Consider the following 56,987-nt stretch of genomic DNA (forward strand, 5'->3'; position numbering starts at 1 on the left):
GTAACCTCTAATCTGCTCCTGAGTGTTCCTTCTCCACTTCTTCCTTTCTCCTCTCTTTCAGCCAGTCCTAATCCTTTATGTCTCCTCTCTCACAGGTAGGAGTCGGAGTCTAATCTCAGACGACAGGTTGGTAATTAAAGCAAGAGATTATCCTGACCCCATATCAAGAAGGTAAAAAGAGAGGAATAATGCAGGGCCGTACATGATCAAGCCTCCAATGTTCGGTGCGGAACCATCCTCACCTCAGCTTCTCCCTCTGGCTCCCCCACCCTACACGCTCTCCTTTGTCCCCACAGAGAGGGCGGTTCTGATTCTTTGTAAATCCTGCCCATCTCCACTCTTCTGGGCAAGGACTACACTTTTCCAGCACTCATTCAGCACAGAAATGGTCACATTTTCCATTTTTATAGGCCTTGACGAAGCAGAGATGCAGCCAAGAGGCTGTGGCTGGGAAGAATGAGTGGTGGGGAAAGCACAGGCAGATATGGAGGAAGAAGGCCTGCTCAGGGGGGCTGGAGCCACAACACGCTATCAGCCATCCTCAGCTGGGCAATGGTTACCCATACCCAGGGCCTTTCTAGTACAGCAAGATGAATCCACAGCAAGGAGCAGCAGCAGCAGGTCCTCATCTCTACCCAGATGCCCAGAAGTTACCACCCAGTTCTTGATCTACTCAGGAAGGTATACTGTTCCCATCCATGTGTCCAGCCCATGTTATCCACCTTTGGCACAGATCTTGTCTCTTGTCCTGTGTCATCGCTGTTCAGTGAGGACCAAAAAAGCCATCACACAGCCCCAAGACCACAGAGAAAAGGGGAAGTGGGGAGCACTGAGCTTCTTCAGTGTCTCATGCACAAGATGAATGGATGTCACCAGGACGCACCGTAGCTGAGGCTCAGGCAACAGCCTGTAGGCACCAGGAGGTGTCAGGATAGAGATGGCAGTGGAGTGATCGAAACCTGCAGGGGAGAGAGCGAAGGAAGGTCAGGTGACAGTTTTTACACCAGCGCACACATGGAGAACGGAAGACCTCTCTCTCGTGTTCCATCCCACATCAGGCACCCACCGTGCACTACAGAGCTCCAGGACTGGTTGGTCAACTCAAGATGTCTTTTCTCAGCAGAGCTAAGCAGCCTTGGACACCTGAATCCAGCTCTGCCCATGTAGCCCAAGCCCCCGGCTACCCCTGATCCAAGGCAGGGAGATGGGCACAGCACCAGCCCCCACTACATAGTTGTGTTGATGCTCTTTTCGTTGCCCAGCTGCTTCCCACCCTTGCTATCTCCAGCCAGGAGTTTCCTACGTATGCTCTGCAAATAACAACTTTAGGTTTATCCACTCAAAGCAGAGAAAGCAAATCAAAGAACACTTTTGTCTGCAGTCAGCCTGAAGTGAAGCTTTTTTCTTTTTTCCCTTCAGTTTTCTCGGCAAAACAAAAAATGAAAAAGCAAGCAGAATTTCCTTTCCTGAGTTTAAAAGAACAATTCTCTTCCTGTCCCAGAGGAAAAGGCTACCTTGTTCAGCCTCAAAATGTGAAATAAACGGCAATATTTTTGGCCCAGGAATTCTCCAAATAAAACGTTTTGATACTCCTTTTCTTCCCACTTATCCAAAAAGGTTTGCAGAGTTTGTATGTGTTCACAAAGAGCTTAATGCTGGTGTGTTCCTCACGCAATAAGCCATGTGACTGCAAGGTTTCTGTCCCTCACTCTAGACCTCCTGCACCCCATTTAGCTGCCTCCTCCTCCCAGCCTGTTGTCTGAGGGCTCACACCCCAGCAACATCCAGAGCACTCATGCCCCATACCTTGAGGGATCCTCTTTGGGTGAGAAGGGGCCTCTGAGTTCAATAACATTGAGCTTGTTCTCAAAGACACCGTAGCTGAGGGTGACCTGCAAAGACGGGTGGTGAGAAAGGAGCAGGGAGGATGAGGTGAGTTCAGGAGCAAGGCACTTGCTTTGGGCAACAGAAGTTCTCATTCTGGTTCTTTCTCTTCTGGCTTGGCCTCTGCCTTCCACATCTCTCCTGTCTTCCTTCCCATGATGGTCCACCATGCTAGTCCTTTGCCTCTCCAAGCCCCCTACACCCCTTGTTATCTCCTCACACAAGGCAGACATGGTGCCATGACAAAGCCCATTCCCCAGTCAATCATCATTTCTGTTTGTCCTTGTGCCACATTGCCCCAAGGATGCCCCCAATCCTCACATCACTCCCCACCCATGCTCCCCACCACTGACCCCAGGTGCACTGTGACTGGCATCTGTGCTGCAGGCAACATCTGTGCCTTATTTCAAAGAAGCATTTGTCAGAAAAGCCTCCCCAAAAGAGCAAACAATTGACTCAACCCACATTGGTACCACCAATGGAGCAATGTCCTTGTGAGCTCCCCTCCACTTCTCCTTCCTCACACACCTCCCTCTTGCTCCATTTCCCCTCCTCACCTGCTGAGTGAGCCGGGAGGCGGGGATGAGCTGCAGGTTCTCCAGGTGGGAGTGGAAGAGTGAGTTGGGCAGCAGCTGCCCCCCAACTTTGCACTCAATGATGTAACCCACGGTGCAGTCGTCCGGCAGGCGGATGAGCTCTGAAGTGCTCACAAAGTTCTTGCCACTGGAAGAGAGTAGGGCCACATGGGTTAGAAGAAGGGTAGGGGGGATATAGGCATCCACTTGGATGGGAGATAAATGAAGGACTTAACTGAAGACCAGAGTAAATCTTGGAACTAGGTGAGAAATCCCTGAGTTCCATCTGCAAAGATTTGGGAATTTGTTTGCTCTTTGACTGCTCCCAGCCATGCTGTCCCATGAGTTGCGTGGTGCTGTCCCTGATACGTATCCAGCTCCTCAGTGAGTAGATGCCAAGAGCTGGCAGACTTTGCTGAGTCACTTTTTCACCTGTTAGGTGAGCTGCACTGAGCCCCTGAGGTGTCAGACAAGCCAGCTCAAGAGAAAGAGTGAGACAACATGGCCAGGACCAGGAGCAAGAAGAAACAGGACAGTCTCTTGTAGCTTGAATAAGCCATCCCTGGCTCCACTGTGATGTAACACCACACGCTTGGCCATCCTTCAATGACAGGCTAACCCAAATTTTAAGGCTCCTGTAACCGGAAGCAGCCATACAGCATGAATCATGGTCTACTGTAACACCCCTCAGATAGTTCAAATGTGTTTTAAGCATTTTAACAAAGTTAACAAAGTAGGGGCAGACTTTGTGCCAGGTTAGGTGTTATCTATCCATGCCAGCTTCATTTTATACTAGATCATACTCCTATCTGGGTCTACCATAAAATATATATCATGGGCTTCAGCTAAACCAGCCACCTGGCGTGGATCAGACCTGTCTTTCTGGGTATGCACAGATCTGGTTAGGGCTGGTACAGCCATCGCCTGTCGGTGTATGTGCACATAGCCTGTGATATAACCTAGGACATCCTGGAAAACATCATCTTGCTGTAGGCTGGGCTAACACTAGACCTCAGGGACTACCTCTGCTCTCCACACACCAAGCTGAGGAAATCACAGTGGCCACTGTAAGAAGATGAAGATGGTTTGGGGTGGGGGAATGGGAAAATAGCTCAGGAGGGAGGTACAGGAGGTTGGAAAGAGGCAGACTGAGTGGAGAAGAGACAGGCAGACAGGAAAAGCACTTGGGAAAAGAGTCAGAGGAAGCTGAAAAGGATGGGAATGAGTGTGGCGGAATAACGAAGAGCTGAGAGGAGCTGGGGAGAGGGGACTGTATCATCCTATGATCATGTTTGCTGACACGCCTGCTCTTGCCTCTTTTTAATCAAGTTGCACACCCACCCGCTACATCGTTCCTCCAGTTCCATGTGCTTGCAGATATGTAGCATGTGGCACTGAACCCTTGCAACCACCACATACACAAATCCAGATCTGACATTGCCAGGAATTAATGTGTGTCTTTGTTTCTCATCCCCAAAGGCTCCCATACCCACCAGCTGCACAGCTCACCTGGCCCACGGCACCATCTTCCTTGCCAGATTGCGGCTGATGCAGAACCCAGCCCCTCCCGTGGCAAACCAGAAGCGCACAGATTTCTGGAGAGAAACAGCAGAGAAAATCAATGGCAGGAGCTCAGACAATAACGTACTCCCTGAGATGGGAATGCTGGAAACCTAGCTTTGATGCCAGGATAAACACAGCCCTATTGTTACCCCAGAACCCCAACTGCTGCCCAGAAGAAGGACTTGCCAGCAGTACAGCATGGATTTTGACCTCCTCATAGCTGAAGCAGCCAAGTTTCTGCTGGCAGCAGCAGGTGGGCTGCCCAAAGCAGGCTTGTCTCCTTGGCAGACAGGTACCCAAAGGCACAACAGCAACGTGTGACCCTCCCTAGGTAGATCAGATTGAGTCAACTCCTACAACCATGTTCAGACAAGACCAGCGAGTTTTCAGCTGTTGCCTCTTGCTCTTTGGACCCGTCTGTCATTGGGTTACATCTACAGCCAATGAGCCAGAGCACTAAAACCAACCCATTGGCCCCACCACCACCACCACCGGCTGTACCGTCTGGTTGTTTGGCAGCGTTTCGGAGGCCCGGATGGGTCTGTTCAGGCTGGGTTTCCCCAGGTAAACATCCCACGTCGCAGAGTAGGAGGACAAGAGCTTCAGGAGGGCCCGAGGGTTCAGGTAGTTGTCGTCATCCAAATGGCAAAACCAGCTGTGGGGGAGACGGGAACAAAGACACAAGAGGTTTGTGGTAAGGAGGATGCCCCTTGCTCTCAGAGGTCTCCCCACGGCAGCCCTGCCTCACCTCTGGCCGCTGGCCAGGAAGGCATCAAACTCAGTGGCCATCTTGCAGGAGAGGGCCGGGTGGCTGTGCTCGGCCGAGCAGTTGGTGAAGATTGCGTGGTCACCTGCCGGGAGAGAGAAGGTTGTTGTTCATGGCTGGTCCACTTTGCGCAGTCATGGGGAGGACTTCTGGGTGGGAAGGAAGGGGTTTGTTCACAGCCAGCTTCCTCACAGACCCCCAAACAGGCATCCAAGCCCATGGTGACACGAGCTCCACCCTTCCCCCCACCAGGAGATGAAGCCTGGAGAAAGCCAAGCATCTTGGCCAAGACTAAGCCGCCTGCCAACCGCACTTCCATCTGCCCACTGCCAGCCAGGGTGCAGGAGCTGAAGGGATCTCTCTTGGGCTGCTTGTGCCATGTGGCTTCTTCTCACAGATACTTTAGGGCAGGCAGCACCCTGCCTTGAGTCGGCTGCGTGCCCTGGGTTAAGCCAACTAAAACAAATCATCACCTGGGGGTTTCATGGGTGCCAGACTCCCTCCCAAGGCCATGACAATTCAGAAGGTGGGAAGGGGAAGGTGGTGTTATAGGACAGCTCGTTACCCATTCTCCTTTTCAGGGCATCATCTTCTTCATCAGTGAAGACATAGGTCTGGGGAAATGAGGACAGGAGGTTACTCTCAGGGCTGGAGCTGGCGCTGCCCCTGGCCACCCACCCCTTCCTCCCCACAGCTGGACTCGCTTGCTGTGGTCACCCCACTCCATCCCCTGGTGCTGTGCCCATCTCCCAGGCACCAGATGGGCAGAGGGATGGCCGCGCTCCCCCTTCCTGCACGCGCCATCATCAATACTCATGTGGCTTCATTTCTTCCCCCCGCTGCCTTGGGAACAGGCAGAAGGGGACCCGCGACACCAAGTGAGGGGCTGAAAGAGCCCTGTCTTAGGTGTCGGTGTTAGAAAAATGAAAGCACTGTGGTTGAATGACGCTTGGGTTAAAAGGAGAACATCTGTTTGTGTGTTAAGTGTGCACAGCCCCCTGCTGCTTTCCATCTCCTCCTCCTTTTCCTCCACCCCCAGGCCTCTCTAATCCCCCTCGATGCCATTATGTGGCACAGCTCCTCCTCTTCAGGGCCAGGCGGGGATCAGGGCTGGTGGAGAAAAGCTTTCCTCAGGCAGAAAATGAGCTTTCATGAAATCAAAAGGAGTCACGAGCCATAAACAGTCTCTCCACCAGCTGCCACAGGCTGGTTAAACACAGCACCTGGGCAGGGACAAAGGGGACGAGGCAGGCAGACAACAGCTCTGGGAGCCGTCACTGCTCCCAAAGGCTTTGATGGGGAGACGAGAGTCTCCTACCAAGCATTGAGGCTGGGAGACATGCCTCTATCAGGAGAATGTGGCAAGAGAAATGTTCTGCACAGGAAAGGAAAGCGATGAAGGACCCCCAGAGACCACCTGGCTTGAGCAGACACAGCAGAATGGTTTCATGGTCTCAAATGTACGTGCTACAGAGACCTGGTGAATTAGCCTCCAACAGCTGAACTGCAGCACCGTGCTATGCACACATTCCTACTCCACCCCACAGGTAAAGTCTCTTAGTTAAAATCAATTTCAAGGTGATCACGGGACAAGAAGCAATTAGCTAAGTCTTGGGTAAAGCAGTCACTATGGGTCAGGGGACCACATCACAACCTTCAGGCAAGGCAGGGATTGTCAGTGGCACGGGATTTCCCTCGCTAGCATGTCAGAGCCAGAAATTTCCACTATGACAAATATTTCTTCTTCAGAAAAATGTTCTGAAACCGTTGAAACTTTCTGACATTAAAAAAAAAATCAGAAACATTGTTGCTGGAAATGACTTGCTTACAGGTATAAAACCAGCTAATAAACATCATATCGGATTGGCTTGAAAAGGGAATCTGTATATTTTCCCAGATTTTCCACTTGTGAAAATATTCCAAGGTTCCCATTATCCTCTTGATGCAAGGTGGGAAATGCTTTTTTGCAGACACCAGACATGCATTTGTGGAAACCAAGGGATGAAGGAGCATTGTCACCACAGGGAAAACCAGAACCTCCAAAAGAACTGGAAAAAGGGGCTACGAGTGTAGGAGCTTCGCCAATCTAATTTCTCTGGCTCTCCCAAGCTCTGATCCATGGTACACCTGGCTGCAGTACTCCAGAGATGCTGGGGTGCATGTGTCCTGGCCCTGTCCTGAAGGAGATCACGACAGCACAGGCAGCTGCCTGCATCATCTCTCCATCCTGCGTTCCTCCTAGAGCAGGAAATCTGGAACAGCAGCTCCTGCTGGAATCCGAGTGACTGCTGCCATCTGTCCCTCAGCAAAGCCACCCATGATGGCTGGGATGAGAGAGAGAGGAGGGCCCCTGATAAAACCTGACTGGAGAGCATTTGGACCACTACAGAGATCTTTCTCAAGGAGACACCAGCTGCTGTTGTCCATACTAATGGAGCCTGGAAGAAATTCAGAAGGTCTCTCTGGCCACGTCAGAACTACTGTCCCCATTGGGGATATGCAAGCAGAGGAACACCCAGTGTCACTTGTGTCGCTGCACGCAAACAGGGTGGACAGAAGGAGCCTCCTCACTACATCCACCCTCCTGTTCTCCACCAGACCATCTATGGGGCCACGCAGGATCTCCTGTCATGGCGCCTCAGTGCTGGCCCGGCTCCCACCCACCCTGAGAGCAGCCCAGGGTGACTGTCACTGCTGCTGCAGGGCTCGATCCGAGCTTGAGGAGGGATGCAGCACAGAAAGCATCCCTCTGTTCTAGAGCGGAGAAGATGGCTGGATAGGAAAAGGGCATCTGGTGGATGGCAGGGCCAGCAGCGATATGGAGACACTGGTGTCCAACAGCTTTGGCCGGTGGTTCTCCATGAACGTAAGTGTCCAAGCGATGGATAAACACTAGGCTTCGAGGCCCACTCACCCCAGATCAGCAAAGTAGCCTAACAAGGCAAAATTAGGAAAAGGGGATAAAGATGTGGAATCTGACAAGCTATGACCACATTCATCTCCCAGGTTCCCAGGGTATCCCTCCTCCAGGAAGAAAAAGCCTCCAAAATTGGTTATGGGCTATTGGTGTGGTTGGGCAGGAAGCTGTTCCTCCACTCAGAGAGGAGATTCAAAATCTGTGGTATGTTCACAACACTGAGAAATGTGAAAGCCAGCTCACAATGGGTCATTTAAAGGTTTCACTTCAATCGGTTGGATGTTTGGTTTTCTGAAAGGAGGGGAGGTGGTAGAATTAGTTTACACTACCAAAAAAAATTTCAAACCAGAAACCTAGCCTTATCTCTATCAAAACTAGTGGGGCCAAGAATGTCAGCCACACCAAGATGCTGTTCGGCCTGAACAGTCATCAAAATTGACACTTCTGTTTAGATGAAGCCCTTTCTGAGGAAAAGACCTTTCACTGAAATGACTTCCACATCAAACCCCAGTGCAAAGTTTGTCATGGATGAGTTCTCAAGAAGCAGAGCAAGGTCCAACTTTCAGTGAAGGGCATCCACCCCACACTTCCCCAGCTCCCACCAGCTGCATATCTTCTGTTTAAACAGTGCAGTTTCAGGGAAAATCTCTCTCTCTTGTTGTCTACCCTGACAGAGTCCAACACACAGGACTTTTAATTTGGCTCCTGTACAGTCTCTCCTAGCCATAAAAACCACAGCTGTTCCTGCCTTCTGTTACAGTCACCTAAGTCTGGCCTTTCAGGTCTGGGTTGCTTCCTCTGGGAGGATACCATGCAGGTGATCAGCTCTGAAACCAGGCTTGGCATCAACAGCACAGCCAGATGCTAAAATTTCCCTGCTGAACATGTAGAGGAGGACCCACTGAATTGGTCTCCAGCCATGAGTAAGCTGGAGATGGCAAAACAGTGGGTGAGCCCTAGGAGGAGGCAGTCTGCAGGGCCTCCGAGACCTGGATCTCTCCAGGACTGGCTCTTAAAGCCTATGTGTCTCCATAAAGACTCAATAATAGGAGGTCTGATGCTGTATCCCTGGCTCCACAACAATTAAATGTCCTTTGCAAATTGGAAGTTCTCTGGTTTTTTGCTAAGCTAGGTTTCTACATTGTCAACTTTTCAAAACCAACCCTTTCCCTTACCTCCAAAAAACCCCTCCAGCAGCAGTATAATTTAAAAAAAAAAAAAAAGGGATTTGACTTTCATGTACTTCTCTTTGCCTCCCTTCCCACCCCCACTCCCCTGCCCTCAAGGCCATTTAGTAAAAAAAAGTGGAAGAAAAACATGGAAAATTGAGGAGGGGGGAGAAAACCACTGAGCTTGCAACAAAAATTGATATCAATGAAAAAACACTGTGTAAAAATGACTGATGCTCCTGCTCTACCCTTCCTTCCTATTCTGCTGCTCAGTCTGTGAAAATTTCCTAGCGGCTGGCAGCAGCATGGAAAATTCAACAACTCTTTCCAGGTTTGGACATTGTTTGCCTGCCAAACAGAGAGGGTCAGAGGAAGCTGGGGAGCTGGTATCTAATTCCTGTCATTAGCGGAACGGCCAGGTGCCTGTTTGTCAAATGCACGAGGAGGGAAAGGTGAGCTGCTCCTTAAAAACCTGCTCCAAAGGCCCCAGTCACAACATCTTAATGCCAAGTGCAGCCACGCGGTTGGGTTTTGGTTCTCCAAAGAGCTGCTGGGCTGAGGTCAGGCAGAGAGGAGAAGTGCATCTGGAGGAAGAAGCTGGGCATCTCGGATGCCGGGAGGGACGCACAGGCAGGAGAGGAAGCGTGCTCAAAATAGGACACGGCTTCCTGTGACGACCGCAGCAGACCAGACAGTTGCGGTACCATCAAGTGGAAAACCACCCTTACCCAGAAAACCCTGCATTGCTTCAAGCGCTCTCCTACTCAATTCCTCCGCCCCCGTCTGCCTTCCTTGCTGAGGCCTGAATTTGTCTTCTAGGCACCCATCATACATGGGAAGAGGCAAAAAAAAAAACCTCTTTGGGGCAGCCGCAGGATTTCTTCTTTCTTGAGGAGCAGCTCAGCGAGGGAGGTAGAGAAGTACCTGGGCTCTGGGGAGTACTTCTGCCCACCAGTAAGCCAGTCTGCACAGCACCACCAACGTGGTGCCCCACACCAGTTCCTCTAACAGGAAGGAAACTCTCCAAACTCTGCTTTAGCAAAGGGTGAAAACATCAGACCCCGAGCTAAAAAAAAAGTATTTAAAACATCAAATATAGACCCACATCACTTTAAGATTGTCAACATAAGGGCATCTGCCTAAGAAAGCAAGGCATGGATTGTGCTGATGTGCTGGGGAACAAACAGGGCTGCAAACACCCCTCCTGCACCCCTGTCCTCCAGCCTTGCTCTCCTGCCTGCTGCGCCACGTCACCCTGCGGTGAAGGGTGCCCAGCACAACACAGGCATCCCCGTGGAGGGCCGCTCAGCTCGAAACCTAGCAAAGTCACAGCACTGGGAGGTAGAAAACCATCATTTCATACAGACCCAGGACGCTCTGTGCTCTTAGTCTGGTGTGGCCTGGGCAGCCTGCAGCCCCCTGGGTTACTGGTTAAAATAATGAAATTAAGTTCCCTCCACCTTAGGCTAAAAGAGTCAGTCTTAGGTTAGGGGCAGGTGACGCCTGCTAAGAGCACTTGTCCTCCCAGCCTTCATGGGAAGAGCCCACACAAGCTCTTCATCCTGTCTGCCAGCCTTTCCCATGAAGTAGCTACCAGTGAAACATTCTGCTGGGTAGCATCCCCCTTTCAACATGAACAGAAGTGAGAATTAGAGAAAATGAGGCAAAGTACTGTGTGGGACTGCAGTGCCCAGCATCCCCATCCTTTGGCTTTATCTCTCCCTGCTGACATCCCGTCCTTGCCCCATTACCAAATACCCTTTCTCTAGTCCAAACCCACACACTCACCTGCTCTCTGGCCCGGGATATCCACGTGTCCAGGAGCAGCTCCATCCTGCTCTGGTGGAATCTCTTGGTTGTCTTCACTGCTATGAAAATGTCCCCAAGACTCAAGCTTCCCTCAGTCCTGTATCCCTCCGGAGGATGGACTTGCAGGTCCTTCTGCCCCCTGCCACCACCTCCCTCTGGGCTCGTTTTGCTCCGTTGCTCTGGCTTCTCTGACATCCCCTCCCTGAGCCCTGAGTACCGAGCTGTTTCCTGAGCCCCGCGATGCCGCATGGAGAAAAGAGCCGCGCTGACGAGGAAGACCGCTGCTCCAGAGAGACCACGGATGAGCCGACGGCCCATGGCTCCCAAATCGTTCCCGCCGCAGCCAGAATCCTATGGAGCAAGGACAATCTCTGCCTTTATCACCACGTGAAGCTGTTCCACTCTTCTCGAAGCCTCCAAAGGGGCAGGACCAGCAGAGAGCGAGGTCAGAATGGGATGTGGCCAAGGAATAGTGTGGTTGAAGACCAGAAAGCCAAAGAGAAAGCAGCCCTGGAGGGCATCGGTGAAGCGTGAGGCAATTTTCACAGACCAAGAGGGCTGGATGACCCAGTGTGGCAGCGACCTGTGATGGGAAAATATTCTGAGGTGACCGGCAGGTGGCTGGCACAGCCCGCCAGGAGGAAAGCGAGCATCCCCACTCCCAGCGGAGAGGCTGAGGGTCCCAGGCTGGGGGTCGAGGGCGTGGCAAAGGAGATCAGAGTCACTGGTGGGGACTCTGGACCCGAGGCATTGGTTCCCCAGAAGACACCAGCCCACACGTCCAAGCCAGGGGCTGCAGGGCGGACGCGAGCGGCGGGCACAGGGCTGAGGGGAAGGGTCCGGGTGCCATGTGTGCGGCGGGGCTGCCCCTCCGGCACCTGCTCGCTCCGTGCTGCTCGTTGTCGCTCCCGCCAGCCCCGGCCCCGGTCCCGCCTCCGGGCACGGGGCGGGGCGCCAGCCCCGGGGGAGGAAGAGGATGGAGAGGGGGGAGCCCGGGGTCTGACGGTGGGTTTGCCTCACCAGGACACGGCCAGGCTGGGACATCTCTGAGGTGGCAAATAGCTGATCTGGGAGGACATACCTGTTGCTTGACTGCTTTTCTGGCTCCCCTGTGACAGCCCAGCCTGATCTCTGCAGCCCTGTGCTCCTGCGGGAGGAGGGGACCGTGGCACTGATGCAGGCTCCTTCCAACTCAGAACTTTCTACAATTCTATGATTCTACAAAGTTCTATATTCTTGGGAAGAACGATGTTTCCCCAGGAATTCCCCCCGCCCCAGGCTTTCCCTGTGGGCACTGCTCCAAATTACTGCCTTTAACCCCACTTTACCTCCCCAAAGCAGGACAGTGTGTCCCTTGCTGCCCCCACCCCCCCACCCATATGCCCCAGAGTCTCAGACCGGGGCCTGACCCCCACTTCTGACACCCATCTCTCCAAACCACCACCCAGACTCTCTCACTCTTGAAGGTCCCTTTCCCTCTGCCTCCAGCCACTGTTTCCCCGCTGCTCCATCTCACATCCCCACCGAGGATGCCCAAGGACAATCTGCTGCCCAGGTGGCTGCAGAGCCAGGGACACCCACAGGAGCAGGTATGCCAGCATCAGAGAGTGTGGGGGAGGGCCTGCCGCCTCCCTTTCAATGTCCATGGCTCAGCATCACCAGTGAGTTTATATCCCACCCAGGTCCTTCCCCCTGCAGCAGGGCTGAGCTCAGCAACTTGTTCCTTGTGGCACTTGTGCTGTCCAGGATGACGCTTCCTTTCCGCCTTCCCTGGGCAAGGAAGAAAAGGGAGGTCCTCTGTCCTCACCCAGAAAGTCCCACAAGCAAAGAAGGAAACTGGCCCCTCCAGCTCCTTCCCACCTCCCCACCATCGGGCATGGCTGTGCATCTCCTCTGTGCCACCTTAAGTCCAGCCCTCCGGATCCCAACAAGGCCAGCAAAGCCAGGAGGGCAGCCTGGGACCACGACAGAGCATGCTGAGGGTAGCTGAGCAAGTCCTGCACGGAGAAGGCTTTCCCCAGGGACAGGGATATCAGAGACCCTCAAAAGGCATGAGAGCCCCTCCCAAGGCAAAGATCACTGCAGGTGGGAAATCTGAGGGTCAGCACCACAGATTGCTGCATGCTGTTGCTGGTTCAGTTGGATAGGAGGTGGGTGACCACGAAGGTCCACTTCACGCTACCTCTGGGCCACTTTACAGAGCAGCCGGGGGGTACAGAGAGGCAACCAGCCCAAGAGGCGGATGATACCTGCACCCCCACCCCAGCTTCCCTGTGCAGCGATGCAGCAAGTGTGGGGACAGCAGGACGGTAGTGCTCTACATAAGCTGCTGAAATCAGAGCAACTCCTCAGGGAGCTGCAAGCTGTGGGCATCCAGTCTCAGCATCCCAAAAAAATAAAAATAAAATGTAATAAGACAGAGACCTGGGGGAAGTGTGGGGGGGAGGGGGACATGGCTCCATGTGGCAAAGGGCCCCTCCATGCACGTCACATCACAGGACCTTAGAAAAGGAGGTCAGGGCAGGGATCGAGGTTCTTCTGTTCCACACACCCAATGTGTGTCTGGACCCAGGCACTTTCCAGGCACACAGGGAAGACCTCCCTGCAGGGTTAAAACTGTGTGCTCATGCACATACCTTCACCTCAGTCAGGTCCCTGGCTACAATTTTTATCTTTTTTAAGGAAGAAACCACTTAATCCACTTTTCTTCCCTTGTCCCATGTATTTCTCCAAGTCTCCTAGCCTTCCTCTGAAGCAAGAACATCTCCAGAGCATCTTCCATATCCCTTTTCCAGAGTCCCTGCAGGTTTTATTTTTGGAACCCTTTGAACAGCAATACTTTCTTACACTGATTTGGGGCAGAGGGGAGTCATTCACCTCCAGGCCTTACATTACTGCAGGGATGTGAAGCTGGTATGACTGATCCACTGCCTCTGTGGTAAATACTGGGATTGCTCCTGTGGCTAGCCACTGCTCCTGAACCAGAAATTAACCTGAGTGCTTCAGGCACACACCAGCAGCCCCAGGCAGCTGTAAATGCAGCTTCAATGGCTACCAGGCATCCTGCAGCATTTCCCAGCCCTGGCCCGGGAGATTGTCTACGAGAAAAAGGGGGACACGGGCAGAAGATCCTTAGTGGTGTCTCCAGAAAACAAACAAATATGATTCAAAGCTACCACGTACAGAGTGTGGTGCTGGGCACCAGAACATGTCAGACCCAACCATGTACAAACCAGAACATCCCTGATACCAGAGGTGAGCACAGCCCACTTCTTGTGCTGAGATACCTCCTTCTGCTGGGGTACCAGGGGTAGGGGGAGCATCTAGTGCTCAGTCCTTCCCTGGGGCAGGCTGGCTGACCCATCATCGGGGGATGCATGGGACAGAGACCCCAGGCTGCTGCAGCTCTGCTGGGGCAGGGGCAGCATGGAAAGGGCTGGTGACTTCCCACAGGGACACAAATGCTGACTTGCTGATCCTCTCCCTGGAGGGAGAAATCTTGCTCTGGGTGACTCGTTACAGGGGCTTGCACAAGGCTGTTACAGCTGGTAATTGGTGCCCATGGCTGCTAATTGCATTCTGCCTGTTACCTAACCCGTGACTCATTCCTCCGAGCAGGCAGCCACCCCCCCAGAGGTACAAAAGAAGGTGGGCTGAGGTGTGTAGGGCAGTGAGGGGGTCATTTATGTTTGCCTTGGAGCTCTCTGCCCTGCTTCTCACCCGTGTCCAGAACAAGTTGAAGCTGGACTTTGAAAGCCTCAGGGGAGACAAGGATAAAGAGAGGGCCTGGAAGAAGCCTGGGAGCTGGCAAGGCAGTGCTGCCTGCTGCTGTGAGAGCTGGGTACTGACAACCTTCCCCCTTAACCTTCCTTTGCCCCCCTTTCCCTCCTGCTGACAACACTGGTGGCCTAGGGAGGTGCTGGGGGATGTTTATTTAGGGAGGAAAAGCAAGCACCAAGCTGGGATCACAGTCTTGCTACTCAAAATAGGGGGTGCTCGCTCTTACCCACCCTCAGCCTAGGTCATAAGGTCAGGGATGGTTCCCAATGCCAGCTGGGGCAGGAGGAGCTGTCAAGCCCTGAATCAGAGTGCCTCCTGTGGAATGTTTTCCCTGAATACTCGAACACTACTTTTTTTCCTGCAAAGATGCAGGCTCTAATCTCCAAATCCATGCTGGGGTGAATGGGAGCTTGCTTTGGGACTTGTCTTCTTATCAGCTAAACAAGAGTCCCACTTTGCTTGCCTGCAGGGCAAGCACCCTCCCAGGAGGCTGGCTGTGTTGGGATGATCGGGCTGCATCCCCTGGAGTGGATGTCATTTGGGAGCTTTCACCTGGAGCCATGTGTTACACCAGTTCCCCTTCCCTGTGAGCAGAGCTGCATTGCTCCAGGGCAAATCTGGGACTTTGCTCTACATTTGAGTGACTGCAGGTTAAAATATTTTCATTTTCTTTCCTCTCCCCCTTCACTCTCGTCCTCATAAAAGACACAGGCAACTGGTTTAGAGCCTGAAATAACACCTCACAGGGGACCTGTGAAAATCAGCAAGTTAATCTTTGCTCAGAGCTTCAAAAGTGCATGGCACTAGCAATGCCCTAATCATAGAGCCAAGGAGGACACAGAGAGGACTTGGCGCTCTGGGGCTGGTTGCTCATCTTCTCCCATTGACCCCAGGAGCAGTGGGCTCAGCCTTCTGCCTGGTCTCTTGCCCCACAGAGCCTCCCAGAGCCACAGACCCCATTTTCCTCTTGCATGCCCCAGGAAAGACCATCTACCACCACAACCACTACCTCTCCATGACAAGGGTATTCTGGCATCCCTTTCACATAGTAGGGCTAGTAACAGCAACCGGCTAGCAGCCAGGACTGTGCCAGGGTGGGTGAGCCCTCCATCTTCCCTCTGCCAGAGTCTGAACCCCCATTCAGCCCCATGTCAGGGTCAGAACAGCCCCCACTGGAGGGGAAAGGAGGATCCTCACTCTCCTGGCAGTGTGGCTAGGCTCAGTCTCACTGTTGTCTCTCAAGAGGACAAGGTAGCTGGCTTATCACTTTGCAGTAGCCAGGGCATGGAGGGATGCGAAGGTCTAGGGACCTCAGCCAGACACATCAAGTGAGCTTTTACCTGGCTTTCCCAGGGCAACCTGGCCAACAGCAGCACTAGGGAGAGGCAAGGGACTGAAAAACAGAGGGCAAGTAGAAATGGAAGAGAACTGGGTCTGCAGCACACTCAGCCTGTCCTCTCCCCATACCTCTTGCTGCCCTACAACAGCAAGAGCAGTGCTCCCGCGCCTTCCCCTGGAGGGCTGGGCAGTTGGGCCTCAACTAGAGCAGAAAAATACCCCGTCATGCATCACCCAAAACTTCCCAGTAACAAACAAGCCCATAGCCTGCCACCCATTTCCATTATGAATGGCATTTAATTCTCCTTTATATGCAGTTTGCCAATAAAAGGCTCCATTAATAATTTACAAGCAATAAAGAGTACAGCTCCTATAAAATGAGGGTTTGTTGCAAGCTTAGTGTCACTCCAGCCGTGGAGGGGTGTTGGCACACGAACTGTGCTCCCTGCGCCGTGGGGCCAGAGACGAGGTAGACAGGAGAAGTGGGGACCCCGAGCACACAGTGCCACAGGGGAGACAGAGGTGATGGGTGAAGGGTTTCAGATGTGTGCGAGATATGCTCCTACACAGTCTGATGCTGCACAGTTCGCCTACATTCCCCATCTGGCAATCTGACCATGTACCAGAGACAAGAGCAGCCCAAGGTGATGGGGAACAGCCCACAAGGGTGGTTTCCACAATGACAGTGGAAGATGTCTCTCCAATAAAATACAGGAAGCTCAGACTGGGGAGGCAGCACGTGTTACTCCCCAGATCTTGGTGGCCTCGAGGGGACCAGAAAGGCTACCCCTGGGGGCCTTTGCTGCCAGAATCCCCTCAGGGAGGAAGGACATGCTACCTGGAGGAACTTGGGGGAGGCAGGGACCTCTGAAAACATCCCTTGAGGTGGTAGCTGGTAGTGCCCGCTCTGCTACTCCCAGCTCAGTCATCGCCCTCCTCAATCCACAGTGGGCGGGTTTGCTCCTGGAAGATGCATCCCCGAACCACCTTGGGCAGCTCCTCGACACGGCTCCAGGCGTGGGGCTCCACGCGGGCCCAGGAGCATGGCAGAGCGTGGAGAGCCTGCTCCACACCGCGGCAGACCTTCAGCACCTCCGAGTCCCGCTGGCCCACCTTCCCCAGCAAGCTCCTGGGGAAAATACAGGGTTGAGTGTTACCCTTGGCATAGAGAGACAGGGTGGCAGAAACACCCAGGGAATCCCTCCCATGCACACAAAGCCAATTTTCCTGCCCTTTTTGCCTTCACAGCAGCCAAGCCCAACATACACAGAGCAAGTGCTCCCACCCCAGTCCTTGTTCCTCCCTCTGAACAGAAAAAAGGGTTTCTCTCCCCTTCCGTGATACCCTTCATCCAGGCCACTCCATCTTTTCTTACCTGAGTCCTCTAACATTCTTCTCAGTGACCTCGACATGGATAACGATGGGGTATATTTCACTTTTAATTAGATCCCTCACACTCTGAACTCCCAGCTCTAGCAGGCAGTGTTTATTCTGGAAAGGAAATTGAACAGATTTACTGATTTAAATGGAGAAAAAAATAACCCCAGCCCCTGACAGTTACATTAAATCAAACCACATACTGTGAAATATCATTGCTTTTCCAATAGTAATTCCATTAAATGTGGGATTTACAGACAGGGCCAAGAGGGAAGGGGAGATTTAAAGAGCAGGGTCACCCACTCTATCATCTCCAACTCAACCCAAGAGTCCAACGGTCCCCTCACTTGGCCACAGCTCATCTTCACATCCCCTTTGTCATCATTATCACCCACAGCCCCACATTTCTCCATCTGCCCTGAGCAGAGGTGTTGCTGCTTTGGTGAAGATGAGTAATGTGAGAGCAGGGAGGTCACTTCGGTGTATGGTATTTCCCACTGCTTCCTTCGCAAATCCCCAGTTGCCGTTTCTTTCACCTAAGCTCAACTGAGTATCAGGGAAAAGTCCATATCTCTTGCTCCATAACCCCACAGCACCTGGACCTCAAACACCCTCCAAATTACACAGCCCCCAAGCAAACAGCTCCTTCTCTGTCACCACATCACCTTCTCTACCCACTAGCTCAGCTGTCCCCTCCTCTCCCCCAGTCTGAGCAGGGTGCCCCATCCTGGCCCTCTATCCCCACACCAAACAGCTCAGCACCTTTTCCATTGCCTCCCGGATCATGCGGATTCGCCCGCTCTCCCTCCAGTCCTGGGGGGCACTTCTAGACACAGGGTGCTCCTGAGCGTGGGTAGCATTGGGATCCCCATCTGCCAGCTTCTCTGCAAGCCAAGAGGAGATATGAAAAGGGAGATGTCAGCCCCTTCTCCCTTTTGCACACACTTCCTACCTCTGATCCTGCATGTCTGCTGCCACGCCAATGCTTATTGAGTTCCCTGTTTATGGATTCTGGAGAGTGAGTCTAATTATACAACATTACACATTGGCATGGATCTCCTGCAGCTTTCTGCATACAGAACAAGTAAGATATCACAGCTGAAGACACCTTGCAGGGCAAGACCAGCATTTGTGTTGCAGTATCACAGCAACCTAAGACAGCTCACAGCCTCGATCCCCCTTCCCTACTGCCACACTGTCCCACCCCCTCCATAACAGAATGTGACAGAAAAGTAATCACTTCATTTTGCCAGGTAGGTTTTCTGCAAGGTTCGTGAGCTGCATGGGCTCGTAGATGGCTCCAGTGAGCAGCAGGGCTGAGGAAGCGAGGGGAGCAAATATTTGGCAAGGGAGAGTGGGAAGACGATAGGGGGCAAGCTGCCCAAAGAGGCTGTGGAGTCTCCTTCTCTGGAGACATTCAAAAGCTGCCTGCACACAATCCCAAGTAACCTGCTCTAGGTGAACCTGCTTTAGCATGGTGCATGGACTAGATGATCTCCAGAGGTCCCTTCCAACCCCAACCATTCTGATTCTGTGATTCTGAACCTCTCAGCGATAGCCCGAGTCACCTCCCTCTGCTTGGAGATAGAAGGACAGAACCCAGCAGCTGAGCAATGCCAAGCAGGAGAACAGCAGAGAGGTGATGCCGAGGCGATGCCCCAGGCTGGCTGGGCATCCTCTGCTACCCCTGCTTGGTGGCACAGGTACTTCCCAGGTAGAGCTGGATCCTTCAAAGGCACCTGTTCCCTTTGAGGGCAGGAGGCTCCTGGGGAGGCTGGGCTGGCTCATACTAACTAGGCACTGCCTGGGGAGCTCTCCAAGGTAAAATAAAGGCAGCAAAGATAAATGGCTTGAGGCTCCTCGATCACCTTCTTTCCCTCGCAACAAGCAAAACCGGCAGGGGTGAAGGGAGTTTTTGCCCTCAGTGTCAAGTCCCCGGCCGCAGTAATGACTTTGGAGCATGTCCCCATGCAATGTGTGGAGGACCCTGCAGAGGGCTCAGTAAGACAGGATATATGGCCAAGTCATTCAGATAAGGAGCCCAGTGGCCAAAATTTGCAGAGCCACTCTTCTTCAGCAAACCTAAGACTTTTCACTACCTCCATCACCACTCCCCTCTCAAAAAATATACTGACTCATTTTTCAGTCCTGCAGTTGGCAAAGGGAGAACTCTAAACATGGGGAAAGGAGAGAGATGGAGAAGGGAGGAGGAAGGAGGAAATGAGATGTCCTATGTAAAAATTCCCTATGGGAAAAAAGCCCTTTCCCCAGCAGCCTCTGCAGAGGTGTGTCAGCCTCACACTGCTGGCAGAAGGGAGAGGACGATAGCACTATGGCTGGATCCTCTTGTCCCAGAGGAGGAAAAGCTGGTATGAGGTCAACATGCAGATCCCACCTCAGCCAGGGGCTTCATCTCTGGCAAGAGCCACCCAGAGCAGCAAGGCAACGCCAGTGCCACCAACTCGAGGGAAGAGAGAGAGGATTCCCATGCACCATGAGACCAGAAGGAAGGGCTGGTTTCCCTGTCAGCCAAAGGGACAGGACACAGGTAAAAATAGGAGGGAATGCCTTGAAGACTCTGCCCAAAAAGGTGACCTGTCAATGGGTGTTGTTTGAGACGAGTGAGAGACCTCCACACTTAGCCACTGAAGAGACACCTCATATGCTCTCCAGTAGTCCCATGAGACCACGTCTCATACTTCCAGCACTAAGAGCACCTCTTTCCTGAGTTGGACTGACCAAGGCCTCCTTGAGCAACATCTGAGCTTCCTACCAGGTGGCTAAGAAGTGGCAGAAGGTAAAAGTAGCCTTGGGAAGTAAGAGACTTGCATACTTTACCTCACTCAGCCATAGGCTCCTAAAATGGCCTTGGACATGTCAACCACTCATTGCTGCCTACCTGCTGGGCACACGTGGAAGTCCAGCCGAGAAGTGGGCAAGTCCAGCAGGTTCCTGATGAGCCGTGGTGCAATGCAGTTAGGTGACAGCACCACAGGACGGGGCGTCTTCACCACCACAGGGCGCACCAGACTGTAAGGCTTCAGGCTCATGTCTGGGTTTGGAAGACAAGAATAAAAAAGAGAAAGCCAAAGGTGAGAACATGGGAGACGAGGCTGCGCCACTAGCCCACAGACCACTCGGTTCTTCCTGTACTGTCCCCTCATCCTAACTCATGGAGGCACCTACCAACCATCCTATGTCCCAGGTGAGATCCTGCTCTGGTTACAACACTCACTCACCTCTGGTTGTAGCCCCCCTTGCCCACCTCCTGAGACTCCCTTGAATTACAAACCAGTTTATTCTCCACAAAAAAACAGGTGACCCCAAAAGCCACAAAAGCAATGGAAAGCCCCATTAAGCCTAGGGAAAGGAGCATGGGCTTCCCAAAATCCCATTAGCACAGTTTTAAGAGGGACCTTGAGGAAAGAGCCTGAGGCATCCCAGATGCCAGTGTCCCTTCAGTGACTGGGTCTCCAAGGGCAATAGGGCAGGTGCAGGGGTCACAGCTCACCTGAGCAGGGGTCCAGCCACAGCTGCTGAGGGGGCTGTTCTGGGCTCCTCTGCTGTTTAGATTTCACCAGGCGCAGTTGGTCCAAGGCCCGTTTCTTTAACTGAGGAGAAAGTGAGGCCAATAAGGCTGACAGCAGTGAGCATTTCACACACACATGTACACACACACACAGGCCTGGCTGCAGAAAACCTGCCAGCAAAGGGGATGGAGTGCACATACAAAAAGCATGGGACTGGGTCTGCAGCCCATCAGGTTCTGTCTGGGAAGTGGGAAAGAGGTAGGAAAGCAGCCACAGAGCAGTAACATTGCCTGGGCTATAAGTCGCTGCTCTGCTTTCTAACCCGGCTGTCACATCTATACGACCAACAGAATGGGGCGGATTGCATGCCAAGGTGGTGGGGCGGCCAGAGGCACACACACGCAGCTCTCACTGCTGGCTTCTTTGGCTTACGTTATTTTTGTGGCTCCTCTGCTGCCCAGGCATGTGGCCCTTCTCCTGGATCTTCAAAAGCTGATGAGCCCTGAAAAGACAGTGAGGTTGTATTCAAACAACTCTAGAGCCCCCAGGAACCATAACCTGCTATGACCCTCTTTGCCAAACCCCACAGAGACCTGCTGAAGCATATCAAAGCCCTCACCCAAACAATACCACATTGATCCCCCATACAAGGCTTGGGCATTCCACACATTCAAGAGGCCAATCCTGAACCCTCAGGACTCCTAGGGGATGCTCACCACAAAAAAATAGGATTCAGGTATCCCAGGTACTGCCTGCCTTCCTCCTCACCCTGGTTACCTGCTGTAGTTTGGCACTGTCCCCTTGTCCAGGTCCCGCATGGTCAAGGGATCAACGCGGGAACAGTACCACTCCAGCCGCCCTTTGTGCATGGTGTCCGTGACATGCAGGATCTCGCGACACTTGACGCACAGTGCATAAGGGTCTGATGGCTCCAGGAGGGACAGGTTGGTGCGTACATAGAACGAGTCTCCAGAAAACTTCTTCCCTTCTTCTAGGGCTTCCCGCAGAGGCTCGTATCCTGAAGCAGGAGATATAGGTCACCGGTGGGAGCACAAGAGACAACAGTCACCGACAAGATAGGCAAGTCCTCAGCACAACTTTATACTATGGATTGGGGTGAGGGGTGCAGAGGAGGCAAACAGACAGAAGGTCTGTACCTCCATCCTGTAACTCAGAGGATGTACATGTCACACCAGACAGGGAAAGCTACCGGAGCTATGGCCAACCCGTGTCACACATGGTGGCCTAGGACCAAACAGGAGAGGAGAGAATAACTGAGATTTACCTCCAGGGCTGGGTGGAGGGTCTGGAAAGGAAGGCAGGGAGCTCAGGCTCAAAGGAGACCCAGCTCCCAGGGTCTTACCTTCCAGGTCCAGCTGAAAGACAAGACTGGAGGGCTTGTCCCAATGCAGCAGGCTCAGGTAGGCGACCTCCCGTGTGCAATTCTCCAGGGAAAGCACCTCTTCCTTCAGCAACGGCACCCTCAGCTAGCAAGGACCCGATGCCATTAGACCTAGGGGCTGGAAGAGCATGTTTCCCCCCAGCTCCCTCACCCACCAGGATTACACAAGAGATGCTACAGAGCAATGTAGGCCTGGGGAAAGCTCTACTTGAGAAAAAGGCAACCTCAACCTGCATCTGGTTCCCTCCTCTGCTTCTAAATACCTGCTGCCAGCCACCACCCAGTCTGGGCTGCTGTGAAAGCAAATGTGTGTGCACAAATGCATGTGGGAGTGGGGGTGGGAGAGCTGGTTTATTTTCAGTTACAGGTGGGATATTGATTCAAGAAGCATAGCTGTATTTCAGGTGGTGTCATTCTTGCCAAAATAAATGCCCCTCCCTCCCTCCCTCCCTCCAGGAGCTTTCTTCAGAGCAATTATTCTCTACAGCTCAGGAGGGTCATGAAGGCCTGAGAAATCTCACTCCAGAATTGATCGCCTCACAACGGGCATGTGCAGGATGCAAACCGCTCTGAAATACTACAAGGTGAGACAACTCCAGGGACATGTAGCCACATTTCTGTCTTAATCTGCATAACTCCTTTTTGTTTCTCCCCTCTCACAACCGAAGGAAGTGTTTCAGAAGGTCTCAGCATTTTTATATGCACAAATACACGTGAGTGCCATGAGACCTGGATGGTTATTTGTGCTGTGTAAAGCTCTAGGCAGGGAGCAGTCCCAAGAAACAAGAGAAATGGAGGTGGACTTCAAGCTGGGCAGAGGCCAACTTGCACTGGGGATCACTCCACACTCCTTGCATCATCCTAGTGCCTTGCAAACCCACAAAGCAAGCCCATTCCCAGACTCACCTCGATGAGCCGGCACCCTTCCCTGAGTCCTGTATCCTCAACCCGTGAGCCTGGCTTGACCCACTGGACGTAAATCCCTGTCCTGTTTCCTCCGAGGATGGAGATGTCTGCTCTGAGTCTCTTCTCTTGGGGTGAGGGGTTGCTGGGGTGACCCATGCTTGGGAGCTGTACCACCAGTGACCTGGCAAGGAGAAATGCTAAGTCCAGCAGCTGAAGTTTGCTGCCTTTTCTAGGAACAGGTCCCCCATGCATTGTGTCTGGCTACAGGGTGTTTATTGCATTGAGCACCATGCAGTACAGAGCTCATTATCACGGCCACGACCAGGGCACACACACAGAACTTATGAACCCCCACAACCTCTTCCATTCCTCTAGCCCCAACACCGAAGCCAAGCTGGGTTCCCATGATCCCGTCCCTACCTAGAGATGTGTCCAGCCTAGGGAAACATCCCCACCCCTGCCACAACAAAGAGGACAGCACAAAAATCTTGAGCCTTGCTAGGAAGCAAGGACTATAGAATCTTCATTTCTCTCCTCTCCCACTAGCGAGAAACAGCCCGCAAGGGGGGAGGCAGAAAGGAAGGGTGTCCCAAGCATCGTCCCCCAGCACCATGGAACATCCCCCCGCAAGCAGCTGGCTCAGAGTGCCAAGCTCAGAGAGCATTAGTCACCTCCTGGTGACCTCCTCACGGCTGGGAAGCGTGGACAAGCAGATCTCCGACTTCACCCTGGTGCTGCTGGAAGAAGAGAAGGCCCCAAGCGAGGTGCTAGCAAGCCCACTGCCTAGGAAAGAGAGCGAGAGGGAGAGAGAGGGTACATCACCGCTCTGAGCGCTGCAGGGAGCTCATGTTCTCAGGGTGGCAAGGGTCTGTCACCCCCCACCTGGGCATTTTCTAGCATCTCACTGGGAAGCTGAGGCTGCAAGGAGTTTTTGAACAGTCACCCGCCTGGAAAGGGTTTCCCATGTCTACTGAGAAAGAGCAAATCTTTACTCTCTTCATCAGCATTTCGGTCAGAAGGCAGCAGCAGCCAGGGCCACCTGGACATGCCCAGAGGAGATCAGCTACCAGCACCCACCACAGGACCTACCAGCACCAGGAGCTGCACTCTAGATTTACAACTCATCACCCAGAACCAATAACACCCCAGTGTAAAGGCATTTCTCTCTTTCGTTACCTACTCCCTCAACTCCACATCAAGTTCTCTGTAAACGCAGCTCTCCATGAATTAAACAGAGCTGATGTGAACAGCTACCTGCTCTGCAGGGGAAAAACCCGGTTTTCCAGCTGCTGTGCCTGGCACAGCATGGGCGGGACGTGTGGGTCCATAGCAGGTGCAGAGCCCTCGCAGTGAGCTGCACAAACCAAAGGCATGAGGGAGGGTCAGTTATCCAACCCCTCTCCCCACAGCCACCACTTGTTTTTAGCTAAGGCCTTTGGGAAAAGCCTCCATCCTGGTACCTGTTGCATCTTCAATGCTGCTAAAGGAGTCACAGGACAAGCTACAAAAGAGACACGAAGGTCAGCTGTGAGGCAGCAGCTTTTCCAAAGCCTGTTTGCATCCCATTCTCAATCCCATCCCCACAGCCTTCTCCCACCCCCCAGAAACACCACCCCCAGCCAGCACACAGCTCCCAGTCAGCCTCCCCCGTCTCAGTCCCCACTCCGGGCTCCCCCCTCTCCTGCCAGCCGGCTCTCTCTGGCCCACACAAGCCCCACAGAAGACATACAGACTCAGTCAGCCCCCAGCAATCACCTTTTGTAGGGCATGCACCTATCTTCCCGCTGCCGTCGGAGGATGGAGCCGATGCAAGGCGGGAAAGGGAAGGTGGAAAGGCGGTTGATATCCTTCTCACTGTCAGGAGTCACGTCCTTGGGCAGAGTGGAAGAGAAATGTCTGCTGACACCAACACCCAGCACCACCTCTCCCCTCCCCTTGGTCTAGGTTGCAAACAGCTCCTAGGTACCACATCCCTTTTCAGGGTTCATCCACATCCCTCCAAATACCCAAAGGCACCTTGTTTTCCCAAGGAGAGAGTACAGATGGAGATACCTGACACTGTGTACCCAACTTTTTGCAATGTATATGATCTGGGAGTAGCAGCAGATAAAGGCAACATGCAGCCTTGCCATTATATCTCACTTTTAGCCACCGCACACCCAGAGGTGTGAGTAACCTATGGGAATGCCCATTTTAGGGTGCTCTAGGATGAGGGTTCAAAGAGACAAAGGAAAGAACCTGACTCCCTTAAAAACAATATGATGCTACTACAGGATTTCCAAAAGAGTTAGGGTTTCTCCCTCAGCATATGTAGATTAAACAGCTTTTTGGGGAGGGTATAATCTTACATGAGGCTGTTGATTTCTATGGTGTCATATGGAATGAAGACGGTTTTGCTTCCCCCCCATTCCCACCCATCTGTGTGCTGCACACTTTGGTGCAGCATCGGCCGGTTTGTCAGAGACCAAGAGAACAAAGGTTTGCACCTGGGACCTGCTCCCACCTTACACACCACCCCCTGCCCAGTCTCCCACCAAGTCACAGACCCACAGTGAACCCGCTCCAATGTCTCTGTGCCATTCTTGAGCAGCTTGGGTCCCCACTGCCCTCAGCTGAGGGTCAGCCTGTCATGGTCAAGTGCTCACCATGCTCTGAATGGCTGAATCCCCTGGGAATGGGATAGCAGAAACCCCCAGTGCATCCACAACTCCACTCGTAAAGCTGGAAGGATTGTCTACAAGGCTCCAGGTGCTGCTGAGGTTGGAGCAGAGGGAGTAGGAAGAGCTGCACATCTGGGAGAGAAGGGACTCATCATCTCATTGCATCCCTCAGAAATCAGCCCTGATGCCCCCTGCCTTCTGTTCCCCATTTCTTCCAGCCACCCTCACCTTGCCCAGGCTGCGGCTGCCTTGGCAGCGCTGCAGCTGTGCCTCCAGGGTGCTGTTCAGCCCTTCTGCCTGGCTCAGCTTGCTTAGGAGCTCGTCCCTCTCCTCCTCCAGGGCCCGCACACGTTTGCGGTACTGGTCCTTCTCGATCAAGCTCTGGGAGTATTGTAGCTGCACCCCATCGCGGTGCTGGATTGCCTGCAAGGAGCCAGGTTGAAAGCGAGAAAAGGTGGAGGACTGCACTACTAATCCCCACCTCCCACCCTGGTATGGATGGAAAAGATCCACTGGGGAAAGCCCTGGTCCTGCTGGGAGATGGAGGGCAATTCACCTGGTCCCGCTCTTTCTCGATCTCCTCTAGCTGCAGCAGCACTGTGTTCATCCGATGCTTGTAGAGATCACAGTCCTTCTGCAGCGTCCGGTGTTTCAGCTGCAGATCTTCCACCTCCTGCAGGTACTGGCAACAGCAGGCAGCAAGCATTAGCCCTCTTGGAAGCGACTGCTGTGGCTTCCTAACCCACTCTCTCCCCCCTCTTCCAGGTCCTGCTCTGTGCGCAGGGATGGGAGCAGTGATGGATGTTCTACCTTATCCCTCAGCTCTTCAGCCCACTGCAGCTCGTTCTGCAAGGAGTTGAGTTTCTGGCAGAGATCTTGCCGGTCATCTTGGGCTTCCTTCCAGTCGTGCTCCAGGATGTCCAGCAGGATCTGCTCAGAGCCTGGCACTGGGCCCTCGCCGGGCTTCTAGGAGGTGAGAGGATACCATCACTGCACCAGAAGCATCAAGGGATCTCCTCCAGACCAGGGCAGTGACAGGCAGACTGGCATGACTGCCACCATCGCTCCTGCATTAATCTACCTTGCACTCCAAGGCACAAAGTCACACTTGTGAGCACATGCAAGAGTCACAAGCTGGAAACAAGGACCCATCATTACCCAGAAGCAAGGGCAGCCACCATGGCCGAGCAATATTCTCAGAGGAAGGGACAGACCAGCTGGGGACAATGATTTCCCCCATCTTTCCAGTGCACATGTCACCAACACTGGGGGTGCTCCAGGAAAGCAGACAACCTGGAGACTGCCCTGCCCCACCAGGTACCTGCAACATGCCCTGCAGCTCCTGCAGCGAAGCCGTGAGCCGCTGGTTCTCAGCCCACAGCTCGGACACGGCATCGGGGTGGCCCCGCTCCTCCACTTCTCGCTGGGGTGGCGTAGACGCCTGTTTCCGCAGCAGGCTGCACTCCTCCTCCAGGCTGGTCACTTTGCATTTCAGCTGGTCCACCTACAACCCAGGGAAAAAACATAGTCTGGCACACATGGCCCTGCACCTCTGCCTTAGCGGAGAGTGAAGCAGAGAGGACACTTGGCAGAAAAAGCTTCTGGAGACAAGGAAAGCGAGGGCTGGGCAACCACGCGAAGGACTATCCTACCATTGGGCCAAGGTTAGCACAGCTACACACAAAAGATTTTCCCTGCAGGGCAAAGGAGGAAGATGCACTTGCATAAGCACATTAAGTCTCAGGATCCTCTCTTGGTGCAACGACTTTCTTGCCACCTTGAGGCATCTCTGAACGCAGGTGGACCAGGACCTCTGGTGCACTGCCAGAGCCAGCAGCTGTGGGTATCTCAAAGGCTTCCCAGCTTCTAGAACAGCTGAGAAACAAATTTGCAGCAGAAAAATCCACTGGAGGCTTTTCAGTGTGGGGAGGTCACCTCTGGCCTGGGAAGTGTTTGAGGCTCAAGCTGCTGGAGGCTGCAGGGTACTATAGGTGCTTCATCACACCTGGCCTACTCTCACACTCTTCCACCAACATGTCACTGGAGACAGCAGAAGTCAGTTACTTTTAGGAGTAAGGGAGGTCCTCACAGGCCTGTAACAACTGAAAAGGTTGATCAGACAACCAGAGTTTCACTGCCAGGTAGGCTCTGAAAGCAAATGGGGCAGGGAAAACCCACCAAAGCCACTGAGTAATAAGAAGCACTGCCAAAATTGCCAAGGAGGGACTTGGGAACTGCATTACCTCTGCAAATCTGCCCAAAAGATTTACGACAAGTTTTGGGGACCAGTCACTTCTGGACTCTGGAGCCAGAAGGGGCAGGCAGGCTTGAAACCTGGTGGCTGCCGATGCTTCCAAGGGGATTTCTCCACCCTACAGTCACCAGCAAGCAATTCACCTCCCTGCTCAAAGGAGGCCCAGGGGAGCTGGCATTGGCAGGAATACCAGATAACAAGCAGGGGAGGATCCTGGCTCTGGCAGAGCAGGATGAGGAATGAAAGGTAGCCGTGGGGCTGCGTGAGAGGTCCAGACTGGTGGGGGGAATGCCGGGAGGCAGCAGAGCACCAAGGAAACCGGGTTATTAATAGGTTCAAGGTAGGGCTGTCCTTGCCCAGGCAGGAAATGGGCGCGTGTTTGCTGGAGGTGAGAGCTTGGCAGCTGGAGCACAGTGTCACGAATTCCTTCAGGTATGCGGGGCATGAGTCTCCCGAACGTCATGAGACAGACGAGGAGACGATGGGGAGCAGCGAGGAGAGGTGGGGATGGAGTCTGAGCCAAAACACTCACTACTATGAGCAGTGAGGTGGCTGGGCAGCTCCAAGCAGCGCACACACACCCAGCGCCCTGTGTGCCACCATACTCACTAGAAAGAGAAAAATGCAAGCCCTTTCATGGGGAAGAAGTAAATACAAACACTTGACAGAATCAGCTGCCTGCTGCCTGCCTGTGCTGCCTGGACACAGGCAACCATCAGCAGAGTAGGCAGCGCAGGGCAGCAAGCGAATGCAGGAGGAGATGGGGCATCTCGTGGAGTACTGCATCCAGCATCAGAGCCCTCAGTACAGGAAAGACATGGACCTGTTGGAGAGGGGCCAGAGGAGGCCACAAAAATGACCAGAGGGCTGGAACACCTCTCCTATGAGGACAGGCTGAGAGAGTTGGGGTTGTTCAGCCTGGAGAAAATAAGGCTCCTGAGAGACCTTATTGTGGCCTTTCAGTATTTAAAAGGGGCCTATGAGAAAGATAGGAACAGACTTTTTAGCAGAGCCTGTTGCGATAAAACAAGGAGTCATGGTTTTAAACTAAAGAAGGAGAGATTCAGGCTGGACATGAGGAAGAAATTTTTTACGATGAGGGTGGTAAAACACTGGCACAGGTTGCCCAGAGAGGAGGTAGATGCTAAATTCCTGGAAACATTCAAGGCCAGGCGGGACAGGGCTCTGAGCAACCTGATCTAGTTGAAGATGTCCCTGCTCATTGCAGGAGGGTTGGACTAGATGACCTTTGAAGGTCTGTTCCAACCCAAACTATTCTATGATTCTATGGTACCGATGGCCAGGCTGACAGATACTGGTGAAGGCATTGCCATGGCAGCTCTTCTGACTTGGGCCTGGCTCCTCTAGGTGACATATCTCCAGCTGCCCCAGGGAAGTGGTGAGTCTCCCATGCCGTGCTCACGACTTGGCCGCTCTGCCTCGCACAAGGCACGCTCACCATCAAGAGCAGGGACATGCACCCCAACATGCATCCCACCTGCCATCAGCTCCTTCACGCTCATTGGCCACCACATGTGCATCCCTCTCAGCCATCAGAACCCCACCACCTCCCACACTCCCCAGGGCCGTACCACCAGCTGCAGGTCTCGGCTCCGCAGCACAGCCATGTTCTTCTCCTCACAGAGCTGCGCGTAGCGCATGGCCATCATGTAGTTCTCATCCTTCAGCCTCAGCAGCTCCAAGCTGTTGGAGTCCCATTCCTCTCTCAGACGCTGGCAACGCTCCTGCACCTTCTGGAGCTCCTGCAGCTGCTGCTCCATCCTGGCCTGCTCTTGCTCCAACGCCTGGTTTTTCACCTGGAGCTGGTGCTCCTTCAGCAGGTGCTCCTTCCTCTGAGCCCTCACCTTTTTCACCTCCATCATGAGGAACTGAGTGAGTCCCTCAGGGCCTTCCTCATCTGAGGGGAGACAAAGGAGAATCAGGTCCTGGCTGCTGAGACAGGGGTAACCCCCAAAAAAGCAACCCAACACTCTGTTTTCCATCAAGGGGTGCCAAGTTCTCCTCAGCCCTTCTTGTCCCAGGCTTATGGCACCATGGTCCATCACATACATATATTTGGCCCACTCCCTGCCAGATCCAGAGCACAGAGCTGTCGGTGTTCTTGCACACAGTGTGAACCAGGGCTTTATACATGCACAGGCACAGATTTCTGGCCCTTCCCATGCAAGCAGCGCCTGCCCTTACCCAGGATCATAGAGCAGCGCTGGGCCGGCTCCCTCCCCGTTAGCCGGGTGTAATGCTCTGGGTAGTAAAACTCTAAGGACTCCAGGAAGGCTTCGTAGCCTCGTTTCCCACGGCGCCGAAGGATGTCCATCAGGTAGCCTGGAAGAAGGGTTAAAGAGCTAGGATGAATTCCCTGCAAACCAGAGAGAAAACAGCACAGCCCAGCTTCGTGATACAAAGTAGCCTCTCCACCAGTTCTGCTTCCACTCACAAAAAAGGAATGGCTAGAGGAGGGAATGGGATGGAGCTCTGCCCTCATCTGTGTGCACCCATGGGGAGTCCCACAGGGGATGAGAGGGAGGTCTGGCTGCAGAGCGTCTTGGGGAACAACAAAGCTGGGGTCGCAGGGCAGCAGGAGGGACCAGGAGGCCACAACACCACATGCTGGGTAGCATCCACCACCTGTCAAAACCAGGTTGTCCCCCACAAAGTAGGCCTACCTCCGTGCAAGTTTGTGCTTTCTCTCACCTGTCTGGTTGCTTTTGCAAGGGAATCGGCATGAATTCAGCACCTCCTCCTCATCCTGCTCATCTATCACGCGGCACTGGCGCAGGTACGGGGTGAGCTTCGCAGGGTTCAGGGAGCGGGTCAGCTGGTGCCGTGCACTCTCAATCTTCTCCCAGATGGTGTCTTCTTCCTCCTCCTGCTCTGAGAGGCTGCAGGTTTGGAGAGAGGCATTCTCCAGGGCTGGGAGGATAAAAAGAAATAAGAGCTCTGAGGAGCAATGAAGGAACAGAGGGTAAAAGGCAAGAGTAGCCATGGGAGAACATGAGTCAAGGTATGGTCTTGAAAATGGGACTCAGATACATCAGAAGCCATTTTACAGACAAATCAATCCAGTAGGATCTCAATGTGTCCACCTAGGGCCTTAGATATGCAGGAGGCAGACAGTAGTAGTGTATAAGGGAGTTAGAAACACATACAGTGGGATGTCTAGGGAAAATGTGATCTTCACCCCTGAAGCATTCTTAAATTCCTCCGACCATTACACATCTTCCCTTTGTCCCCATCCCTGAGAACAGAAAACTCTCAGAACCAAGAGTTTTCACCACCTGCAACATGCTCTCTCATATTGGGGTTGGAGAGGAAGGTTTCTCTGGGGATCCACTTGCCCTGCGTATGCATCCATGACCAAATTTAAGTTCTCAAGGGCACCATGCCACAGAGCAGCTAGGCTACAGGTACTAGAGCCAATGGGGAATTGCAGAAGCACGTCTTCCATGTGTCTTCCACAGATCAGTGAGGAGCCCTGGAAATATGTAGCAATGAGGCAATCCCTCTATCAACCAAATAAAGCAAGAGGAACTCCTGAAGTCAGTGGGGAACTCTTAGAGCAGTGGTGAACCTGCTCCATTAAGTCCTCCAGGCTCTGACAGAGCAGGTATGTGCAAGGAGCTCTCTTCCCAGCTAGGTATCGACTCGACCAGCATATCTGTTTTCACTTGAGAAATAAAGCCTGCTTCACAGGCCAGAACAAATCCTTTTTGCTGGCAAGGGGAAGTACAGCAAAGCGTATCTGACACTCAGAAGCCATCTCTCCTCCCCAGTGTGCACTGTTAACTCCTCCTCTGGTGTTGGCATCAAGTCCAGCTTTCCCATCCCAGCCACACAAAACATCCCCAGGGGCAGTGGTTCATATTGCATGAAGGCGGAGGGAAGGAATTCTTCCACCCTTTTTCTCTTTTCTTTGGGTTTGTTTTTCTTTCTTGAGGTGAGAATGATATCATGCCATTTCAGACAGTCAAATAGCACAGCAAGGAGGGTGGCTGAGAGAGCCATGCAGAAGTTAATCCTCCAAGTAGGAATACGGGAGGCTCAGGGTCTGCTGGATGAAGGGTAACAGGAAGAGACAACTGTTGAATCCACAAAAGATGCTCAAGTGTCTGATTTCTGGTGCCAAAGGGCTTAGGAGCCTAAATATCGATACAGATCTGGATAATCCTAGGTTGAATAAATAAAACAAACCATATTCCACGCAGAAGCTGATCTCTCTTATTTGAGATAAACTCGCTTGCCACAGAGACACAAGTATGCAGAAGGAGGATGTAACAGCAGATCACAGAAGTTGCGCTGTTTTGAGCTCCACGCCTCAGCAGCAGATTTATGCCTTTAAATCAAAGTATTTCTCCAAGAAAGCCAAACCGGCTGTGCAAGCAGGGAACAGCTTCTTGGCAGGCAGGCTCGGCAGAGAGAGAGGGGGCAGAAGGGTTTGGGAGCCGGTACCCCTCCTCTTGCCCGGCGTAACTTTCCTCCTGCCCGCCGCGGCCCCTCCAGGACGGGGGGCCCGAGGGGAGGGGCGGGCCAGAGTTTCCCCTTTCGGGCAGCACGAAGCCGGTCTTTGATGAACGGCGAGCCGGAGGTCAGCCCTGAGGAGCTGGCTGGGAAAGAGGAGGACAAGAGGAGCAAACACCCCCACCACCACCACACCCAGAGCGCGGGCGAAACCCACGCCCCCGGCCGCCCCGGGGCTATGCCGACGGGCGCAGCGGCAACCTCCGCGGGAGAGGGGCACGGCGGGGTTGCGCCGACCCCGACGGCTTCGCAAGGCCGGGGAAGAAGCGCCCGTCCCCTGCTCCCGGCCGGGGGTCGCCCCTTACCAGCCATCCCCGCCGCCGGGCGGGCTGCGCCCCGCTCCGCGCCCGCTCCGCCGCCGCCCGTCTCGCCGCCCCGGCAGGTGTGTCTGAAGCGCTCTCCCCACCCCACTACACTTTCCCTCCCTCCTTCCCTCCCTCCCTCCTCCAGCCGGCTGGGAGGGAACCGGCAGCCCCCTGAGCAATGCAGAGCCCAGCCCTGCCCGCCCCCGGGGGCCGCGGTGGAACTCACCGGCGGGGCGTGGGCGACCCCCTTCCCCCGGCCTCTCCTGGTTTCTGAGGCACTCCAGCTGCTCCTCACCTGGGAAAGGTTCTTCTCTGCGTGTGTCCCGTCTTTCTGACCCCCCTCCCCAGCCCCGGGCTGGAGCTGCTCTCCGGAAGGATGTGGCTCACCAGACTTCTCTTCCGAAACGCACCCGGCTTCACCTCCCGACAGACGGGCGGGGGAAGGGGGTGCCCGGCTTGGCCTCCGAGCTGAAACCCTGCCCGGGCGGGGGGATCTCTTCTGGCAGAGCGCAGCCTCCCCAGCTCTGCCTGCAAAGAACATAGAATCATAGAATCATTTTGGTTGGAAGAGACCCTCAAGATCATCAAGTCCAACCATTAACATAACTCTGGCACTAAACCATGTCCCTAAAAACCTAATCTATACATATTTTAAACATGTCCAGGGATGGTGATTCAACCACTTCCCTGGGCAGCTGGTTCCAGTGCTTGACAATCCTTTCCATGAAGAACTTTTTCCCTAATATCCAATCTAAACTTCCCCTGGCACAACTTGATGATGAGGTGCATAAGGATGAGATTTTTTTGGCTCCAGGGCTTCAGAAATTGCAGCCTGGCCAGTCCAAGTAGAGCTGGTTCTGGATGGAGTGGGGCATTTCAAGCAAGGGGAGGAAATGAGGGTGGTAGAAAGAAGCCACATCCAGGCCAAGAAGAGGTCCCACGGGCTTAATTTCAGCCCCCAATCTTCAGTAGTGTCTGTGAGTGGAGCTGGGTGTGGAGGCACCCCCAGGGCAGCATGACTAAGCCGTACCCCAGGGCATGCAGGGGCTTGCACCAGCCAGCCTGACCAAGCACTGAGTCCCCTGGGCCAGGGTAGATGCTGAGAAGCTTTCCTCCTCCCGGGGTCCAAGTGGCCACAGCAATCACAGGAGTGGATCTGTGTGTCCACACAGCATCCCAAAGAGCCTGCACAGGATAACTTCCACCCCTGCAGTGGACCAGATTGCCCAAATTCATGCATACCACTGGAACTAGGAAGGGTCTGGGAGAAATGGCATTAGACACCATGGTTCTGTCCCGACATATGCCTTCCCCTCCAGAACTAAGGTGTTTTTCATTTTCTCTAGCAGCTCAATTTCACGCTCATTTCATCACTCTCAACTGTGTCAAACCTCAGACCTCAGAGGCCAGGGTAGACAGCACAGGCTCTGTGCAAGAGATTTCCAATGCAATAACAAGCTCATAAGAAATTGGAGTTCACCTCATTCCCCCCAGCCTCAGGGTCAGCCCACAGAGTAGCCCAGAGTAGTGCTATGCATCTCTCCATGGCTCAGGACGCAATATAAAGGAGCCACACATCGCTCCTGACCCTGCCAACATATTCCCAAAAGGGAGATGCCCTCAGCATCCCACAATTGCAGCTTCTAAGACCACACCTCTGCATGGAAACCTTTCTCTCCTCCCTCAGGTAACCAAAGTGGGGGGAATATGAAATAATCTTGAGGTATGAACTGGGCCCCCTGCCCTAAAGGATTTCCGCTGCACCCAAAATTAACACCTTCAGTTGTTTCTCCTCCAGGGTCAATGGCAGACGCATCCCCTCTGGTCCCCACAGTGCTCCTGCACTGGCTTCAGCAAGGTGGTTTAAGGGAAGGGAGGCTTTAGCAAGACTCTTTCCCCATGTGGCTGTGTTCATTTCAAGATCAAGCACAACCACCATCTGGGAATTGAGACTGCTATCTGTGTGATGCACAGAGCATCACATACATAGCCTTTTTGTTGCAAAATACACACAGGTATTGAGCAAACACCAGGCACACATGCGCACACAGGGCTTTCAGCAAACACCACCTCCTCTTGCATGGCACCCATCCAACAGGCACTGGTTGACACCCCGAGTGTATGAATTTGCTGCTGACTCACCTTCCCTGCGAGGGGTCCCGGCTGCCACCTTCCCCTCCCTTGCAAACCCAGTGCAGAGCTCCCCCACAAAGGGTACATGCTGACATAGGACCACAAGCAGCAGGGCACAGCTCTGGTCTCCAGCCCTTACCTCCAGCCAGAGGTGTCCAGCCGAGTGATCAGAAGTAAGTATGAGCAAGGCTGCCTGCAGGGAACCCATTCTGACTCAAGCCACGTCAACGTTTGCCTGCTAGTTATTCTATAGAAACATCCCAGGTCTCTCTCTAGTGAAAAGATTTCCTGAGCGGGGATATTATGTGGCGATAAAAGATAAGATCTTCACAGTCATGATAAAAGCCCCAAAACAAGGGTTGGTTTCTCTATTCACTCAGAGAGAGATGAACTCAAGGCTGATGTCAAGGAAACATCTCCCTTCCCTTGTCCTGACCCCACAGGCAAAGGCTGTGGTGCTTTGTGACTCAGAGCACAGAGACATCAGACAGAGCAGCTCCCACATCAAGCACCATCAGTCACTTTCTTTCACAGAGGGTCTCTTCTGAGCTCAGCAGGTACCCCATGAGCAGGCAGACCACCCCTGAAGGCTCTGGGCTGGGTGGATGATCCCAACAGACCAGACAGACAGCTCTTCAGAGGAAGGAGGTGGTTTGTCCCTGTGTTTTGGCCAGGGTATGGAGGCACAGAGATGAAGAGCTCGCCCTTCAGAGGGAAACTGCGGTCATACAAGACGCCCCCAATTCATCTGAGATGTGCAGTCCCACCAGACTGCACATGTTCACAGCCAGGTATGACATTTCCAAAACAGCTTTACCGGTAGCAACAGCTACTTTTGTGCTGGCACACTTGAGTTCACAGCAGGAATGACACCGGGGTGTTTGGGTGGGGCTTTTTGTGTTGGGTTGTTGGTTTGCGTTTTTTTGTTGTTGTTTGTGGTGGGGGGTTTGTTTGCTTTTTTTCCAAATCCTAACCAAGATAATCGCACTGGTGAGACTTTCCAAGCCACACCGTCACGCACAGGAAATCTATGACAGGCCAGCAAATGGTGAACCACGTGTTGTTTCCACCTCCAGAGGAAGGGCTCAGCGCATGTGGCCCACAAAGTGTGACAGGCAGCTGGGTCTTCTGCAGGACCTTGCGGTGTGGGTCCAACCAACGGCGCTCAGAGGTCGCCGGGATCCCTTGGAGGCGAGTGAGCCCGCGCTGCGGGGAGCAGGGCTGGGTATGCCGCAGAACTGCATCGCTTGCCCCCTCCTGGAAACCACTTTAGGAAGGTCTGAGGAGGGGAAGGTATTCATTAAATTCCTGATTGTGTGGCTAAAGCTCATGCTGTGGTTACAGATGGTGAGCTTAGATGCTTTGTAAAGTCCTGCCCTGTGTTTTGGGAAGAACAGTAGCTTTACAAACCTGCCCTGAAGCCTCCTACCCACACAGTGTCTGTAATGGGAGCTGGTCAGAATGTCTTCAACAATATATTTATTGCTCAGTCCTTTTGTTTTTCAATCAAAATATACTGTTCTTCTCACAGCCCAGTGATTTGCAAAGACCTACTGCTTCCAAAGAAGTTTTATGGGGCAGGTTTGCTAAGGTCCTGGGTGGTCTCCCTAGTCAGATTGAGGAAGAGAATTTGAAATAATACCCCCTAATAATAACTTCCACCCTGCAATAGCTGTCCCCACACAATCTGGTGTCATGAAAACACTCTCTACAGTTTTTGTTCCTGTGTGGAACAAAAACAAATGCTGAAAACAAGAAAAAGGTTGTGAAACAGAATTATCGACGCCAGCCTGATCTAATCGGCTCATGCGCTGGTTCACACCGGATTAGTTAACACACAGAGAAAAAAAAAAAAACACAGAATCACTTCTATTTTCCTAATGACACTCATTAAACTCAGTGTTTATATTAACAACCTCTGCAAGGACAGCGACTACCTGCTCATCTGCCCAGTGCTTTTCATAGCAGATGTCAGACTGCCCCGACATGCTGACAGTGGTTTGTTCCCTTCACCGTGGTGGTGATGACTGCAGAAGGGGAGGGGGGACGAGGCTCCCCCCAAAAGAAAGGACGAGTGGCCTTCATGGCAGGAAGGAAATGCATGTATCTGTGTGTGGAGATAGCAAAACAAGCAAATATTTCCTTCAGCATTCCTCCCCCTCAAGCACACACCCATCGCCTGGAGCTACAGGAGGCAAAAGTGTGTGGGAGCGTTTTTGTGAGGCATCAGCAACACATCTCCAGCCTCATTAGGGCATGTGTGAGGTGGCAGTGAAGACCTGAATTAGAGGAGGGTGATGAGATTCCAGTCCCAGGATGGGCTTCCTCACTCCAAAGCTGCCCACAGCAAAGGGGCTCCCTGAATGGGGCTGAGCCTGGAAAGTTCCTCATGCCTGGCTCCCACCTCAGCCGTGCTTACAGTTGCTTTATTCTTAAAGCATTAGCATTGTCAGATTTGCCACAGCTTTTTTTTTTTTTCCTCTCTCTCTAGAAAATGCCCCAATCGAGAATTTAATGAGTCCATCTTGCTGGTCATTGTGAATCCAGTCTGGTTGTCTGCTTCTACATCAGACTTTGCAAAGGGACTATTGAAGCCTGCCCTCCACTGCACAAGAAGGGTCCAACCACTGACTGTACAGAGATTGCAGTGAATTCAGGGAAGCAGTATCTGCACTCCCCAAGTATGACCCATTCTGTCTAGAAATTAGGAGTAAATTCAACTCTCCAACAAAGGATCTGCCTTTGGTTTTTACTGGTGTGCACGCAAAGAGTGACTCTGAGGGGGGAGAACTACATGGACTGAAGATGTACACACAAAGAGGGTGTAGATCACATCTGCTTCGGGCAGAGAAGAAATGACCGTCCAAGAGGCATGGGGGAGGGAGCCCAGAGAAGGAACAAACCCAACTGCGTTTTCATTGCAGCAGGCAACAAACGGCTCACCAAACCCACCTGCTTGTCCTTAGCACTTTCCTTGCACGCTGAGGCTGCAGCCACCAGAGGTCAATGTGACCACATCAACCTCAGCCAGCTGTCGTAGGGTGCTGCATGGAGCCCCTTTGAAACTCTGGGACTACAAACAGAAATATGAAGTAGGGAGTGTTTTCCGCATCTCAGGGCATAACTTTGGGGTAGATTTGCATGTAAACTAGCATTCAAAACACTAATGACAATGTGGCCTCAACACTATCCTGGCAAAAAAGGGGCTTGAGAATTACAAAGTTCCCAATTAGCATCCTGCAAACATTCTTAATTAAGACCCCGTTACTTGCCCATGGTCCTACAGGACCCCACAAGTGCTCCAGCCACTCTGGGAATGTCTCATACTGCTAGTTTCAGTGTCACTTCGGTGTTTTCATCAGTTCCAGACCTGCCCTGTTAGCAACAGGTGTCTGTCCTCCCCCAAGTCCCACTTCTGCTCTCTGGGGCATGATGTCTGTCACAGTAAGTGGGGTCTGCCACAGATCCAGGCTGGCTAAACAAAACAAGTAGCTGACCTGCAGCCAGAGGACGGCAAATGGGTTAAATGAGCAGGGCCATCAAGATGGATTAGAAGTCAGACAGGGAAGATGGCACTGTGCAGAACAGAAATCAATATGTCTAGATAGCTCTGTAGCATCCAGACATTCTTCTGTAATCCCACGCATTCTAGTTACCTTCTCCTCTCCATCCCACCTATGTCTTCCCTTAGACCTCCTCAAATAGTCACAGAGAGGCCATTTCCACCCTAGCCTCTCAATCCCTTTATCATCTGTGTGGACATCCACTTAGGCAGAGGAAAAAAACTACTCCTATTCCTGCTCCAGCAGAGCTCCAGGGTCATCTCTAGTCTTGTGGGATGTCAGGTTTCCCTAGATGAGAGATGTCTTCTTCTCCAAGAAGACTCCACTGGACTACAGGATCATCAGTGGTCCTCTGCCCAAAGCTAGCCAGCTGCCCAAACCAACCATGTTTCCACCATCTTATGAGCTCTAGCTTAAGATGGGAGCAAAGACAGACCAGAAGGCAAACCCTGCCTTGTAGCTGAAGTCGAGGACACTGAGACAGTGAGAATCACCAGCACCAGCTCGGATGCCGTCATATAGATGTGCAAACTGACTGTAAGCCGTTTGAATTCAGAAGAATGAATTGCAACTAAGAGATTAGCTACTTAGCTGGAAGCTCTGCTCTGCCCACTTCAGAAGTGCCCTGGTCTCTCATGCAGCTTTGACAGGAGGGAAGGAAGGAGCTTAGATGGAAAACAGCACTTCCATCTTCCCTTCCTCCTCCCTGAGATGAGCAAAGTCCCATATGTCTCTTCTCTTGAGTTGGTATACAAGTATGGCCCAGGGTCTCTGGCAGCCAGAATCCCTAAGAGTTGCTGTCAGGCTGAGACTGGCCAGATCCTGATGGCGGAGGAGCAGGAGGGGGAAATACTGTCCCCAAACACCAAACGTGCCATATCAGGGAAAGGGACAGGGTTCATGTGTGGGAGAAGGAAGGTGCTGCCCGCCAGCACATTTGCTGCATAAAGAAACAGAGAACATAAATTAAGTCCCCAAAAACCCTCTTCTGCTACAATAGTTGAGACTTTGAGGACACAGGCTGGTGATGTACATGGGAAGGCATGTTGGCTTTTCAGCCTGCAACCCATCAAAGCTCCAGCAACAACTGTCAGAGGACAGATCAGGGTTCAACTGTGCACCTGGCCTTGCAGTTCATGGTTTGGGCAACAAACCCCAGCTTGGTGGTTTTCTAGCCCCAGGAATACCTGGCTGCCCTAGGGAGGGCAATGCAACTGCAAGACAGGGAGGCATGCTGAGACATTGCCACAGTAGGCCAGGACCAGGCCAGAACATTTTCTGCATGGCTGGAAAGCAGACCTGCCTAGGACACAGATAAGGAAAAAGTTGTTAGCTCATGCTCACAGAGGCAAAGTCTCTCTAGAGAGGGCAATGAACAGCCAAGTGCCACGAGCACTTGTAACACTGCTCCAGAGCCATAGGGTGGCACCACCCCACCGTCCAGCCCTTTGGAGAACAGGATGGCTGGGGAAGTGCCAGGGCAAAGCCCAAAAGGCTTGGGTCAGCGTGGCCTTCAGCTGGAGCACTTGCAAAGAGAGGGATGTGTGGAGCCAAGGGCTGTGCCTGTTCCTGCCACGCAGACCTGCCACAGCTCCTCACTCCTGACTGCTGAGGCCCTTCCCCAGCCTTTCCACTTCGAAGATGCCGAGGCCACACCAACATGGTCCCCTCCATCTCTGCTCTGATTTACACTGGGCCCAGCTATTCTTACCCTACAGCTTACCAGAGATCACTGCTGCACTGAGCCAGGCCAGGGCTTACCTTCAGGACGGTAAAGGGGCTGTAACTCCCCCCTGCTCATGTTAATTCTGCCTAATGGGGTGTGCTCCAGGGCATCTGTCAGAAGGTGGGTCTGCACTGAGCACCCTCAACCCACATTCCACATGGGCCAAGGCCTACAAACCAAAGCTGAGACCTGACAAGCTCGGTACAGATGTGACCTCAGCCAGAGTGGTTAGGTGCCAGAGGTGAAGGCGAGAGCACAACATCTTGGACCTCATTTCCTTCTCCGCATACCAGCATGGCCACACCAGATGCCCTGCAGGATGTGACCTTAGATAATGCAGAAGGTCTTGCAGCCCTTCTGCCTGCTGCACGGGCTCTGTGCTGGAGCCGTCATGGCTGAGCATGGTGTGATTTGTAACCTTACCCTAAGCACTTCTCCACACCTGATGTTCCCAGAGCTGCCCGTCCCCAGGTCCCAAAGCCAACATACTCAGCTACCGCCTCGGCTTGGCCCCAGTGGCCCTTTCCCCTTCAGACCATCCCACAGAGACCAGCATCATCCAAAGCCAGAGACAACCATGGCAGGAATCACAGCCTGGAGTGCAGCAGGAGCCATGCCTCACTTTATAGGAAGCTACCCCAGTCTCCTCACTAGACCAGACCTCCACAAGCTCTGGGAACGCAACCCCACTCCCCAGGAGCCGGGTGCCCATTCCCCCCCGCAGGAAGGAGTCATGCCCTGCCCCAGAGATGCATTCCCGGGGCTGAGAGCTGCAGACAGACGCTAGCTGGAGCCCGCCCAAGAGCAACGAGCTTTCCAAGTCCTTTCCCTTTCTTGGGGGTCTGGTAGTCACATAAACAGGAAAAGCCTGGCCCTCTCCACCCCCTTCCACAGCTCTGCCTCCCTCCCCTCCTCTCCGGCACATGCCGTCATGATACAAGCCCCAGCGTTGGGCTGCTTGGCCCCCACGGGAGGAGCTGCCGGCTGGCCCCTGACCTCCAGGCTCCGAATTTCCTGTGGCAGCCGACGAGGGAGACGAGGCCCCTTCTTCCAGGCGGTGGGGCTGGGCGTAAAGGGGCCAGCCCCAACCCGAGCAGGGGTGGAGAGGTTGTGGCAGTCCTTTGCCAGCAACCCGAGGTCCAAGGAGGCAAAGATGGCATCTGCCCCAGTAGAGGGGGATCAACACTGGGACAGGAGCCTCCCACTGAAATGACAGGGCAAGGGCCACTCTTCCACCCCAGCCCTGCAGCCAGATCTCCAAACCCTTCTTTTAGCTCCTGGTGCTTATTTTTAAAAGCTTTGTGGCCTTCCCTCCTAAAACCAAAGGCAGCCACACCAGGTCGGGGTGGCTGCCCAGGAGGGACCAGAGCTGGTGCCTGCAGGAGAAGGGTGCAGCTCCTTCTCCAGCCACACAGTCGCCCTTGTAGAGCCCAGTGCTGTTAACCCTCAGCAAACTAAGCCCAGCTGCAGGAGTAGGTGCCCATCCTAAGGTGAAAAAGCTGGGACTACTGCCTAGGCGAGTGTTATCCCTTTCACCCAGGTCCCTCTAGGGAGGACTAAGCTAAGACAGGCATCTCCTGCCCCTCCGCACATCTCCCATGGGTCATCATGGGGAGTGGGACTGAGATCTCCAGAGGGGAGTGGGGAGAAAAAACAAGCCTTGCTGAAGGCATTTGGCTTGAGAGGCAGATCCCCCTCCCCAGGGTCCTGGTCCATGCTTGGGCTCTGTGCTAGTCCTGGCTTGTAGAAGCCCAGGATGCCGTCCAGATGTGATGCCCTCTCTTCACAGCCTGGCGGGAGGTGCCGGATGCCTGGGGAGAGCGGGGAGGGGGGGACGGCATCCTGGATGGAAACCTCTGGCATGCCTCTGTGCTGATCTCCACTCTGCCCTGGAATGCGCCCGCCAGCAGCATGTGGGAAAGTGGAGTCAGCAGAGACCTTGGATGTGTCAGCTCCCCGGCTGAGTAAACAAGAGGAGCCCTGGCAAGTGTTCAGCCCCAAGCATCCGAGACCTTGAAAAAAGGGGGCTAGAGACAGGAGGTTCTTCTGTCCCCTCCTTGCTCAACCCCTGTAAAATACCTCCTAACCTCTCCCCTACCTCAGGTGATAACGCCACCTCTTCTCACCCCTGCTGTGTCTGGAGAAGTATGGGGAGAGACTCTCCCTGAGGCATTTCCAGCACCCAGCTGTCAGATCTAACATCCTGGGAGGAAAAGTCCCCTGGGAGAGACACTGCCACAAAAGGAGGGTCTGGAGAAGAAAGAGGCAGGATAAAAGGATTTATCACCCCTCCCTACCCCTTGCCATGCACACCCACCCATGCCCCCTGGCTGTCTCCCAGACAGGAGGGAGCACAGAGCATGGGGAGAGCTTCCACCAGCAGCACTGAGACCGCCTCGGTGAGCGCAGTGACAGCTGGGACAAAGGGGCACGTTACAAATACCAAGTAAACACCTCCCCAGCCCCAGCTGGGGACATTCCCACCGGGGGATGCCAGTTCCAGCCACCCTCCCTGCAGGCTTCACAGGCTCAAGGAGAGGCTGCAAAACAACAGGTTTCCCCAGTGCCAGTTGCAGACATGCTCCCACCGCTCTTCAGGTTGCTGATGTTGCCTCCCTTGTCTCCTCCATAAGATGCATAAAGAGCACCCATGCGAGACGAGCCCTCATCCCCTCTCCACCGGGGCATGAGAGCCTGTTTTGGGGCCTGGAGAAGAGGGATGGGCTGAGGAAGGTCCCCCCACATCCCACTAGTGGACCCCATCGTCTCCGGGGGGGTGAGCTCCCGTGGTGGCGGCGGCACTGGAAGGCTGTGCCTGCCTTCTGGCCACCGTCCCGCGTCCCCTATCGCTCCTCGGCAGGCGCGCACTCCCAGAGAATGAGCCATTGTTCCTCGGCCCCGCGGCCTCTTCCTGTCCCAGTAGGGCTGCGAGACAAACAAAAGCAGAGCCAGACGCCATGGGGAGGAGGCTGGGCCTGCTCCCCTCCTCCAGATCCCGCAGCAACCCCGCAGGCAGGCAGACAGACGGATGCCCGCCTTGGGGGAATGGGCAGGGACACCCCTATTTTTAGCTGCCTCTGCATCCCCACCCCCTTCCTTCCGTGGGCGAAAAATACACGGCTGGATGGACAGGCAAAATCATTATGATAAAAGAGTTGTCTGGGCCTTGTGTCCAGCCACTCCCTTGGCTTTCAGCTCTTCCCTTTGACCAGGACAGGCTCCTCATGCATGGTCTCCTTCTCCCCCCATGGAGGACTTCATCCCCACCCCTTATTCCCTATATCCCTACAACCTTTCTCGGCACATCACACCCTTCTTCATCCCCACACTCCACTCCCTGTCTGCTCCATGGATGCATCCCCCTCCCTTGATGGTCCCCTCTCCCATGCCACACCAACTCAGGGAATCTGCTCCCTTCTCTTGAGACTCCCCAGCTCCTCCTTTCCCCAAAGCACCTTCCCCCACCTCCTCACACAATTAGTTTCCAAAAGGCTCTTTGCCCCCAGAACCCCCCTCGGCTTCCTGCTCCTCACCCCCATCCCCATGTACCCTCCCTCCCCACTGCATTCCTCCCACCCTCACCATATCCCCCTTTCTCTCCTCACCCCAGCAACCTCCATCCCAACTCCCTCCAGCCTGCACAGGCTTTAAATTCCTGCAGATGTGCTCCCCTTCCTTATCCTGCCAAGGGAACCTATTTGGAGGAGGGCAAATGGGCCCCCAGATGCCTTTGCACACAGAGAGCTGTTTCTCCAAGCAGCAAATTGATATCTGAGCCCCCTTGGTCCCTCCTGCACCTCCTTAAGGCCTATGAAAAGGAACTGGAAGTGGTGTTTTGGGGGAGTTGTTCTGGGGAGACTCAATGTACATACATATATATATATGTTATTTCCCAGCACCTGGAATCACAGAGGTATTTCCAGGCCACAGGCAGCTGCTCCTGGATTGCTTCTGGTTTATGCAACATCCTCTCTCTGCTCCCAGCCATGTCCCAACCCCTCTGTTCCCTCTCCTCTGTGCCAGGCAGAACGTCAGGAAAGCATGGACTGGGGTCTGTCCCTCCATCCTCCCTCCCACAACGACCTCCCAACACCCCAACAGCACCCCACATCCCTGGCCTGTGAACAGGACCAGCATATGAGGAGTAAGATGGGGAGGGCAGGAGGAGGAAGACGGATGAAAACACTTGGGATAGGAGGAGATGGGCAGAGGGAGGGAGGCAGCTGGCCAGCAAGCCTGGGAACTTATCCCTACCTCCTCCTGGGCTTTGGCAAACCCCAAGGCTTTGAGTTCCCAGCCCAGCTCCTGGGGGAAAAGCACCCCTCAGCCCCCCATTTGTAAACCCCACAAGTGTGGTCAACCCCATTCCTTCAGCCTCCTGCTGCTGCAGGGAGAGGAGCTGGAGGAATTGGTGGGGAAAATTAAAAATGGGCTTTTATAGAGGTCAGTGTGCCTTCCTTTATTATGAGTGGCTCTAACCTGATTCTGCTGCCTGCCCAGTGGTGCTCACTGCAAGCCACCCACTTTCCTTCCCTTCTGCAGCACAAGGATGCTGGGAACCACACCAGGCTCATCCCTCTCCCCAGTTATCACAGAGGCTACAGGCACAGACCCCAGGACCTGCAGCACAGCCCCAAAAGTGGGCTGAGCCTGGCCCAGCACATCCCTGAAGATGCCGCCAATGGATAAATTATTTCGGTGAAGAAACTATGTGGCATCAGGGATCTGGTGCCCACAAAGCCACCACTGACATCAGACTAGGGATGCATTGGGCCAATGCTGGGTGTCTCACACCTACCCCTCGCCCTGGGGAATCACCTCCTACCATCAGCCCAGCTTGCTCATCCTAAAACCAGTTCTGCCTCCAGCTCAGCCCCATGGCAGTGAGACACAGGCTGGAGGCAGCACCGAGGGCAACAGGCTGGGAGCGAGGAGGACGGACCCAGCAGCACCAGGTTGGTGGGAAGCTGGATGAGGCCACGCTGGGATGTGTGGTGGGGTAGGAGGGCCCTAAATCCCCTCCCCATCATGGCAGGGGTCTGTTCCCCACTACGCTGCTGGCAGTAATTCCCATACCCATGAGGTATGCGCCCTTGCGGCCGCCGCGAGGAGAATGGAAACATCTGGAAGTCACCCGCAAACGAGCGGCGCTCCCAGTTAATGAGGAAATATGAGCCAGAGACCCTGGGCAGCAACAGGATATCTGCTTCTTGTGCACTGAGCAAGGCACCCCCTTCCCACCAAGCCCCCTGCCCACCTCCTTTCACAGGAAATTTCCAGGCATGGGGCATGGGGCTCCGGCTTCCATGCCTGGAAATTTCCCTGGAAAGGAGGGTGGGCAGGAAGGCAGCAAATAGAAACAGCAAGGAATGGAAATGCAGAGGTGAGCACATCATCCCCAAACTGGAGTGCCCCCGCCACACTCCCTAAGCTTCCAGGGGCACAGGGGAAAGGGAGAAGGGGGTTTTTCTTCTCCACAGAGGGAGTCCTGCATCCACTTCCTTCAGGCACCAAGTCTGTGAGCAGCAGGGCCTATGAAGCAAGGTGGGAGGAAATATTGAGTACCTGGAGGTGTGGGGCTGAGACCTCAGCACCCCCCAGCACCCTCCATCCCTCTCTCCATCCCCGTCACACTCAGTCACCCATAAGACCTGAGCCCCATGCTGGAGGAATGAGCCCCAGGAAGAAGGAGGAGAGACAAAATTTACACAGCCTTGTCTTTGATGTTGTAGTAATCAAAGTAAATCCTCAGCTGGGAAGGCTGCAGAGCCACTTGTCTGCTCCCATGATAAGCTTGATGGCCAATCTCTCCATAATGGTGAGACTGGTACTGCTGCCTGGGGCACAGGGTTACAGATGGGATGAAAGGTTGGGGTGACTAAAGGCAAATGAGGTAGCCAGGCACCTGTGGTGATGGTGTTGGGAGGGGTCCAGGTCTTAGCTCCTGCCCAGGGCGCCCATGGGTGATCCAGTGGATCTGCAGCACCATCTAGCCCCACAGCCACCTCTCGCTTACCAGCCGAGGTGCATAAACAGGCTGGGAGGCAGGATTGCATAGATTTGCTTTCCAGGCAGCTGTATATGAAAGAAGGGGGTCTCAGGAGGGTGCACCCCCTGCTAGAGAACAGCTGGAATGGATGCACCACCTCTGCTTGTACCCAGGCAGCCGACGGCCAGGATGGGTACTGAGTCCCCGGAGCCAGAACGTACCCTGGAGGTCTCCAAAGCACTTCAGAGCCAGCCCCAGAAGGACAAAAGTCACAGCCCAGCTGGCATGTCCACAAGACCACAAGGTTTGGGGAGGGATGCTGAAGAGGGGGTATTTCCAGCCGCTTTCCTGGAAACTGAGCCCATCCTGGCCCGAAGCACAGAGATGCCTGGAGCACGGGTGAGGAGGAGGAGGAGGCGGTGGAGAGCCGGCCGCCCCGTGAGGAGTGGAGCGTGGCCCCTGTCCCATCTGGAAGAGATTTGTTCTGCATTCCCCGGCAGAGGCGGCTGCCGTCGCCCGGGCTCCGCTCCCCGCTGCAGCCCCCGCTGCAGGGTACGGGGACAGGGTGAGGGGAGTGAGGGGGAGCTCCTTGGGCTGCAGGGGATGCCCTGGCAGGCCATGCAGGGGGAGGAGACCCAAAGAAGGGTCTTCTCCTGCCTCTCACACCACCCTCACTGGCTTCCTTTGAGGAGGACACCGGGAGAGAGCTGCCTACCATACCTCTGGCAAGCAGGGAGGATGCAGGTCACTATTTCTCCTCCGTCAGACCTAAGCTGTCATCTCTTTCCAAGACATAGACACACCTAGAAGTACCACCAAAGGACACAGACCATGTGGTCTTAATTCCTAAGGGAGAAGACTGCCACAGAAGGCAAGAATCCCAACTATCCCATTTCACAGAGAAGCCTGAGGCTGAGAACAGTGCCAAAATCCCACTGCTGCTTAGCAAACCTCTGAGCAATAAGGTGCTCCTGCCTGGGCACCCCAGCATGGGCCACCTGACCCTAGTGAGAGGCCAGGCTCCATTTTGACATCTCCTCTGCAGACATCTTGTCATCCCTTCAGCCAGGCCCTGTTTAACCCCAACAAGTCTCAGCTCGCCTTTGCCAGCACAGACACCGCCCTTCTCCTCCACAGGGCACTGAATAGTTGCTTGTGCCTGGCCACATGCTCCCCAGGAGAGCCACCAAGTCTCGTGTGAAGGCCATGAGGGTCACCGATGGCACTGGTGATGCTGTACCCACTAGCAGGTTGCCCCTCATTGGCACTGGTAGGGTTTTCTGCCCTGTGGCCATCAAGGGACAAAGCAATGAAGCGTGATGCCAGAGAGATGCAGCGTCCCATATGTGGGCAGAAACCCTGCCTGGTGCCACCAAGGAACACCTCCTTGAAGTTACCCAGTGCCACCCCCTCACCATGGTCTGACACTGTGCCTCTGATACGACGCTTGTCCTGACCCCGTAATGCTTGTCCAGACCCCGTAACGCCCATGGGGGCCATGCAGCCTTCAAGGAGGTTGTTATCATGCTAATGCTCAACTCAACGCTACCCACAGGTCCTGGCATGACTGCCCACCCCCAGACCCCATTCCTGCTTGGCATCGCTAACTCAGGGGCACTGGAGACTTCCCATCCAATGCAGGATGGGATGACTCCGTATGATATATGAGGAGCTCACACACAGGGGGCAAACTCCTTTCCTTTGATCCCCCAGCCAAACTCCCCTAACCAGGTTAGCCGATGACCTGGGCTTCCCCCTGCCCCCAAATTCATTGAAGCAGGCGCCTGGGAGCAGGAGGCAGCCAATGCTGGAGGATGGGAAATGGCAGTGGGGAAGTGGGGGAGGTGAGGGGGGAGTGGCAGAGAAGTTCCTGAAGTTTTCTGTCCTGGATAGTTGGAATAAATCTCATTTTCTCTGGTCTCCGTGCCGAGGCGAGGATTGGCTCGGCAGTGCTGCAGCCCGCCCTCCTCCTTCCCACGTCCCCTCCCCGCCAGCTTCGCTCCCTCTCTCCCGTGGCATCGGGGCGTCAGCCTGGGAGAGCCAGCTTTTGGGGGGACAGCCGTGGGAAAAAGTGGGGGACACGCCTCACCTTTCTCCCTGACCCTGCTCTGGGACGCAGCGCCGGTAACCATTGGAGCAAGCTACAAAGATTCACAGGGAGTGTCTCCCAACTTTTCGGCTGGAGGACGGGAAAAAAAAAGAATAACCCTGGTTCGGAAGAGGTAAATCCTGAAAGTTTTGATCCCTCAGTTTGTAGAGCTTGGGGGGGGCTCGGGAGCAGAAGGGTGGAGAGGGCGGTAGGAGAGGGGAGAATCTGGAGGGGTGGCAAGGAGTTGGAGACGGAGAGTATGGTGAAAAAGCAAGAGAGAAGAAGGCAGGAATGCAACAGGAAACCGGGAGGAAGGAAAGCAGGAGAGAGGAGATAGGCCAGGGGGAAAGCGGGGGCCAGGAGAGAAAGGGGGTGAGGGTGGGGGAAAGCAGTGGGGCACTCCTGTCATGCACCCTGCTCTGGTTACCCCTAAAAGCCCCACGGGTTCTCGGGTGCCCAATTTTGGGGGTTTGGAGGAAGAAAGGGAGTGCTTTTGGGCAAGGAGTCAGGGAGAGGACGGCTGGAAACCGCCTGCCTTTGCAGTCCTGACCTCCCTCCACGTCCCAGTGCCGTCTGCTTGGAAAAAATATCCTTGTTATACAGAGAGATATAACTATATATATATATAGCAGCCAGCAGCACGGGAGTCAGATTCGGGCTTGTCCACCTACTGCCCGGCACCGCTCCAGGAGAGCTGGAAGAGGCCCAGCCCGGCCAGCCAAGCCCCTTTCCCCCTTCCCAAAAAGCCTGTCCATGCTGGCTTTCCCCATCCCAGAACAAACTGACCCAACAGGGGAGCCCTGTGCCTCCATTCCTCCAGGGAAAGGGAGATTTTTCGGCACTCGGGAAAGCTGGGAAAGCCTTCCTGGCTGCCCACAGCCATTTCCAGATGCTCTTCCCCCTGTTGAGACCATCCCAAACATCTCCTTTCCCTCTTTTGGAGTATGTCCCCTTTGGGGGGTGGGTGTGTAAGGAGAGGAGGAGGAGGGAAGTTGCTTTAAGCAGCTCCAGCCAACTAGACATCTGGATCATTTTCCCCCCCTGTCTGGTTTCCGCTCTTCCCAGCAAGCAGAACAGCTCTGGCCATTCCTGGCGAGTGGAAAACCAGTGGAAACCAGCTGAACTTGGGGGGAAATGGGGGAGGCCAGGCTGGAAGGAGGAGGAGGAGGTGCTGGTGGCTGGTCTGTGAGGGCAGGGGTCTCCCCGGAGGAGGCAAGAAGGAAGGAGCCAGGCAAGAGGAGGTCGGGATGAGCTGCGGGCTCACCGTGCCAGGGGCTGGCGAACACAACAGGCTGCCGGGCAGAAGCAGCATGCGGAGAGATGGGTGGCCAGACAGGGGGTCCCCGTGCCCAGTGGAGGAAAGGAAAGCGCACGGGTCACCCTTTACCCATAGAATTACAAGTTTCCCCAGCATGAAGGGTTCTGCTTGGGCAGAGGGGAGGGCTCAAAGGGGCACAGCCATCACGGAGATGCAGCAGGGTCAGAGGGAAGGAGGAAAAAGGGGGAAACTGGAGGGAGAAAAAGCCCAACAGGCCTGCCAGAAACCTGCCAACCAGGTAGGGTTGGGCACCAGCTTCCTCCCTCCCTTCTCCCTCTCCCAGCACCCGCTGCCTGCCAGCAGGCCTGGAGAGCCAGGTGCCAGGAGGTGCTGGCTGGTGTCCCCATGGTGGCCAAGGGACAAGGAAGGGGAAACACTTTCCTCCTCCTGGCTCCCAGTTCTCCAAGTAGGGAGCAGGGGGAAGTTCTCCTCCCACACCCCGCTTTCCCTCACCTCCCCACCTTGTCCCTGGGGCGATGCCAGCCCCAGTCCCGCACAGGGGTCTGCAGGGCAGCTATGCTGTGCGGGGCATCTGGGGTAGAGTGGGGGCGTCCACCCCTTAACGTAACCCCGGCCGGTGCAGCACATGCCCCACACCATGCAGGCACCACTGCTGAAGGGCACAGTCCCCACTTGGGGCCCCAAGATCCCCACTGTGCTGCAGGGACCACCCTGGTGGATTTCCTTGTGCCCCATGAGAGCCCTGACCCAATGGCTGTGGGTGGGCTTCTACCAGAGGGAGGATATTGCTCCCCGGTTGTCTTCCCACTCCAAATCTGCCACGTGCCTGGTCCATCCCAGCGGCAAGGCAGCACCATACGGCCTTGGTGAGCAGGAGGCAGACATGCCAGCAGAAAGCCACCCTGCCACTGTCCTCGTCCTTGCTGCCACCATCCACTGCCACCCCAGGAGGCAGCCAATGGTGCTGGGAGCTGTCAGGGGAGGTTTGTTTTCCCTTCCCCGGGCATTAACCCCTGGCAGATAAGAGGGGCCCAAGGTGAGCAAACAAGGCCAGGGCAAGGTGAAAACACGTGTAGCCAGCCAGGAGAGCAGCTCCATGCCCAGAGTTCCCCATCGACAGAGGATTTGCCTCCCTGGCACCGCCTGCCTGCTCTGAGGTGACCCGGGGACAGGTCTGGGAGGCAGGCAGCAGCAGGGAGATGGATGGAGCCACACAGTGATGGGGGTCCCGGCACACAGGGAGCAAAGGCTGCGAGGCTTCCATGTCACCTCTTGGCATGGTGTCCTTTGCAACTGGCCCTGCTGCAGGGACCCAGCTCCATCCTGTCCCCCCACACCCTGAGTGGGGACTGAGCCCTGGCAGGGACACGTCCCCAAGCAGACAGGCAGACCACTGATGCTCTGAGGTGCCCCAAGCCCCAGATACTCTCCTTTCCCCAATCTGCCCTCTCCCTCTTGCCACATGTACCGACAGGGGATCTGCTGATCTGCGTGTCCCCCCCACTAACCGGGGAGGTCATTGCACTGCCATTGTGCGCCTAGCTGCTGCCTCTCCACCTGCCCCCCAGCACCTCTGGGACCTGAGTGCAGGGACTTATCGCATCTTCTCCTCCGACCTCAAGCAATCACCTCTCTTGCCATGCCTCAGTTTCCCCAAAGCAGCTGCCCACCCCACACCCCCGGCTCCCTGCTGCTCCAACATGTCTGCCCAGTCCTAGGGACCCAGCCAGAGGAGGACAAACAAACCAATATACAAATATTGCATTTTCCCTCCCCGCCACTCCTCCTCCATGAGAAGCACGCGATCCCCAGGCCTCACCCTCTCCCCAAGGGTTCATCTGAATAGCAAAAGAAGGGAGAGGTTTCTCGCCCCGGGAGCTTGGGCAGCCGGGCAGGGCACCGCTTTGGGAGGAGGTGCTGCCTGGGAGGGAAATCCTCAGTCTGCATTGCAGCATGGGTCCATTAAAGCTGCTCTGCAGGCAGGGGAAACTGAGGCACGCCAAGGGAGGTCAGAGGGGTGAGGGAAAGCACATGTTTTGGGGAAAAGCCTTTTGCTTCCTCCCCAAGAAGAAGGCCAGGTGATGGGGACAGCCTGTAGCAACCTCCCCACTATTGCTCATTCACTGCCTTTAACCTCCCCAGTTCGTCCTGGGGGTACAGCCAACGTAGTTAGGAGAATTCTCTCTGAGGGCTTCACTATTCCTCTTGTCTTGTTTAGGTGGCCGACGAGGGGACCAAGGTCCTTCCCTGCCACTCCACTCCAAGCTTCCACAACCCGCTGCCCTATCTGTGACTGGCTCCCGCGTGCCCGGTGGCAGCAGAAGACGGCGGATTAAGTCTTAAGCCCGTGGCCAGACACAGCTTCCAGTGGCTGTTGCAGCACCGGGGCTGACCCTGGACTCCTGCTGGGGACACCTCCACAGCACCACCGTCCTCACTGCTGGGGACATACCTGCTGCGGGTGATTTCATGAGCACAGCATCGTGCAGGGAAGCAGTGGGACAGGCACCCTTCTCACCTGCTGAAAGCCAAGGTGACTTGAGCTGTTCCCCTGAGAGCATCAGAGCAGGGGCCATGGCAAGGCCAGGGATGTGACAGGTCACCCCACTGCTGGAAGCCCATTGAGGGCTGGTTTTTGGGGCTTTTGCAGGAGCAGAGGTGAGGTGAGGGGTGCAACATGAGCCTGGGGAAGCTGCCGGTGCTCAGCTGGGTGTCGGGCTCCCATGGCAAACGGCGGCTGAAGTCGGAGCTGACGCCAGACATGATCAGCCCACCACTGGGGGACTTTCGGCACACCATGCACGTGGGGCGCGGCGGGGACGTCTTTGGGGACACCTCCTTCCTCAGCAACCACGGTGGGGCCGACACAGCCAAAGCCAACAACTTCTTTGCCCGGACACTGCGGCACGTCCGCCGGACACCGCTGAGGAGCCGGGGCAGTGGGGGCCAAGCGGGGGCATCGCCTGCCCCTCCAGCCGTCTCACCCATCATCAAGAACGCCATCTCGCTGCCGCAGCTCAACGAGGGGACCTACGACGGCAGCGATGGCCGGGGTTTGACCAGCAAGTTCTCCTTCAAAAGCTCCTCCAATAGATTCTCCAAAACCCACCAGGCCTATGGTGAGTGAAGCATGGGGCAGGGGCTGGCACCCAGGCACAGGGCATCTTCTGCAGCCCCTCTCCATGGCTCTGTGCCTCAGTTTCCCCACTGAGGGACTTTAGGCTCTCAGCAGAGGCAGGACATTTAAGAGTCCCTGTGAAGAGATAACCCTAACCCTGCTTTCAGCTGCTGTCCTTGCTCCTGCCCTTGGAGGGTCTCCTCCCAGGGTACCCCCACAAAGTGAGGAGGGGATGTTTTCTCTTCCTGTCCCACCCCCATAGCCCCATGCACTGGCAGCCTGTGTGGAGCAGTTGTAAGGGGGTGTCCCCCACCTCCCCCAGGCCTACACCTTCCCCATGGGCAGCCCTCAAGGGACTCCATCCACCTCTTCGCCATTGCACCCACATTCCCCTCTGCCGGCTGGAGTCCAGGAGGGACCTTTGGGGAGGGGTTGTGGCAAGGATGAGATGGGATGGGACAGCTGGGTGGCTCTTCTCCAGCCTCACAGCATTGGGCTGTGGTTCAGCTTTTCTCCAGGGAGGTCTGGAGCAGAGGGTCTTGGGGAGGGGGGATTTGGGGAGCCTGGGAGCTGGGGGAGGTTGCTGAGCTCAGAGGGAAAGGCAAGCTGAGGCAATGCTGCCATCTCCTGGTCCCACCTGCCTGGCTCAGACCCCACCAGCATTTTACCAAGCCCAGAGCCCACCTGGAGCTGTGATACTGGCCTTTGGAGATGTCCACACAGACACTGGCTTGACCTTTCAAGGCCAGGACCACTGATGGGTGGATGACCTGCCCCACTTTGGTGACAGTGACTCTTGTCCCCCGCAGATAGAAGGCAGGCTTCGTCCTACCTATCCATGCACCCCCTCACCAGCCATCCCTTCTGCCTTGCAGGGCTGGAGTCAGGGTTTTGCACCATCCCTCGCGTCCCCCGCTTGGAAAAGGGCCCAGAGAGTGACTTTCCTGGGGAAGAAGAATTGAAGCAGTCGGACTCCCTGCTCTCCTTCCGCCTGGACCTGGGGCCTTCCCTAATGAGCGAGCTACTCCAGATGATGAGCTTCTCCGAAACCAACGGGAGAGTGGTGGGGGTGGATAGCCCAGACCTCCTGCGAGGTGAGGGGACCAAGGACGAGGTCCCTCCAGCATCTAATGCATCACATGGAGAGGACAAGGCAACATCCAGCTTCTGGGACCACTCCAGGCAGAGCAGCCTGTCAGGGGCCAGGTCACTGCCGGGACTGTCGGTCCATGTCAACGGAGAGGCACACGCCGTCGAGGGCGTTGGAGAGGACCCTGCCTGGTCTTCAGGGCCGGGGGCAGCGCCCAGAGGGACCCCATGGCAGGAGCACTGGAACGACTGCACCATTGAGGCGGGAGAGTTTGACCGGGCAGCCCAGGTCCTGGCCCACCATTACGGTGGGACCAGCACCCCGCGAAGCTCGGAGAAGGGTGAGGGTTCCCGGCAGGCCCGGACGCAGACCCTGTGGGAGAGCCCCAGCAGCAGCTCGTGGCGGTCACAAGTGACAGGGGGCAGCCGGTCCTCCGAGGCCACCTGGAACCAAGGAGAGGAGGATGAGGAGGAGGCCGAGCTCTCCAGCCTGCAGGAGGGGTACGTTGGTGCCCGGGGCGGGCACAGCAATTCCTTCGAGTACGCAGATGAGGAGGATGAGGAGGACGATGAAGTCAAGGTGTGAACGGCTATCCTCCCATCACGGTTCCTCACCAGAAGAACCAGTGCCAGCGTCTTTGCCCTCCTCCCTGTCCCCCACCCTCAGGTGTCAGCATTGCTGGCAGACCCGGCAGGTGATCTCCTTGCCAACTGGGGGCACTGGGGGGCAGGAGGAGAGCCTGTCTCCTGGGGGGCTCCCCAGGGCTGGGCCAGCTTGCTGCAGGGGGCCGGTGAGGTCTGCACATTGCAGAACTGGGCATCACAGCCCTCCTCCGGCCTCACTGCCATTAGATACCAAAGGGACATCCCCATGTGCCAAAGAAAACCCAAACCCCTTCCTACCCCATCTTGTTCCCCTCAGTGCCCTTTCTTTCATCCCTCAGCCTTGCACTGCCAGCACGTCTGTGGATATGCCTCATCCTCCCACCAAAGCCCCCAGTCACTCTCTGCACTGGCACAGGTGCTGTCCCAGAGATATCCCCACCAATAACTCTGGCACGTAGGGGATGTGGGTCGCCCCAGCTTCAGGTAGTGTGAAACCCTTCCCTATGGCATATCTATCTACCTGGGGAGGTCAGCTGGGAGCTCAAGGTGTAGGCAAACCCACAGAGTTGGGCTTTCTCCTTCTCCCCCCAAAATAAGTTGTGAGCTCAGCATTTTGGAGGTGAGAGCATGCACAGAGATAATCGCAGGGGTCTTTCCACTTGCCTGCTGCTGCTCAGCATCACTTAGGCTTTCTGACCTCCACCCCCTCACATCAGGGAGAGGAGGAATTTCTTGGCTGGCTGGAGGGAGAAGCAAGGTTGTCAGGTCACCAAATTCTGCAGTCGGGTCCCAAAAATCCCTTCCTTTCCCCCACCTCAGAACAAAGAGTCTTCCCCTCTGCAGCCACTTGGTCTGCACTGCCTCTTCTTCATCCTCGCCCCCTCTCCCCATGAGCGCACCCCTCTTTTCTAGAACACTCTTTCCCAGGACAGCTAATGCCCCTTGCTGAGCAGTCCTGGGTTATGTGGGGGCCCTGGAACGAGCTGCCCCCCACGCTGCCCCACGTGCAAACCGGCCCTCACAGAAGTGCCTTTGTGCCGTGGCATGGAGCCGAGATGCTCGGGGGCTGAAGTCACTGGAGGGACCCTCACAGGACCCCCCTTGTTCTCTGGGACAGGAGGGGAGATGCTGGGCCACGGCTGCAGGGCTCTACTCCCACGCGTCTCACCCGCTGCCCGCCTGCTTCTGGCAGAGAGCTCTTCGGAGCAGAATAAAGAGACTCCGGCGTGCACGCGTGTTGTACGTGGGAGTGTCGCTCGCAGTCAGGCCGTAGAGTTTATGGGCAAGCCCCTCTCCACAAGCCTCCCCAGGCAGCTGCCTCATGCTGACCAGCAGCAGCAAGCTGGGGCAGGCAGCAGCTTCAAGGATTCCCCAGCTCTGGCCACTGGTACCCAGCAGGATCAGCCTTCTCATCCCTCTGGGGCAGGAACCCTGCCTCTCAGGATAAGCTCCCCCTGCCCTCCACTTCCCAGACCATAACACAAGCTCCAGCCCAAAGACCCACATCCATGAAATAGCCTTTCTGCCTCCACTCTGTATCCCATGCACTTACTATTGTCCTTATTAAAGATGTTTTGATACTAACTTCTCCTCTGGTGCCTCCCTTCAGCTGCAGCGACCTTATCGTCATCCTTGCTATGTCTGCCAGTGCCCCAATCACAAAATCCCATCCTCTCCACTCTCAGAAGGGTTTTCCAGCACCTCTGTGATTAAACAACCCAGTACTTTGCTGCTCACCATGGCTAACACACAGAGCAACCTCCAATCCGTTTTTTTATGATGAGGGTGGCGAAACACTGGCACAGGTTGCCCAGAGAGGTGGTAGGTGCCCCATCCCTGGAGACATTCAAGCCCAGGCTGGACGGAGCTCTGAGCAACCTGATCTGGCTGAAGATGTCCCTGCTCATTGCAGGGGGGTTGGACTAGATGACCTTTGAAGGTCTCTTCCAACCCAAACTGTTCTATGATTCTATGATCCACCCGGCCCCATGTAGCACACAGGGGGGTGCAAATCCTCCTCTCCAGCCCAGCAACAATTCATTTGCAGTCTGAAGCAGATGGGTACCTTCCCAAAGCTGGCTTGGCTACAGCCCTCCCATCCTCTGCCTGCACGCTCAGGCAGCAGCGAGTCAGAGAGGGAGGGCAGAGGTGCTGCCACCTCCCTTGGACCAGGCTGTTCCTAAGATGCTCTTCTACTCTGCTCTCATCCCACTCAGCCTGAAGTGCCCCGGTGTTTGCTGTCACACATCAGTCTCAAGGCTGGCGAGACACTTCAATTAGAGCAGCGACATCAGATAATCAGCACTAATTGCCTGTAGTCCCATGTGAGGGACACAGACTGGGAGGTGCTAAGCCACATAACCCAGTATAAATCCCATCCTCCCTCCCCATTGCCTTCCCCTGTCTCACTTTCACTGAGTAGGGTTTGGTGTGGAAATGTCAGAGTAATGGGTAACCCAGCTGGAATGTGCCAGCAGATAAGTGAGGTGAGATAAGGGGGAAAGTCGGAGGAGACAACTCCTTATCACTGTCAGGAATGCTGGCTGAGGGGCACACCTGTGCTGCCTTCCCCGTGCCACCGCTTCGCATGGTACCGCTCCAGTGGGAGGGCAAGGCGCCCCTTC

At 54.7% G+C, this 56,987-nt stretch overlaps 3 protein-coding genes across 3 annotated transcripts; 1 reads left to right on the forward strand and 2 right to left on the reverse strand.

Annotated features, from left to right (window-relative positions):
• Positions 1-880: 880 nt before the first annotated feature.
• MFNG (MFNG O-fucosylpeptide 3-beta-N-acetylglucosaminyltransferase) lies at positions 881-11,001 on the reverse strand. The gene is made up of 8 exons (XM_065630897.1): positions 10,663-11,001; positions 5,354-5,402; positions 4,771-4,873; positions 4,524-4,677; positions 3,969-4,054; positions 2,442-2,607; positions 1,807-1,892; positions 881-959 (listed from the first exon to the last, which is right to left on the reverse strand). Exons 1-8 carry the CDS (start codon positions 10,999-11,001, stop codon positions 896-898), a joined length of 1,047 nt encoding a protein of 348 aa, XP_065486969.1. The 3' UTR covers positions 881-895.
• Positions 11,002-16,722: 5,721 nt separating this feature from the next.
• Positions 16,723-49,154, reverse strand: CARD10 (caspase recruitment domain family member 10). The gene is given in 33 exon segments (XM_065628491.1): positions 16,723-16,930; positions 17,177-17,292; positions 17,941-18,062; positions 20,078-20,236; positions 20,690-20,789; positions 21,141-21,210; positions 21,486-21,726; positions 21,994-22,195; positions 23,017-23,197; positions 23,688-23,799; positions 24,477-24,517; positions 24,772-24,887; positions 25,662-25,808; positions 25,905-26,099; positions 26,233-26,358; positions 26,487-26,642; positions 26,998-27,180; positions 29,523-29,848; positions 30,136-30,273; positions 30,643-30,861; positions 32,998-33,034; positions 33,067-33,120; positions 33,123-33,162; positions 36,617-36,627; positions 39,582-39,635; positions 39,637-39,663; positions 41,121-41,353; positions 41,858-42,004; positions 42,782-43,118; positions 44,448-44,498; positions 46,580-46,727; positions 48,272-48,323; positions 49,058-49,154. Coding segments are annotated over 33 exon segments (4,446 nt in total).
• CDC42EP1 (CDC42 effector protein 1) lies at positions 48,118-55,927 on the forward strand. Its single transcript, XM_065643696.1, has 3 exons — positions 48,118-48,404; positions 51,769-52,669; positions 53,544-55,927. Exons 2-3 carry the CDS (start codon positions 52,228-52,230, stop codon positions 54,341-54,343), a joined length of 1,242 nt encoding a protein of 413 aa, XP_065499768.1. The 5' UTR covers positions 48,118-48,404; positions 51,769-52,227; the 3' UTR covers positions 54,344-55,927.
• The last annotated feature ends 1,060 nt before the right edge of the window (positions 55,928-56,987 follow it).

This window comes from Caloenas nicobarica, chromosome 1 (assembly GCF_036013445.1).
Source record: "Caloenas nicobarica isolate bCalNic1 chromosome 1, bCalNic1.hap1, whole genome shotgun sequence".
NCBI classification, from domain to species: Eukaryota; Metazoa; Chordata; class Aves; order Columbiformes; family Columbidae; genus Caloenas; species Caloenas nicobarica.

Excerpts from the sequence above, each read along its gene's own strand:
- CDC42EP1 (XM_065643696.1), top strand. The coding sequence starts at position 52,228 with ATGAGCCTGGGGAAGCTGCCGGTGCTCAGCTGGGTGTCGGGCTCCCAT. Across the intron at positions 52,670-53,543 it reads CAAAACCCACCAGGCCTATG|GGCTGGAGTCAGGGTTTTGC; the intron begins GTGAGTGAAGCA and ends TCTGCCTTGCAG.
- MFNG (XM_065630897.1), bottom strand. The coding sequence starts at position 11,001 with ATGGGCCGTCGGCTCATCCGTGGTCTCTCTGGAGCAGCGGTCTTCCTC. Across the intron at positions 4,874-5,353 it reads TGCCCTGAAAAGGAGAATGG|GTGACCACGCAATCTTCACC; the intron begins GTAACGAGCTGT and ends CTCTCCCGGCAG. Across the intron at positions 4,678-4,770 it reads TTCCTGGCCAGCGGCCAGAG|CTGGTTTTGCCATTTGGATG; the intron begins GTGAGGCAGGGC and ends TCTCCCCCACAG.